Genomic DNA, 72089 nt, shown 5'->3' with positions numbered 1-72089 from the left:
CAGGGAAGCAAGGCAGATTAAGAAATGACTCGAGAAGTGTATTTTGCAGCAAGATATTGCATGGATTTGGAAACAGGAAGGCATGCATAAAGACAACAAACTCTCATAGTTAATATTGCCTATTTGCAAATATACCTCACAAAATAATTAATGGATCTCATTATCAGAATAGCTACATATAATTGTAATTAAGTTAATTCTTTCTATCTTACACTGTCTTGGTGAGTTGTGTATATATAAGAAGTATAAATTCTGTGTTAAGGATTTATGTATTGTATATGCTTTAATATAGTCCTTTCTTTCTGGATCATCATAAAATTTATAGTGTGATACATTAAAAATCTTTCATAGTATATTTGGATAATTAGAAAATATGAATCAGTAGGTTATTACTTTTGAGTACGACAAGAAAAAGAATTGCTTCATAACAAAATGATCAGAGTAGTACTCACTGGCATTATAAGAAAATGTGAGGAGCATAAGATTTATTCACCTATAGTGAAACACAGTTAATCGAAACACATTTATGCTGAAAATAAAATTCATAATTTTCAAAAAATTTACAATATATATTAAGTTATTTGAACTCATTAGTTGCCCTTTATTCCAATAATACATATGTAATGAGCTGAGTGGTCCCATCATTCCCATATGAAATCACAGATCAACAAAAGAATTGGGGACCTTTAATAGGAACAAAGTGGCAAGTGGCTTTCCACAAATCAGTTCTTACAGATTCTGACACATCTCCTAAAGGAAGTCTTTTCAGGCGATTAAATACTAACATAGCCAAACATTTTAACCTACAAATATTATTTCAGTGATTTTTTTAAGTGAAAATTATGTATCCAGAAATAATTGATAATTGTATCAAAAGCCATCACTAATTATTTAAATTTTAATATTCCTAACAATCTTTTTAATACCTGAGATTCCAAGAAATCTTAAATAAATGAGTTTCATACACAAAGTTATTATAATTTTTCATTATTTACTTCTCTGCTTAGACTTGTAGCTGTAACTTTGTATCTTTCTTTCTCCCCATTTTCTTCTGTCTCTGTCTGTCTGTCCTCTCTCTGTCTCTCTCTCTCTCTCTCACACACACATACATATGCACACATTACATAAACACAAATACTCATACACTATTTGAGTCATTATACCATAGCTTTTAAATATTATTTTTAAATTTTAAATTTTAAAATGGTTTAGGTCAAAATTCTTTCTTGGCTAAGGAATGCACCTACTGTTATCCATTTAAGATGATGCTGTGTTCAGAGATGACATGGATAAAAAATGGTAAAAATCGCTAACTATAGCAAGTCCTTGGTCCTTCACTGTATCCTTAAGCTCCCTCTGATTTCTCTGGTAGTTAGCTAATCAGATAATTCTATTTAAGATCTGTGTATCCTGTCAAATTTCCTACTCTGTACACGTGCATTAGCCAGTTATCGAATAGAAAAGAATTGGAAAAATGACTATAAAACGTTAATTATTAACAATGGCTTAACCAAGTCTCCCTCTCACCGTTGGCTTATGCTTTTGTACAGGCCCCCCTGGAGACTGGCGGACTCTAATCCAGCAGGTCCTCTTATGTTGGGGTGCCGTTACCAATAGAGAACACAGGATAAGTTTGAACCCCCTAAAACTATATGTAAAATTTTGTCTTTATGCTTATGTTTTTATTTTAGGAACATCCTTCATCAAAACCAAAAAACTACCTGTGATCCAAAATAAGGTGGAGAATCACAGTTTGGCAGAGAAAGTAGAAAACTGAGGGATGTAGTTCTCTGTAGACCCAAATTTCTTTAAAAATGCCTTTTTTTTTTTTGTACTTAGAGCTCATGCACTTTTTCCCTTCCATTCCAAATTATCTCTGTTTATTTAATGTAATGAACGTTTTTAATTACAGCGTAACAGCTCTTGGATGAACCTCTGTTATTTATCTAAATTAAGCCAAACAATTTCTATTTTTTTCTGAGGCCTTCTAATGAATGGCTAGATGTTGGACCTCTCTGGCCCCTTAGTGCCCTACTGACCTGTGGGAAATCATTGAATTTTTCATTGTGCTCTTGGACTCCTTGATATATGGAATGAGGTTTGCACCATATCAATTCAGGGGTTCTGGCTTTCTTAATGTCTATTTTTTGTGAACACATTTCTTCCTATTATTTCTTTATTCTGACTCCCAGTTAAGGTGGTTAAGCAAATAGGCACCTAATACACTTATAGAGATAATTATAAAATAATTATTTAGAAATCTGGAGTCATTTTCTCTCTCAAATTCACTCCTTGAAAGAATACTTGACAAATTATACATATGTCATAGGAAGAATAGTTTAGTATGTCATTCAGTTCACTTCCAAAATATTTTTAGACAACTTCTTATACCAGACAAGACCCACGAATGTGGAAATACAAAGCTCAACAGGACACAGCTTAGGATTTGAAGAAACAGGCTGTCTAGAAAGAGAAACTGACACGAAATGAAATAATGATCGTGCTGTGTCATAACTAATGGCCCATTCTTAGTTTTTCATGATTCCTACTTTTTCCTCAGTGGTAGTTTTTCCTTTGTCTATTTGAGCTACTCTTTTCAGGGAAGAATCTTTTTCTCCTCTTATATATAGTGGAAGGACCCCAGGAAATAATTGTAACAGGTGATCTCTTCTTTCTGCTCATAACTTACTGAACCAGAGTTGACCAATTACTCAAGTTGAGACAAGTCGATGTTCTCTTTACAAGTTGTTAGAACAGCAAGATTCAGAAATGGCTGTGAGTGCTGTGTGTAACCAACCTAGGACACGTAAACTTGGAAGCAATAGTTCATATTCTTTTGACCCAAGAACTAGAAAAAGCCAGACTCAGAGACAGACTAGAGTATGTGCACAAAAAAGGAGAGCTGAGAAGAAAATACTGATGGAATTTTTAGTTGCACGGTTTAACTCCACTCTTCAAAAGGCAATAAAATTCTGCACCAGACCACCAGCTTTTCCATCAGGTACCACTGTCCTTGTTACCAAGGTGAGAAACTTAAACTTTATTCCTCAGTTTCCTCATGTGTAAAAAGAAAATGATAGTAATAGTACACCAATCCATAGTAATACAATTACTGTGATGCTTCCATCTATTACCCCAGTATTAACACAGTGAAGTTTTTGCAAAGATTAAATGACCTAATATGTGTAATGCGCTTAGAGCAGATTTTGGCATGTAATAAGCACTTGATAAATGTGAGCTGATATTATGATTGTTCTTGCCATTGGATATCATGGGATAAATTTAAATAATTAAGATAAAGTCCCTCTTGGGGGTGGCTCAGGTGAGATTGAGCCTGGACGGGGCTCTGGGCTGATTGCAGAATCTGAGAGTCTTTCCCTCTCCCTGTAGTCCTCCCCCTGCAATCTGTGTCTCAAATAAATAAATAAAATCTTAAAAAAAGAAAAAAAAAAGATAAACTTCCTTGAGTTAGTTTCTATTACAAAAAGCTCAAAACATTGCCCTCTCTATAAAGTTTTAACTTGTCAGTAATATTTTGACTTTAACCAGCACAATAAGGGAGAGCCTAGGCTGATGGAAAAAAATCAACCTTGGCAAAATATTTCTGAGCTCCATCTTTTTGTTAAATGGAGGTTTAAATAACAATTGCATAAGGTTGTTTGAGGATTAAATGACTTACAGTGTCTATTACCTGCCAACTGTGAATAAACATCCATTAATGTGATATTATACTTATTATTTTCAGTAAATTTATTCTAATGCATTCCATATTTATTATTATCGGATGAACTCACTTTATTGTTGCTGGTTTGCCTGAATGGTGAGTTTTTTTTTTCCCTTCAAAATTGTTTGGAGCTCTTTGGCTAGTAATTTTAGTTCTTAAAAGTACTATAATAAAATAATTAAGTAATTTTATCCATTATGAGTATTAAACGTCTAAATTTTTTGTGAGTTTGTCAAGAATGACAGTTAAATTAGGACTTAGTCTTAACTGTTTAATCATTTCCTTGTAGTCCCTACTCTTAATACCCTTCTACTTCAATATGTATCAGATAAGTTAGTAACTATTCTTAAAAATATAAAATTTCAAATGTCTTCTAGAAGAGGATTAAGGTATTATGGTAGTCAAACTAGCATTTAAAATATAGTTTCCATTTTCTCTACATTTCTTAGATTCTTCTTTTCATTTCATTAAATTTGTTACACTATTTTCATCCTTCCTGTTATATGATAACATTCAGGATTGCAGTTTTATTAGATACTAAATCATCATCTGAATTAACATATATTAAAATACAATTTCACAATTTAGTAATCAAGTATTTTGGTCCAATTTAATACAGACCTTTGTACCCACAAATAGAAATCAGTGAGGTCAAGAACTTCTGCATATAGTTCAAAAAGGAGACATTTTTACAATTTTTAAGCATAAGGTGCTTGTAAGCTTAAAATGGCAACAAACAATGACTCTGTTTTGACTCAGGTCCTGATCTCATGGATCATGAGACTGAGCCCCATGCTGGGTTCTGCACTCAGCGGGAGTGTGCTTGGATAGTCTCTCTCTCTCCCTCTCTTCCCCCACTCATTCTCTCTCTAGCTCTCAAATAAATAAATAAAATCTTGAGGAGGAAAAAAAAAAAGAAGCCCAAAATGAATTAACTTAAAATCAGAACACAGTGAAAGGAATTTAAAAATACAATGCCTGAAATTTTAACAGTCCAACATGTCAGTAAGAGAATTATTTCTGGTAGCCTTTCTAAAAAATTATTTTTTTTTAGAAAAATGAAATAAAAATGCATTTAGGAGATAAAGATAAAGATGTCAAAACTAAGAATGAGAAACTAAATGTGGTCATAGTCCTGGAAGAGATTAAAGTTATCAGGGGGATGTCTGGGCGGCTCAGTGGGTTAAGCCTCTGCCTTCCGGCTCAGGTCATGATCTCAGGGTCCTGGGATCGTGTCCTGCATCAGGCTCTCTGCTCGGTGGGGAGCCTGCTTCCCCTCTCTCTCTGCCCATCTCTCTGCCTACTTGTAATCTCTCTCTCTCTCTGTCAAATAAATAAATAAAAATCTTTTAAAAAAAAGTTATCAGGTACAATTCTTTTTCTGAAAAAAAAAAAAAAAAGAAAGAAAAGAGAACCTATACATACTGAAAAATTTCCTAACCAAATATTATCCATCCTCAGGAAAAAAATAAGATAATTGTGCAGACAAATTATGGGAGAAGAGATTCTAAAGGTTATTTTTATTCTATAAGTTTAAAAGGCACTGATCTGTTGGTAAGTCCTGAGAAACTTCATATTGAAAACTATATTTTGGAAAAGCATATTTAACCTGTGCAACCATGAAAAAGATGAAATTCTCACCAATTTATTTTAAGCTATACACTTTAATCCCAAGAACTGACAAAGGTAGCAAAAATAAAATCAGTATTGCCCTATAAATCAATATCATTTATTAATATGGATGAAAATGTATAAATAAATATTAGTTGATGGATCCAGGAGAGTATTAAATGAATAATTCACCAGAGGAAAAAAAAAGTTTATTACAGGAATGTAAGGGTGGTTCGATAGTGTTCAGGATATTAACATAATTTATTATATGTTACTCTAACCTGGGGAGCATTGTGTGATCTGGCCCCTCCTGGTCACCCTGCCCACAGCTTTAAACATGTTTCCCTCACACAGTGTAATCTAATCACATTTAACATTTTTCAGTTCATTAAATATGTATGTAGTCCTCTTCTTAACTTGAAGTCTTTGCCATAGTGAGTTTCTCTGCCTGCTTTGAATACTGATTAGCCATGAAGTTCACAAAAAGGCCATTTTTATACCAGTAACAAACAAATGTATAATATTCATTCAACATTTTCTATTACATCCCTTTTAATTCAGTATATATACACACATATGTACATACATATGCATACATGTAGATATACATATGTATTATATCTATGTAACTACGGATTATCTTTTATATTCCTTGTGCTTACACATTTGTAAATTTCTATTCCATTGATTTATTTTACTGTTGTACCCTTAGAACCTAGAAAAGTATCTGGAACACAATAGGGGCTCAATAAGTATTTATTAATTGAATGAAAAATTACATCAATATTAATGGAGAAAAATCATCTAAACCAACAAATGATCAAAAAGAGTTTGATACAATTTGGCAGCTATCACTCATAAAAAGTGTTAAGTAAAATAGAAGGAAATTGTATAAAGGATATAAAGACTACCAATACTCAAGAGCAAATACCATTTTGAGATTGAAATTCATATGATAATCAGGAAAATACAGGTCATGGTCAACAAAATCAGTGAACGTTTTCTGAAGATTTAAGTAGTACAAAGAGGCAAGAATAGAATAAATTCAAGACAAATAGAGAAAAAATACAAAATTTTCCTCCAATTATAGCTGATATAACTCGTCACTAGAAAATGAAAAATAGTTTATTAAAACCTTATGAAAATGAATAAAACTATTTAGAAAATTGGCTGTATGCCAGCTTAATGTATAAAAATCCATATTTGCAATAATCAGTTAGAAATAGGAAGGGAAAATTAATACCTCTTTGACAATACTAATCAAGATTATAAAACACTAATAAAGTTCTAAAAAGCTATTGGACTAAGAAACATTATTAAAGAACCTAAGAAATGTGAACATAGATATACTATCACTGAAGGAAGTTTTTTTTTTTAGATTTTATTTACTTATGTGACAGAGAGACACAATGACAGAGGGAACACAAGCAGGGGAGTGGGAGAAGGAAAAGTAGGCTTCCTGCTGAGCAGAAAGCCCAGTGTGGGGCTCAATCCCAGAGCTCCAGGATCATGACCTGAGAGGAAGGCAGACACATGAGGGCCAAACCACCCAGATGCCCTTGAAGGAAGGTTTGATTACAAAAAAACCAAATAGACACTTTAATCACCTTTATTGAAGTATAATTTATATATACAGTAAATATAAACATTTTAATTGTGTAGCTGATAGGTTTTTACAAATGTATACATCACTGTAATTTCTACCTATTTCAAGATGTGGAACATCTGCATCACACTGAAAGATTCTCTCTAGGGGCACCTGGGTGGGTCAGTCGGTTAAGCCTCTGACTCTTGATTTCTGCTCAGCTCATGATCTCAGGGTCATGAGATTGAACCCAGTATGGCTGCCGAGCATGGAATCAGCCTAGGGTTCTCTCCCTCTCCGTCTCTCCCTTCCACACTTACTATCTCTCTCTCTTAAAAAACAAAAACAAACCCCTGGGGATAAAAATATATGTTTATAAAAAATAAAAAATTAAAAAAAAAACAAAAAACAAAAAACAAAAAAAAAACAAAAAAAACAAAAACAAAGCAACAAAAAACAGTAACAAAAAACCCTTCTCTCATGCCCCTTTGTAGGGAATCCTCCCCCTGACAGCAAATCTCAGGAAACCACTGACCTGATTTCTATCAGTAGAGATTAGATTTGCCATTTTAGAACCACATCAACACAGTAATGCATATACTTCTTTCACTCAACATAATGTTTTCAAAATTTACCCTCATTTCTTAATTTGCATATTCTTCACAAGAATATATAAATGTTTCACTTTTCTTCCCCTGTTCATGGACAGTTTGGTAATTTCTAGTTTGGGGACCTTGTTAAAGTTGTTATTCTGATATATTTCAATGTATCATACTTTTATTAGCATATTTGATCTATTCTCTTGGGTGAATATTTAGGAGTGGGATTATTAATTCAGGTAGCGAGTGCACCTAAAAATAATTTTATCTGCTTTATTGAAATACAGTTTATTTATTTATTTTACTTTTTTATTTTTAAAAAATTTTAAAAAGGTTTTATTTATTTATTTGACAGAGATTACAAGTAGGCAGAGAGGCAGTCAGAGAGAGGAGGAAGCAGGCTCCCCGCTGAGCAGAGAGCCCGATGTGGGGCTCCATCCCAGGACCCTGGGAGCACAACCTGAGCTGAAGGCAGAGGCTTTAACCCACTGAGCCACCCAGGCACCCAAGAAATACAGTTTACATACCAACAATTCACTCACTGAAATTATCAAATTCAGTGGTTGATAGGAATTCACAGATATCTGCCACACCACCACAGGCGGTTTTAGAACATTTCCATCACTTCAAAAAGAAGCCTCATACACCTTATGTGTCATGCTTCTGTGCCCTCACGCTCCTCTCCTTACCCCTGAGAAATCACTGTTGTACTTTCTCTCTGTGTAGATTTCCCTATCCTGGATTTTCGTGTGACTAGAATCAGGGCATGTAGTTTCATGTGATTGGCCTCTTCCAACATGTTTTCATCTGAAGTGGAATTGCTGAGCCATATGATAATTCTATTTTTAAACATTTGAGGAACCCGGTGCATTGTTTTCCAAAGTGATTGCACTATTTTCAGTTCCCATAAGTAGCATATGAGGATTCCAATTTCTCCACATCTTCCCCAATACTTATCTGACTTTTTTATTCTAGCCGTCTTAACTTGTATGACATGGTATCTCATTGTGGTTTTGATTTGTATGTGCCTGATGACTAATGATGTTGGCCATCTTTTCATGTGCTTTTTGACCATTTGAATATCTATCTTCCATGGAAAATACCCATTCCATCCTTTTTCCAATTGATTGATTGGGTTATTTGTCTTCTTATTAAGTTGTGAGAATTCTTTATATATGCCACACGTAAATATGTCTTCAGATATATGATTTGTAAATGTTTTCTTCCATCCTGTGATTGTAACTGAACCCAAATGCACCTGCCTGATGTACAGCAAAGCAAATCACTAAAGCTTCAGGTGTGCAGCAAGAAAAGCGTTTATTCAAGAGACAGCCAAGTACGGCGATAGGAGGATAAGCCTTAAGCCCCTCTCCCTAAAGGGGAAGAGAACAAGATTTTATAATCATAGAGTTTGAGATTACATACATATTGATGTAAAGGATGAGGAAACTTATATGCCATAAGGAGAGACGGAACATGCACATTTAGCAAACATAGAGGTAACATGAATCTCGTGTTCACTTTGGGGTTGAGACTTAACATCAGAATGAGGCAAAATTCAGCCTCTGACACGGGGAAGTTATCTTAGGACAGGGAGGAGGGGCTATGGACAGGCTCTGATTGCTGTTATAAACTGGGTGGAGTCTTGGACTCCTTATCTCCTAGCCTCTTGTGCATAGGCTAGGACAGGTCCATTAACCTTGAATCCAGGCTTCTGCAAAGACAGCCAGTGGATTTGTTAGTGGGGTCTGAAAAGATAAAAAGCTGATTGGGGAGATAAGGTTCTCTGAAAAACAAATTTTAAGTTTTCTGCTAGTTTCAACCTCATTGATCCTATGGGCCACCGTTTCATGACTGTCTTTTCACATTCTCGTTGATGTCCTTTGAAGCACAAAGTTTTAAGTTTTGATTAAATTATTATTTTTTTCTTTTGTGGCTTGTGCTTTTGGTATCATGTTTAAAATTTTCTGGCCAGTTAATTAAAAAAAAAAATTTTTTCTTGCCAAATAATAGATCATGCAAATTTTTCTCTGTTTTATTCCAGGACTTTGATAGCGTTAGCTCTTATATTTTTGGTCTTTGATCCGTTGTGAGTTCATTTTTGTATGTGGTACAAGGTAAGTGTCCAACTTTACTCTTTTGCATTTGGAGATCCAGTTTTCCTATTTGTTGAAATGACTGTCCTCTCTCCATTGAATGGTTTGGGCACACTTACCAAAATTCAGCTGGCCACAGATACATGGGTTTATCTCTTAACTCTCAGTGCTATTCTATTGATCCATGTGACCTCATTTGTGCCAGTATACTCTTGTTTTGTTTTCAGCTTTATTGAGCAGTAATTGAAAATAATATTATAGCATATTTAAAGTACAATTATTTAATAAATGTATACATTGTGAAAGAATTTCTCCTATCTAATTAACGCATCTATCTATATATGGTGACATTTCAATTCTAATTGCTTAGCAAATTTCAGCTATACAATACAGTGTTATCAACTATAATCATCATTTTACGCATTCGACTTTAGGCCTTGTTCATCTTGTAGTTGAACGTTTGTACCCTTTACCAACCTCACTCTGTCCTCGCCTCCCCCCACATCACTCCCACCCAGTCCCTGGCAACTACTTTTAATTCAATGTTTCTGTTTGACTTTTTTTTTTTAAATCTGCATATAAGTGATACCATTCAATGTTTGACTATTGGAAAGATCTCCTTCTTTCTCATGACTGGATAACATACTTGTGTGTGCGTGTGTGTGTATACAAAGATATCTATCTGATATCCTGTTTTCATTTCTTTTGGGTATCTACCTAGAAGTGGGGTTGTTGAATCATAAGGTAGTTCTATTTCTTCTTAAGTTTTTATTTAAATTCCAATTAGTTAACATACAGTGCAATATTAATTTCAGTGCACAATATAGTGATTCCACTCTTCCATACAACACCTGGTGCTCATCACAGCAAATGTACTCATTAATCCCCATCATTTTTTTCACCCATCCTCCCACAACCCCCCCCAAAAAACATCTGTTTGTTCTCTATAGTTAAGAGTCTTTTTCTTGGTTTGCTTCTCTCTCTCTCTCTGTCTCTGTTCATTTGTTTTGTTTCTTGAATTCCACATACCACACACAAGTGAAATCATATGGTTCTTGTCTTCCTCTGACTGACTTATTTCACTTCACATAATACTCTCTATCTCCATTCATGTTGTTGCAAATGGCAAGATTTCATTCTTTTTTGTGGCTGAGAGTATTCCAGTGTGTGTGTGGGGGGGGGGGCGTAGTTGTTCTATTTTTAATTTATTTGAGGAAACCCCATATTGTTTTCTGTAGTGGCTGCACCAATTTATATTTCCACTCTTGGTGGAAAATGTTTCCTTTTATCCACATCCTCACCTCTTGTCAGTGGTTAGGCAATATCTTATTTTGATTTTTATTTGCATTTTCTTGAGAATTAGTGACATTAAACACCTTTTCATATATCTGTTGGCCATCCATATGTTTTTGGTTGAGAGATGTCGATTCAGTTCTCCTGTTTGTTTGTTTGTTTTTAACCAGTTTCTTTCCTCTGTTTATTTTAAAATCAGATTATGATTATCATTGCCCTTGAGAGTGAGTTCTCTATATATTTGGGACAGTAACTCCTTACCAGATACATGATTTACAAAGAAGTCCTCCCATTCCATATGTTGTCTTTTCACTTTGTTGAGGTTTTCTTTTGCTGTGCAGAAACATTATAGTTTGATGTCGTCCCATTGATTGTTTTTGTTTTTGCTGCCATCGCGTTTAGTGTCATATCCTAACACGTTAGTCCTTCATTCTATTATTGGGGTTTAATTTTACTCTACATCTTCTTGCATTGTAAGGTAAAAATTGAGATACTTTATTCTAAACATGTATTTTCCTTTTCTTTTTTCCCCTCTTCTGTCTGCTCTCTTCCCTTCTCTCCTCTCTTGTCCTTCCTTCCCTTCCCTTTCTCAGTGCCTCTCCTCTCCCGCCTTGCCTTACCCTGCCCTCCCGTCCGTTTTCCTCCCCCTCTCCACCCCACTCCTCTCCTCTTCTTTCCTTCTTCTGTAATATAAGCCTTTAAGGTTCTAGGCACTGCTTTAGATGCATACCCAGAAATTCTGATTTTTTTATTGTCATTCATCTACAAACATTTCTTACTTTTGTGTATCATTTTTTTTTTATCATGGATCTCTTGGGTTTTATTTGCTTTCCAAATATTTCAGGGTTTATAATTTTATTATTGTTAATGATTTCTAGTTAATTTCTATTGGAATTAGAGAGTATATTCTATGATATTTCAATTGTAAATTGATTAAAATTATTTTATAGCCCAGCATTTAGTTCATCTTGGTGAATATAACTATGGCTGGGGAAATTTTTATTATTTCTGTTGGCTTTAACTTATTCATCATGAAATTTGAAAGTTTATTACTAAGTGCATATATATTTTAGGTTGATATGTGTTTCTTAGAGATTGTCCTTTTTAATCACTAAGAAATTACTCTTTACATTTTGTCTTGAAATATACTCTTTTTAATATTAATGTAGTCATGCAAGCTTTCTTTTGTTTTCATTTGTGTGGGTAAATATTTTTCATTTGAGAACAAACTGATGGCTACCAGAGGGGAGGCAGGAAGGGAATAGGTGAAATGAGTGATGGGGTTTAAGAGTGGACTCTCATTATGAGCACTGAATAATGTACAGAATGGTTGAATCACTATATTGTATACCATAAACTAATAGATCAATGTATGTAAATAATAGCAGAACTAAAATTAAAAACCTAATTAAAAAATCAATGTATAGGGGCATCTGGGTGGCTCAGTGGGTTGGGGCCTCTGCCTTCGGCTTGGGTATTGATCCTGGGGTCCTGGGATTGAGCCCCGTGTTGGGCTCTCTGCTCAGCAGGAACCTGCTTCCCTCCCTCTCTCTCTGCCTACTTGTGGTCTCTGTCTGTCAAATAAATGAATAAAATCTTTAAAAAAAATCAATGTATATATGATGTTATTTATGAAGTGTTCCTCTGGTAGATAGCATAGAGTTTATTCCTAATGATTATCTTTGCCTTTTAATTTCTGCCTTTCTGCTATTTGTTTCTCTGAAAGAGTTTTCACTGTACTCTCATTATGTGGAGTATTTTCATTGTATTAGAATTTTATAGACTTTTCTTCATTTTGAATATGCCATTCCTTTCTCATCTGGCTTCTATTATTTCTAATGAGAAATCACAATAATTTTTTTTATTATTGTTCACTATAAGCAATATTCCTCTTTTCCTCTGGTTATTTTGAATATTGTTTCAGTATTATTTCTTTATTTTTTCAGCTGTTTAACTATGATGTGATGGCCTTAGGTACTGTTTACTAAGAGTTTATCTACTTTTCAGTTTGCTGAGCTTTGTGGATCTATAAATTCATATTTATCATTAAATTTTTAAATAATTTTAGCCTTTGTTCTTTCACATATTTTTTTGTTTTCACTCCACTTCTGGGATAACTACTAACATATGTATTAAAACTGAGAAGACCTTCTCAGTTGGTAGAACAAAGAAATACATGTGTGTATGTCAACTTACGCATGTACTGATAGCTACAGGCGTCTCTAAATGTAATAATCTGTATTTATTTAAAACTAAAGATGAGTTCTTACTGCTATCTCCAACCTTAATACATTAACATCTGGATCATTTAGCCTCTGCCTCTTGCTGACTGCCAAATTCCAATGTCATAAGTGAGAAATCTGGCTCTCACCATCTGCCATCCTTTTATTTAATCATTCATTTCTAGTATACATGTAGAGCAGCATCAACAATTTTAACCCATGCTCTTGTGGAGAACAACATTATCAACTATAGCATAGCACTTACACACAGATATTTTGCTTTGGTCTTAACAGACGTCACTCATTTTCTGTTACTTGGGCAGTGTCTTTCTTTCCCACCCCTTTCAGTGAGGCTATTTCATACATTTGTAATGTAATTAGAATCTCTTGTCGAGTCTGCATTTCTTCCTGGAGCCATCTAACCTCCTTAATAGTTTTTTAGTTTGCATACATTAAGGTTCATTCTTTGTTCTATAAAGTTCTACAGGCTTTGAAAATGCACAAGTTCCTGTAACAGTATTACAGCATCACAGGGAAGAGTTTCAGTGCTGTAAAAATTCCCTGTGTTTCACATATTCAATCCCATACACCTCCCGCACCCATACTGAATCCCCGGCAACTTCTGATTTATTTACTCTCTTAATAGTTTTGCCTTTCCCAGAATGTGCGCAGGTGGATTCATATAGTATGTACACTTTTCAAATTGGCTTCTACTTCAGAGCTGAGATGTCCTTTGACAGATGAATGGATAAAAAAGATGTGGTATATGTATACAATGGACTATTAACTCAGCCATCAGAAAGGATGGATATTTCCATTTACAGTGATGTGGATGGAACTTGAGGGTATTATGCTAAGTGAGATAAGTCAATTGTAGAAAGACAATTATATGGTTTCACTCATATGTGGAATATAAGAAACAGTGCAGAGAAACAAAGGGAAGGCAGGGAAAGCTGACTAGGAAGAAATCAAAGAGGGAGACAAACCATGAGAGACTCTTGATAGTAAGAAACAAACTGAGGGTTGCTAAAAGGGAGGTGGGTGGTGGGATGGGCATTTAGGAGGGCACGTGATGTGAAGAGCACTGAGTGTTAAAAGCAACTGATGAATTGTAGAACACTACATCTGAAACTAATGATGTACTGTTTATTGGTTAATTGAATTTAAATAAAAATACAAAATTATAATATGGAAAAAGAATATACATTTAAGATTCTCACATATCTTTTCATGACTTGATAACTCATTTCTTTATTACTAGATAATTTTTTCATTTCATGAATGTATCACAGTTGTGTGTGTGTGTGTGTGTGTTTTCCTATGCACCTCTTGAAGGGCATCGTTTTTTTGCATCCAGGTGGTTTTGGAAGTTATGAAGAAAGTTGCTGTAATCACTCATGTGCAGGTTTTTGTGTGAATATAATCTTCAAATCAACAGGGTAAATACCTAGTAGTGTGATTATTGGGTCAAGTGGTAAGACCATGTTTAGCTTTTTAAGAAACTGCTGAAGTACCTTCCAATGATTGTACCATTTTGAAGTTCCACCAGGCAAGAATGAGCTTTCCTATTGTTCTAGACCATTACTAGCATTTTAATATTGTCAATATGTTTTTTTGGATTTTAGTCATTTTATACTTAGGTGGTGACATCTTGCTTTTGTTTTACTATGTAATTCCTAAATCACTAATGATTTTAAGTATATTTTTATATGCCTTTTACTACGTGTGTATCTTTTTTGGTGAGGTGTCTCTTCAAATATTTTTACCCATATTTTAATTGGGTTTTTCTTTTTATATTATTGAACTTTAAGCGTTATTTGTAAGTTTTAGATATATCAGTTATGCGTTTTGCAAATATTTCTCCCACTCTGTGGATTATCTTCATTCCATTACAAGTATTTTTCATAGAGGTAATGAACACCTTATAAATTTTTCTTTCATAGATTATGTTTTTGGTGGTATTTCTAAAATGCTAATGCCAAAAGTTCCCCTAGATTTTTCCCTCTTTTTATGGAAGGTTTGTAGTTTTTCATTTTAAATTTAAGTCTATGATACATGTTGCATTAATATTTCTGAAAGATGTAAGGTCTGTGCATAGATTCATCTTTTTAACATATACATCCAGCTGTTCTATGCATCATTTGTTGAAAATGCTTTTTTTTCCCCTCAGTGTATTTCTTTTGCTACTTTGTCAAAGGTCAGTAGAATATAACTGTGTTGTTGTTTCTGGGGACTTATATTGTGTTCCATTGGTTTATGTGTCTATTCTTTTGGTAATACCATGTTGTCTTGATTGCTAAAGCTTTAGAGTAAGTCTTGAATTCAGGTAGTGTCAGTTTTTAAACGATGTTCTCCAGCATTGTGTTGGTTATAAGGATATTTTGTCTTTTCATACACAATTTAGAATATATTTGTTGATGTAACAAATGACTTGCTAGATTTTGACTGATATTGCATTAACTATATAGATCAAGTTGGGAGGTCTTTAAACAATTCTGTGTCTTCCAACTTACAAAAAATGGATTCTTTCTCCATATATTTAATCTTATTTGATTATTTTCATCAGAGTTTTGCTGTTTTCTACATAGAGAGCCAGTATATATGTTGTTAGAAGTGTGGTTAAATACATTTCATTTTTTAAGTGTTATTTATTTATTTTTATTTATTGTTTTAAAGATTTTATTTATTTGACACAGAGAGAGATCACAAATAGGTGGAGAGGTAGGCTGAGAGAGAGGGGGAAGCAGGCTCCCTGCTGAGCAGAGAGCCCGATGCGGGGCTGGATCCCAGGAGCCTGAGATCATGTACTCAACCAAAGGCAGAGGCTTAATCCACTGAGCCACCCGGCGTCCCTTTTTAGTGCTATTTAAGATGTTGTGTTTTTGTTTTTTGTTTTCTTTTTGTTTTCCAAATTTAGATAGCCTCTTTCTGATATACAGGAAAGCAACTAACTTTTGTACTTCTGTATATTTTCTATGTATTGTGTGACCTTGCTGCAATTGCTTCCTAGTTCCAGAAGGGTTTTTCTTTGCTTATTTAGTCAATTCTTTGAGATTTTCTACACTGGTAATCATGTCATCTGCAAATAAAGTCAGTCTTATTTTGTTCTTTATCTTATACGGATGAAGGTATGATCTTTATTTCCTCTTTCTGTCTATATTGCTTTGGATATTGCCAACTGCTTTTTCTGCTTCTATTGGTATGAGGGTATGGGTTTTTTTCTTTAGTTTGTTGATATGATGAATTGAATTAATGGTTTTTAAATCAGACTTAATAAATTTATAGACATGGAGCTAACCCCACTTTTTATTTATTATTAGATAAATTTGCCATTTTTTTTGTAAATATTTGCACCTATATTTATGAGATCTATAGGCCTGTAGTTTTCTTTCCTTGTAATGTCTATGGAGTTTTTACATTAGTGTAACATTGGCCTTGTGGAATGAATTACAGTGTTCCTCTGGCTTTATTTACTTAGAATGTAGAGAATTGGTATATCCTTTTTAAATTCTAGGTAGAATTCATCATTGAAACCATCTGGGTCTGAAGTTTTACTTTGCTTTTGAAGATTATAAATTTTTGGTTTAATTTTTAAATAAACATAGACTTAACCAGATTAGGTGAATTTTGATAGTTTGTATAAGTCAAAGAATTGGTGCATTCTATCCAGGTTATCAAATTTGTTGTCATAGATAGTTATAATATCCCTTTATTATCCTTTTAATGTCCATGAGATCATAGTAATGACTCTTCTTTCACTTCTGATATTAGTAATTTTTATATTCTTTCTTTCTCTCTTTCTCTTTTTTGGCCTTGCTAGAGGCTTATGGAGAACACACTGGGAATATTTCAAAATGACTATTTTTCCCTCCCTGTCCAAAACACGAGGGTTTTTATTGGCCTTTCAGCATGGGCTCTGGTGGTATTCCTGAAATTAAGACCCATGAGAGTGCAGGGTACCTGCAAGGCTGGAGACCCCAGGCATTTATGTTATTGTTATGTTATTACTATGTTATTGTTATTATGTTATTATGTTATCATGTCTTATGTTAGTCAACACTCAGCCTCTAGCAATTCATCAAAGTTACCATTTAAAAAAAAAAGATTTATTAGAGAGAGAGAGAGAGAGAGCGCGCACAAAAGTGGGGGGAGGAGCAGAGGGAGAGAATCTCAAGCAGACTCCCACAGTGCTCCATCTCAAGATCCAGGAGATCATGACCTGAGCCAAAACCAAGCATGGCACATTTAACCAACTGAACCACACAGGTGTCCCTCATCAGTGTTACCATTTAAGAGTTGCTACTAGTTTCTGAGTCCAGCACTTTCTCCAGGTAAGCTTATCTCAGCAGTGATTCTTTGTATTTGTCTCTTTCTCGAGGTTTCAAGTGGTTTGTCCTGTGGCTTCAAATCTCTGATATGTTCCAGAAAATATACGAATTTTTGGGGTGCCTGGGTGGTTCAGTTGGTTAAGCATCTGCCTTGGCTCAGGTCATGATCCCAGCGTCCTGGGATCAAGTCCCATGTCAGGCTCCCTATCCAGTAGAAAGCCTGCTTCTCCCTCTCTTCCCTGCTTGGGCTCTCTCGCTATGTTTGTCTCTCCCTCTCTCTCAAATAAATAAAATCTTAAAAAAAAAAAAGTGCTGATTTTCTATTTGTTGAATTTTCATTCTTATGTGGTTTAAAGTGATGATTTCCAAGACTCCTGTATGTGAGATCTGGCTATGGGACAGTATTTTGGCTTATTTTTCAGTGTATTTATATATACTTTAAAATATTTGCTTACCTAATCAAACAGCTGGGGATCTGAGTCGTCTTAGGACTGTGTCTTCTTTATGGCCTTTTAAATTTAAATTAATTAATTAACTTTTAATCATAGATAAAAATTACCTGAGTTGTTCCTTACTAGTAATGTTTGACTGTATACTTTACATTGTTGATAAGATATAGACACTTTCTATCTTTTGTTTTCCTCTGAGTAATGTTGGCTTTTATTTAAGTAGGTAGCTCACTAAATGGCAGATCATTCTGATCTCCTGCAAGCTTGTTTATATGTTGTATTCCTGCATATATGTACCAGGATCAAGATGTTCTTACAGCCCTTCTTATTATCACTCAATACAGATATTTTGTGTCCCTTGTGGATATTATGAAAGCTTTCTTATGGTTTATTCACGCAGATCTACCTGCTGAGTACCTAGTTCTATGGCACATTTCTTAAATTTAAAGCATACTACTTCTGGTATTTCAGCTCAGTGCTCATTGTGTTTGGGAAGTTTTAACAAGATCACTACATTCTGGCAGGGGCAGTTAACCAATGTTCCTTAGCACCGCCCAACCTGTACAATCTCCCTCTTTTTTTATTTTATTTTCCCAACACATAGCAACAACTCTCCTCGATCTGCAAATGTACAAGAGAGCCCCTAGTAAAGGATTTATGGGAAAATCTACCCTCTAATTTAACTCCCTCCTCTCTAGGGTTCTTTTTTTTTTTAAGATTTTATTTATTTATTTGACAGACAAAGATCACAAGTAGGCAGAGAGGCAGGCAGAGAGAGAGAGGAGGAAGCAGGCTCCCTGCTGAGCAGAGAGCCTGATGTGGGGCTTGATCTCAGGACCCTGAGATCATCACCTGAGCTGAAGGCAGAGGCTTAACCCACTGAGCCACTCAGGTGCCCCTCTAGTGTTCTGTCTTAACAGATTCCAAATGCTTCTACTATCCTGAATTTTGTTTTCAATCTTCTCGGATAAAGATAATTCCCATGTTCAGGTTTGATTCCTGGGCATAGAGAAAAGGATACCTATCACAGAAAATAGTGACCCGCCTGTCCCAAATGGAAATATGTATGTCTATCAAATGATCATGAGTAAAGAAATTGTGGTATACAGTTGACCCTTTAACAACATGGGCATTATGTTTGCTGACCTCCCAAGAAGTAAAAAAAAATTGTGTATAATTTAACTCCCCTAAAACATAACAACTAATAGTCTACTGTTGTCTGGAAATCTTACTGACAACATAAATAGCTGTTACCTGTATTATATGTTGTATTCTTACAATATAGTAGGCTAAAGAACATAAAATTTTATTAGGAAAATCATAGGATGGGGGTGCCTGGGTGACTCAGTCATTAAGCGCCTGCCTTTGGCTCAGGTCATGATCCCAGGGTCCTGGGATCAAGCCCTGCTTGCATCGGGGCTTTCTGCTCAGTGGGAAGCCTGCTTCTCCCTCTCCCACTCCCTCTGCTTGTATTCCCTTTCTCACTGTGTCTCTCTTTGTCAAATTAATAAATAAAATCTTTTAAAAAAGAGAACATATTAAAATAGAAAGAAAACCATAGGATGAAAAATACATTTATAGTATTGTACTATATCTATTGAAAAAAAAAAATCCTATATAAGCAGCCCTGCATAGTTCAAATGCTTGTTCAAGAGTCAACTGTATATGCATTATTAAGATGCATGAGTTTGGTCTTTTATGTATTTAAATGAGGAAGCATTATGATGTAATTGTAAGTGAAAATGCCAGATGGAATAATAAGCCAAGTTTGATACCATTAGAAATTTAAAAATATACACATACACAAACATTCCAACACAAGTAGAGAAATTTGTTGAATAATATAATCCAAATGAATACATACTTCTGTACTAATGTATATGAACTCTGAACCAGTAGGGCAATATTTTTTAATGAATTATGAGGAAGTGGTGATGCAACATGGGGGCTTAAGAGGGTACGAGAAGAATCAATGAAACAAGATGGGATTGGGAGGGAGACAAACCATAAGTGAATCTTAATCTCACAAAACAAACTGAGGGTTGCTGGGGGGAGGGGGTTTGGGAGAAGGGGGTGGGATTATGGACATTGGGGAGGGTATGTGCTTTGGTGAGTGCTGTGAAGTGTGTAAACCTGGTGATTCACAGACCTGTACCCCTGGGGATAAAAATATATGTTTATAAAAAATAAAAAATTAAAAAAAAAATGAATTAGAGAACTCTTTCATTTAATAATGTATACAAAATTTACCTTGAATTGGTGCCATTTTAACAATGAAAGTGAGTGCTATTTATCAATAATTGAGCTTGAAAAATGGGCATAAACTAGAGTTGTCCTGGGAAAATCCCAAGACGTATGATCCCACTACATATTAGGTCTGTTTGTTATGGGAATGAAGTTTATTACAAGTATTCATCTGTATCCAGTTCTGTCCTACTATTGGTGCCATAGTGGCCTCTCACCAATTTCCAAAACAGAAATATTCTATTGGTATAATTTTAAGGCACTTTTTTGTCATTATTTAATATTAACATATATATAGTTCTTTAGTCAATGTTGGCTTTGATTATTTTTACCATTACTTTTTTGCTCTTTGTTTTATGCTCACTGATAATATCATCATTTTAAATCATACAGTGTGGTCACATGCTAAGATCAATAAGCATCAATTATCAATAAGGGTAAATGGTAAAAAAAAAAAAAAGCTACACAGTCATTTTAGACACATGTGCTTAATATGTTCCTTTCCAAATGCATTTCTCTATACATAACAGAAATCAGCATACTTCCAGCAACATAAGAAAGGGATTCTGGTTCCATATGCTTCTTGACAAGTAAAATCACTATGTCTCCAACAACTGGAAAACAATATTCAAAATATTAGAACTTAAACTACTTGACCAATTTAATTTTTGGACACATTGTAGCTAGCAAGTGATTATCAGAAAAGGAGTACCTATGAATAAAAAATTATATATTCATATCATTTAAAAGATTATATGAAAACCAATATATGGATGTTGGTATGATAAATAAGTATTATGACCTATAATAAGTGTTGTAGGTGAGGATCAGAGTAGGTAGGTCTCAAGAAATAATTTTCATTGGTTGAGTTTGGTTTTTAAAGAATGGAAGAGGGGTTGCATAGGCATTAGTGATGGGCAAGTTTGCTTTGTGGAAAAGGGAACAGTTGTCAGTGATGACATCTACCACTTGTTACTTTCTTTATATGATCCAGGGAATCTACTGAACACTTTAGAAACACATCTGATTTAATTCTTATAATAACCCTACAAACTATGAATTATTCCCATTCTAAAGAAGATTTCACTAAATGATTTGCTTGAGTTCACATAGCATTCTGGAAACATCATCAGGATTAAAACTCAGGGACACCTGGGTGGCTCAGTGGGTTAAGCCTCTGCCTTTGCCTCAGGTCATGGTCTCAGGGTCCTGGGGTTGAGGCCCACATCAGGCTCTCTGCTCACCGGGGAGCCTGCTTCCCCCTCTCTCTCTGCCTGTCTCTCTGTCTACTTGTGATCTCTCTTTCTCTTTCTCTGTCAAATGAATAAATAAAATCCTTTAATTATTTAAAAAAAAAAGATTGAAACTCAGGTCAGTTAGACTCAATACTCCAGTAGCACATGAGAAAATGAGGGTGTACAATAGAGCAAAATAATTATAGAATTTACTTGGTTTTGTTTTGTTTTCTGATACTCAGACACTTTCTCATTCATTATATGCACTTTTCTTCGAAGTTCAATTGTTTTTTTTTTTTTTTTTCCCCTCAAACACATTTCCTTCCTTTTCTATCACTTCAAAAAGAAATACAGACCAATCAGATCTTTGGATCAGGATCTCACATATTTCTAGTATCCACTATGTCGGGTCACATAAATGACTCTTCATTAAATTTGTTCTGTGTGTTTCTGGAATAACAAACACATGGATTAACCCGAGAGTTACACTTCCATTGCCTAAGTAATTTCTATTTGTAGTACAACATTTAGAAATATTGGAAATATTTGAAGGGAGTATTTAAGAAGATCAATCAAACAAGCTCTACAATAATGAATGCCTGAGGAACATGGGTATTAATCATAAGTGCAGTGGTTTCTCCATAGAGGATGGACAGTAGAGATTTGAACTAAATTGCAAAAAAGAAATAACACTATTTTAAACACTTGCCTAATAACATAATCCAAGGACAAATCAGAGCAATCTAAAATAAAACTCCATGATATTAAAGGATTATTTTCGTATTCAGTACTCTTCTTTATCCTTTCCAGGTGAGAAACCATCAACTGAGAAAATGATATAAGATAAATTATAACGTCTTCTTAGAAAATATGTGGCATTCATGGTAAGCTCACCACTGTCTTTAAAACTTGAGCCTGCCAAAGCAAAATAAATATGCTGAGCAGGGTTAAATCTGAGCACAGATTGAAGGTATCAGGCTCCTCATTTTGATACATAAAAATAAAAATATGTGGATTTCATATTTCCAAACCAGAAGCATCTGAGAGAAAGTGTGACTGTTGTCACTTTGCAAATCTGGAATTTTTTTTTTTTTTAACTGCCAGTGTCATTTTCTAATCTTACTTCTCCTATTTGTAAATGATACAACTAAAGGCATCTAATTATCCTAGAAGTGGCATAGAAAAATATCTTAAAATTTTTAAACTATCTGTGCATATAAATGTAGTAATGTAATAACAATGACAGCCATATGATTAATAGAAACTTACATGGCAAGAGACAAGATATATAATGATGCATAGTTATGAAATGCTATGAATGTTTTTTTTTCTGAGTTCCATGGCTTGCTCAAAGGCATTGTGCAAGCATGGGCAGAGTTTGTTAGAGAGAGAGAGAGAAACATAATGACAACAGTAAGACAGTAAATCAGAAGTTTAACTTTTGAAAAGAAAAAGGAAGAATTAAATTCAATTGATTTTTAAAATTTTGATGTTGTTTTCATGAATTTTCAGAATATGTAATTTTTCTAAGATGTTAAGTAGATGAATTTGAAAGGAACTAGAGTTAACTGGTTCTTATATTTCCTTTGTAGAAAAAGAATGATAAATGCTACATGAAAATAATGGGAGAAGTAAAAAAAAAAAGTGCATATTAAAATAAATTCAGTGTTTCATATGCACTTATGTATGTATATATGTATATAGGTGTGTATACATTTGTGATTGTGTGTGTATATAATTATGTATGTGTAAATTTCACTATTGTTAATTTTTGCTCTTATTCCTCTTAAAAATCACAATTTTGTAAAAAGCATTGTTGTTTTATTTCTGCCTTCTATTTTGTAATTCCTCAACACAGTGATACTCCACCATGTTCCGCTTATACCTTTTTCATGTGTCTAATCCCATCCAACGTAATCCTTATATTCTCCTTCTTACACCAATGAATCCTCTACATTGAAGGAGAGGCCCTACAATCTATGTCTATTTTCTCATGTTCATGAGTCTAAAGGAAAAAATGAATGGTTTAGTCATTTCCATGTAATTCTTATATTATATTAGCTATTTCCACAACCTATTCTTTTAAATGACACATAGGTTCTTTTCTCCTCTCAGCTTTTCACACATTTTTAATATTTTTACATTTCCAAGGCTGGAATAAGAATTGGAATTGCAAATATTTTCCCCAGGTATACTTATGCATTTGTTTTTATTCCTTCCTTGTTCTCCCATTCTTCCCCAAATATATTTCCTTGACTTTTCTGATGTGTGCTGACTTTTCTTCTTAGGAAGTAGAGACCATCTAGTACTCATTATAGATCCTAACATAATAGAATCCAGCTGAAAAGGAGCATAACGGAATTCAAGCATTCATGATAAGGGACAGAGAAGTATAATGAAAAGAGCACAAATTTTGTAGTTCAAGACAGAAAGCTAACCTTTGTCATTCACTGACTTTCAGCAAATAATTCAAACTTTGTGACTTTTGCTTTCTCAATTTGAGAAAGCAGAATAATACATACTTCAAAAGATCCTTCAGTGAATTTCATGAAAAACATAGCTGCTCAATAAATGAGAGTTAATATTATGATGTAAAAAATATGGACTTTATATTTATATTATTTATTAATGTTAATGAAATCTCATTTATGACACATTAAAATTTTTTTATGACACATACAAACACACATACAAAGTATGACACATTAAAATTTTTAAATTAATATGGTGAGGTGAAATTCACTTAGTCTCTTTGGCCTGTTATAACAAAATAACAGAGCCTAGGTAGCTTAAAAACAACAGAAATTTATTTTTCCCAATTCTAGAAGCTGAGTCCAAGATCAAGGTGCTGGCATGTTTGCCTTCTAATTCATAGATGGCAGTCTTCTCACTGAATCCTCACATGGTGGAAGGGGTGAGCTAGTTCTCTGGTGTCTCTTTTATATATGAGGGTACTAATCCAAATCATGAGGGTTTTATGGATTTATATCTATGAGTTTATCTATTCTGCATATTTCATATAAATGTAGTCATGCAATACTTTGCCTGACTTTTACATAGCATAATGTTTCTAATTTTCGCCTACATTATAGCACATATCAGTACTTTATTGCTTCTCTATGGGTGAAAAATAATTCAATATACATTATATAACCTTATATATATAATTTATGTAATTATATATATACTACAATATTTCATTTTATATAAATGTGTATAGATATATATAAATTTATAATAAGCATAGGTATTTATCTATTTATACACCACAGGTTATTTATTTGTTCATCTGGGGATGGGCATTTGGACTTTTGCTACATTTTAAAATATGGAAATAACAGTGTTGATCCACTAACAGTTCAAGTCTAACTGAGGAGACTGATTCCTGAGTGTCTGTTTCTGTCTCTTTCTTTCCTGAATTCACTAGTAGAAACATGTGCCGGTAAATGAGCCAGACTTCTATCCCAGAGCCAAGCATAGTAAACTAATGATTTTCAATGGTGGTTTCAGGGCTCTTCCCTTTTGAGAACTTACTCTGATAAGTACTTAAGCATTTAAAAAAATTCCTATCTTGTCTTTACTGACCATCTATACCTTTCTATTCTTACACCAAATTCTATTTCCTTTCACTAGCCTATATTCCTTTTCAAGAACTACTGCCCTAGATAGCAATGATTGCTGATTAAATTGTGAGTCTCAATTGTGCCAGACATTACAAAGAAGCTTGAGAATCACCATCAAAACTGTAACTCTATAATACATCTTTTAAAATGTAGGAATCTTTTACTTTTACAGAAATGAATGTATCGATTTATCTACTCAGAATTTAGTGGTGTTTCAAAAGCATTTCAGTTTGAATAAGATGAGAATGTGGTGTCATTTTGTGTGTGTTTGCCTTCTAATTCATAGATGGCAGTCTTCTCACTGAATCCTCACATGGTGGAAGGGGTGAGCTAGTTCTCTGGTGTCTCTTTTATATATGAGGGTACTAATCCAAATCATGAGGGTTTTATGGATTTATATCTATGAGTTTATCTATTCTGCATATTTCATATAATACATCTATAATACATCTCTAGTATATCATCTTGAAGCCAGTATGAAACCACTGTTATCATCATTTGATATTTACTTGTTCTATAGAAGTTGAATGATAATAAAATTAAAGAGAGAGAGAGAAATATTGTGAACATGGTAACTCATATTTTTGGGAAAAAAGTGGGAATTTCTATTAAATTCTGAGTGTAAAAGTTAGACACACTATCTGATCCTCCTGTTAATTATACCTGGTGTACTTCACCTTTGTATGATAACACTAACATGAACAATGTCAATTAAACCTAACAGATTTTGAGTTTTATTTTTACGTCCAATTTTCTTGAAGATTTGAATCAGTTGCAATAGAAAAGTATACTTTTGTCAAAGGTTTTTTAAAAGCTTTTCTTCTTTTAGAATGTGAAAATCACTTCAAAATATTTTGAAGATATGTCATCCAAGTAAATGATTTAGAACACTGATGTAGTATATACAGTTTTACCACTTACAAACTACAGTATCTTTTTAAAAAACATGTTTTTAGCAATTAACTTAAGAAGGTCTTGGAAAAGTATTTTATTGCACCAAACACATCAAAGATAGTTGAAATAATATGTTAGTAAATGAAAAAAAATGTTTGACAAAAGACAAAGTTTTTATTTCAAATTTCAGATTTTATTAGGAACTTAAGAGTCCTTGACAACTTATTTTTCTATAAACTTTAGTATCATCCATATATAAATGAATATTGAAGAGAGATACTCATATATTTATTAATTTTTCTTTCTATTAATGTAGTAACTCTAATAAAGTTAGAATTTACCAAGGGAGATGTCTCCTAGGAAGAGATATATGAACAATTGCCTCCCCTTAATGTGCACTCTTTGTTTTTGCAAGAACTTTTTCAAATCTTCCACTCCCCTTAAATTTCTGACAGAGAAGCCCCTATTTTACAGATAAGCTGAAAGCCATCAAAACACCAAATGCTTAATATTACCTCTATTAAACATGCAATTCTGCTATATTAATTTTACCCACCATTTTCCTCTCTGCTGATAAGAGAGTCATCTTTTTTCACTGGAGTTTTGCAACCCAAGACCTCATACCTCTCTCCACTACTGTTTGTCCCTTCTCTATTGCTCCTGTTTTTAACTTGTTTCATTTTTTTTTTTAAGATTTTATTTATTTATTTGACAGGCAGAGATCACAAGTAGGCAGAGAGGCAGGCAGAGAGAGAGAGGAGGAAGCAGGCTCCCTGCTGAGCAGAGAGCCCCATGCGGGGCTCGATCCCAGGACCCTGAGATTATGACCTGAGCTGAAGGCAGAGGCTTAACCCACTGAGCCACCCAGGCGCCCCTTACCTTGTTTCTTTTAATAATTTTTTAATATAATCAAGTATTCTCATTCAAGCATTGTAAAGATATCAAAGGATTAGTAAAAATAATTAATGTAATAGTCCTTCCACTTGCTGCTTCATCTCACCCTACGTCTTCAATGTCGACTCTTTGTAAAAGATCTATATTTACTATCTCCATTTTGTCACCTATTGCTGAACCCTCAACCCTTCTAGTTTGATTTACGTTTCTCATTTCCGCTTATAGTAACCTGTAACTACAATATTATTTGGTCTAATGAACATTTTTCATTATCAAGGTGTATGCTTACTTTCCAACCATTCGATATTGTTGGCCTTGGCCTTTATCTGTAAACACTCTATTACTTTAGTTTACATGATATAAATATTATCTTAACATTTCTTCTATTTCTTAAGTTTACCCTTGTATACCTTCTTCTTCTCTTCTATAGTCTCATCTTTTACCAAGTTGTTAAAACGGAAGTTCTTCAAGTCTTTTTTTTTCCCCCCCTATTTCCTCTCTTTTTACCAATGGCTTAAATTTTCACCTTCATGAAGAAAGACTTAACAATTTTTTTTTATACAAATTCTTTTATGAGTGTCAGACCCATGTATGCAATTGCCTATATAACAGTTCTGCTAGATATCTCCAGAATAATCTAAATCAAAACTTTTCAAATTGAATTTCATGACATTTCCCCTTGGGTTCTAGGAACCATCCCCCATCCAGGGCCTTTCTCAATACTTCTCTCTCCTTTTTCATCTATGTATATTTTACAAAATCCTATTTTTTTAACTTTCTAAGTAGCTCTTTAGTGAACCTACCTCTCTGCTTCTCCCTTTCCATAACTGTGGTCCAAACTACAATAATTTCTCTTATAAAGGACAACAATATCCCCTAATATCACTCACTGGATTGTCTCATGTCACCCTCACTGGCATCTCTAGAGTTGTGTTTCCAAAACACAAGGCTAGGCATATCACTCATATGCCTAAAAGAAATCTAAGAAATAAATAAGGAATCAAATCCTTGATACAGTTTAACTTCGTAAGCCACTTCCTCTATCTTTAGTCTTACTTTGCAACTTGCTTTTCACGAGACGGACTTATATCTAATTTTCAAGATGTGCCTATACTCCACTATGATGTAAACTGTGACATCTGGTACTTCTTTAACCTCTGGTTTTTACCTGGTTATTTCCAATACTTCCCTGGATCAAAGTTCAGCCAGATCATCTTCGAGGAAGGCTTCCCTATCTTTATTGATTAGGTCAATTTTTCTTCATTGCGAGTTTTGTAAAATACTTAGTAACTTGTTTGTTACATCTAATGTTTCAAAAATAACTATTTGATTTTTACATTCATGTCTATTCTACTAGACAATATACTCCATGAGAGCAGGTTCTGTGTCTCTTTGTACTCATCATAAAAGCCCCAGTATTTGGTATAGTACCTAACACTTAGTAGGCACTCAAAAAAAATTTTCTTGGATGATAAAATAGATGAATGAATGTTGGATATTAAATGTCAGAGAATAGAAATTCTGATACTGAGAAAGAATCTATTATAACTCTTAACCTGGCAGAAATTCAAGTTAAAATTAAGAACAATAACCAATTCTGGAAGTGTAATAAGTGTATCACAATTGGATTTTGTCCAATTGTGAATCTAAAACAATAGTATCATTTAGGTATAACATGCTAAAAAAGTTATACATGATGACAAAGTGGGGGGACTTCTAAGAAAGACAGTGAAAAGGACTAATGAGTTAGAGGGATTGATTCATATAGGTAGAGTCATAACAATCAGCTCAGCACTGAATTTGAAATCACATTCTATATAGACTACATATGACAGAGCTTGTTTTCTGTGTTGTAAGTCTTCACTGTATTTTAATCATGATACATTTCATCAAATCAGATTGTTCTTTTCCAAGTACAGTAATTATATTTTTAAAAGTAAGACTCAAAGATGGTTTAAAAGAAACATGATAACCATCTATCATTACTGGAAGCACATGAACACCAATTGAAAATAGAAGCTGTTAGATAGAACAATTAGTTCTAGAATTAATATAATGAAATTAGGCTTGAGGAAATTTCAATCAAGCATAAAATTCCTTCCTAAATATTGTTTTTTTCTATTATGAGTGAATGTTTATAATATCTATTTTGCAACAATTTAAAGAAATAGCAGACTGAGAGGGTATTGAGGATGGGTGGGGCTAAAACTCAAACAATAAAAGTAAAGCAACTACTGGACACAGAGTGGTGTTCACAATCTTTTACTTTCAAGTATGAGTGTTCCTATAATTTTTAAACTTTGGGTAATTATAAATATTTACTGTATTTTAAATTAAATTTGATTTCATCTTTTAAACATTTTTATATTTGAAAATAGAAGCTGTTAGGTAGAACAATTAGTTCAATTAGAAGTATCTAATGACAAAAACAAAATTTACCTCTTAGAGCAAAAAAGAAAAAAAAACAGCAAATACAAAACCCTGTATTTATTAGAAGAGACTTGTGATCTTAGATGTTGACAAAAAAATCTCAATATTGTTTTAACATTTTATATGGGAATTTTATATTTCAATATTTGATTATTCTTGATTTTTTTGTTCACATGTTCTTTGTATCTCTGTCAGGCTCAATTCAAAGACCTATCCTTTTCCTTGTATGATGACAAAAATAGAATAACTCTGAAAAACAGATGAACAAATATTCCACGGGGAAAAATTCATTTCCTTTCATTCTTCATGGATGCTAGACAGTATTTCCTGGAGTTCTAGCTAAGTGTGGTCATATAAATAAGCTCCCACCAAGAGAATGTGAGAGAGGAGGATATGTGCAACTTTTCATCTTACATATTAAGAGGCAATCAGACCTCTTTCCTTTTTATCACAAGTGAGAATGATTAATCACTCAAATGGCCTTGGAAGTCCTCTGTGACCATGGCAGAGCTGCTTTCCTGAGCCCTAAATGACCCTGTGGATCAGAGCTGGCCTGTGACATTAAACACTTCCTAACATTCTCTGATTATGGAACTACCTGGTTTTTTTGTAGAATAGTTCAACCTTCTATTCGAATCAATACATAGATAAGCAAGAAAACCTTTTTTAAAAATCTATGTATTGTGCATAAATTGTTGTAATCGAAACAAAACAAAAATACCCCAAAAGCATAGTTGCATTGTGGGTTTGCGTCAAGTACCAGCAGGTTATGGGAAGATCATGAGATTTCTGGGTAGTCTGTGGTTTTGCTGACATTTCCGAACTTCACACTAGTATGGTGTCCTTTTGGAATTAAGCAGCTGAAAATGAAATAAAGATGTCACTTGAAATGCAAAGTCTCCAAATGGAGCTGGGCTCTTGGGGCAAGTACTTGCAGAGTGCCTATGAATGACATCAGATGGATTTTGTGGTAAGAACTCCCTAATCTTGTGTCCATATAAATTAATTCTTCTACAACTGCGCTGGTTTCAGGATCAGTAATAGAACCCTTTTTGTGAGAGAACATACTGAAACAGTGAGTTATTAGCCCATGTCCCACTCAGGGTTGTTAAATTTGATGACCTTAGTAACTTCATCAGAGGTTTACTGTTTCCATTTAACTCTCCTTTTACCTTGAAGGAGAGAGACGTTAATGCTCTTTTGTCTGTGTTGAATGCTTCCTTGGTGCCATTTTGTGGTATTTGCAGGCCTCCCTGACATTATCAAATGGATTGACATTTTAAATATTTGCAGTGCTCAGTGGGTACTAATTCAGCAAAGGTGAACCACAAGCTTCTTTCACCGTGGCACAGCAAGTGATGTGTGTCTGTTTAATCACAGCAGCTGAAATGAGATCAAAAGCCACTGTGTTGTTAAAGTCCTAAATCTGCTGTCACAGCAGACACACCTGGAGGGGTCCTTGAAGGAAAAAGCTAAGTAGTGAAGAACCTACTTAGGCCACCGGCTTATCTGACTGAACCCATTAACCCAGCTCAGGAGGAAACTCTCCTAGCATATAACATTTCCATATTTTTAGTAAATTCTTGGTAGGTGCAGCTTGATCATTTGTGGGCCTCAGCAATTCTTGATTTTCTTCATACTCTAAATTAAATTTTTATTTCCTATGTTTTGTCAGAGTTGCGAGTCCAAATACTCCAAAAGATGAAAAATGTAAATTATTCTACATGGTCACTATCACAAATTTTGGTGACTTTATTCAAAAGGGAATATAGAAAGCAAAAAATTGTACTACAGTACTAACTTTTTGGCTATTGAGATCTCATACCACATGTATTATTTATAGATTTTTATAATGACCAATGTTAAAACATCAATGAAAAGAATGACTCTTTAAAATTTTAACCTAAATCTTTTTTTTTTCTACAACATATGAACTTTATATATAATCCCTAGTATTTTTAAATAGCCCATTACATAACTATTTGTATTTAGATTAACTTAAATATCTTTAGCCTTCAACTTTCTGCAAGCAAGCATTTGTGTGAAGATTTGCAGACAAAATCTCATGACTTACCTCAGTCACATGTATGCCTCTAGAAACTCAGCATTGCTATCTTCCAACCTAGTCTTCCTGAAGGTTTATTGTATCAAATCTTGAGGCAAGTGTGTTAAATGCATTAATACAGAAAATATAAAGGACTAGGTCCCTGTACTTTAAATTGCTGTGTGTCTATAATATTTAAGATGAGAGTAGACTATAAAGATAAAAAATTTGTTAAATGTTAGTTGAAAAAATCAATATACAGTATAGTTTGGGTGTATAAGACTTAGTATGACAGTAGAGAGTCACTGAAAAATTTGGCAGATAGTTCAATGATTTGTCCTACAATTTGTTCTACTTCTCATCCTGCTACGTAAAATTCTTGGTTGTCAGGAAATTCCTTCTAATACCTTTTCTTTGTAGTTAAGGAAAAGAATTAACATAATAGCAGAAAATAAAGTAAAACAAAAACCATGGAGATTATGGGAAAGGAAAAATAAGTAATTGGTGTGGGGATGTTTGCCAACATCCATCCTCTTCCAGTGCCCTGAAATGAAACTGTTTTCACATCAGATCCTCATCATCATGTCCCACTTGGCTACTATCAGACAACACTAAGACTTTCATAAACAGATTTAAAGAGCACATGTTAGAGGATAGGGTCTGTTGAGTGTGAGGAGAAGGAAAAATATTAAGGTAAGAGATTATCTCTATATTTAAGAAGTTGAAAGAAAATACTTAGCTGGACAAGCTATAATAAACTATGTATTTATTGAACATGACTAGAAACATGGCACCATTCTGGGTGTATGGGTGAAGGATATAAGGATGTATATCTTCATGGAGCTTTCAGTCTAGCAGGAGAAACAAGAGGGAGGCTGATAATTAGACATAACATAAGCCAACTATGTAGTTTGCTAGAAACTGAAAGATTTCACAACAAAAGAGTAAAATGGATGGAGAGTGTGTTCATGGTTGGTAAGAACTGGTCCTATTTAAGCTGGTGAGATTCGTATAGAGACCTGATTACAAATGTTAACTGGAGAATTTTTTTTTTAAGAGATAGGAGATAAAAAGTGTATTAGGGAACATATAGAAAAACATCTGTGGAAATACCACTTATTAACTATCCACTTTCAGGCTGGGGCACTTCCCCATCTCACTTTCCCAGTATCCTCAACTTCTCTAAAGTTTAGCGTCATCTTCTAGCTTTCCCATCCACCCCAGAATCCCGGAGGATACTGCTTCCCTGGCATCTCTGCCAAGTCGGGGCTTCTTTCCCATATCCTTGAAATCTTTTGTTCTGGTTATCATGAGGTATGTTCCTGAATTTACATTTCCTCTTCCAGAACTTTCTGTGTCTTTCCTCACATTCCTAGTTTCAAGTGTCCTGTCTTCAGACTGTACAACTATAGAAATCTTATGTGTATTAAACCTAGATGAACTTTTGAATATTTTATTCTTAGGTTTATTTCTAGTCTCTTTGATACTCTATTTGTATCTTATGACTTTAATGTCTATATAACTGGCCCAGATTGTTCAAATCCTTGATCTTTTCTACTCCTGAGACTTTAGGTATCACTGTAACTTAGCCATTCACTTATTAAATCTTGAGATTATCAATAACTCAATCTTTTATAATCTTAATTTTAAGAATTTCTGTCTCTGACTTTTATTTACTCTCTAGTTTTCCCCTTTACTATCCTGACACAAACAATCCTTTTCCCCTGGATAAACTTACAATTTATTTTTCCTGCTACTTTTTACAATCTCTTCCTCTTCACGTGATATTTCTTGATTTTCCTTCATATTCAGCTTAAATTCCATGTGTTATCATTATAATCACTCTGCAAATCTCAACATCTTTTAATTTCTCACTTTGTTTTATTTAGTTGGCAGAAAGAAAGAAAGAGAAATGAATTCCAGATAATTTGAACCTTGTACCTATTATAAACTTATATCGATGGAGTTGAGTATAGCAGGATAAATCATATAATCTTGCTGACTAGTCTCACTTTAAATTAACATATCTCCTTAGTATATTCAATTTTGTGTTAGATAGCTTCCAGTACCTCCTCCCCATTTTCTATTTTAGCTTATAAACATGCCTTTTATTTAACTGAGGAAAGAGAAACAATAAGAAAATTGCAATACAATAACAACATCCCCAACCCGCCACCCAATTTATCTGCTTCCCATTTCAACAAAATTTTCTGAAAGTGTTGTCTATTCCCATAGTTTCCAAATCATCTCCTCACGCTTTTTCTTCAATCTGCTTCATATAGGTTTTTACTAATATTAATTCACTGAACCTCTTGGCAGAGTCAACAATGATCTCGGTTTTGCTAAATCAGGTGGTTAATTCTTAGTTCTCTTATCTGGCCAAACATGTTTCTACCCCTAAAAAATACTTCACATGTCTCCCATCATACTATACTCTCTTATTCTTACCACAAGTTCTTACTTATGGGCTCTTTCAAATTTTCACAGGATAGGTAGTCTAAACCTACATACATTGTTTTAAAGGTAAAAGGGAAGAGATAAATCTTCCTAATGTAGTTTGAACATTGCTTTGGTATTAGAACTGGATAAAAGATATACCAGTAAAATTATAGGCCAATTTCATTTTTTTAATAAATTAATTAATTTATTTTCAGAAAAACAGTATTCATTATTTTTTCACCATACCCAGTGCTCCATGCAATCCGTGCTCTCCATAATACCCACCACCAGTACCCCAACCTCCCATACCCCCGCCACTTCAAACCCCTCAGATTAAAACAAATAGATCTAAACATGCTAAAGAAAATAATAGCTCACTGAATCCAAATGCATATATATAGTAACCAGGTAAAATCTATCACAGATATTTGAGAATGTTTTTCTTTAAAGATTTATTTATTTTAGAGAGAGACAGAGTGAGAGAGTGGGGGGTAGGTAGGGGTAGTGGGAGAGAGACAGACTCCTTACCAGATGCAGAGCCCCACACAGACTCAAACCGAAGACCCCCTAGAGGCCATGACCCAAGCTGAAATCAGGAGTCTGATACTCAATTGATTGAGCCACCCAGGCTCCCCTGAGATTATTTTTTTTTAATATTTTATTTATTTGACAGAGAGATCACAAGTAGGCAGAGAGGCAGGCAGAGAGAGAGGAGGAAGCAGGCTCCATGCTGAGCAGAGAGCCCAATGCCGGGCTTGATCCCAAGACCTTGAGATCATGACCTGAGCCGAAGGCAGAGGCTTTAACCCACTGAGCCACCCAGGCGCCCCGAGAATATTTTTATATTAGAAAATGTGTTCGCAAATTACACTAAAAGATTTATGGAGAAAAAATATATATTGATAAAAATATGTCTTGATAAAATTCAGTACTCACTAAGTTTTTAATTCAACAAAGTACTTAACACAAAGAGGTATTTATCAGAAAATTAGAGCAAAAATTTGACTTAGTAATAAAATGTCAAGACATTCTCTAATAATCAGAAAAAAAGCAAGAATAGCTACTATCTCTATTTATTTTAGTTTTCAATTTTACTTGAGGCTCTACCAAATGCATTGAGAAAAGAAACAAAAAAAAGTGATGAAAAACAAAATAGAAAAAATAACATAGCTATAAATTACAGACAATACAATTATCTACCAAAATCAAGAAGTCAATACAAACCAAAATTATAATTTGCTGGAAATCAGATCATGGTCAAAATCAGGATTTTCTTACATAAAAATTGCACAATAAATTTATGAATATGTAATTAAGAAAAAGATTACCTTATGTATAATAGATACCAAATATAAAGAGTATATACATAAGTTAACCAATAAATAGAATTTTGAATGGAAAATAATCAAAACATTTCAAATTGTGTGAGATATATTAAAACTTTTACAGGAAAAAATAGTAAAAATTAAATAAATAAGTAAATAAGTAAATAAAAATACAAAAATAAATCTATATAACTGTAGAGATAAAACACATACAGGGTCAGTATGTTAAAGGTAACACTCTGTTCTCAACTAGTCATAGTCATATAAATTCAATGCCATTCCACTCAAAATTTATATAGTTTTTTAATAGAAATTTACAGTACAATTATATATACATATATATAATTATTAAATGGTCAAGAATAACCAAGTGAATTAATAAAAGGAGGATTATAGGCTTAATCTGTCAGTTCTCAAGACTTTCTATAAAGCTTATACTAATTAAAATAATGTAACTGGCACAGAGACAGTCAATAAACCAATGTAACAGGATATTAAGACTAGAAGGAAATTTTCATAAAACAAAAGTATTATATAACATATGAACCACCATATTACAAAGGAAAGGAGGGTGCCCTGGTGACTCAGTCAGTTAAACAACTAACTCTTGATTTCAGCTCAGGTTAAGATCTTAGGGTTGTGGAACTGAGCCCCTGGTAAACCTCTGTGCTTGGCAGGGAGTCTGTTAGGATTCTCTCTCCCTCTCCTACTGCTTCTCTCTCTCCCTGCTTGTGCTCTCTTTCCCTCTAAAATAAATAATTTTTTTTAAAAAAGAAAGTATGACATATCTGATAATTTAGGAAGCAAAAATGGTAAAATAAACAAATGGTTCCAGACAATTAGATAGACAAGAAAAAAAAAATGAAATTGTTTCTGTATTACACTATATACATTTATAAATTTTAAATGAATTAAAGGCTTAAACAAACAGATTTTTTTATAAAAAAATAAAATGTAGAAGAGTATCTCTATGTAGTGAGGGTAGGAAATATTTTATAAACAAGAGACAAAGTGCACAACCCAAGGAAGAAAAAATTGATAAATTCAATTTCATTTAATTGTATAATCAACAAAGACAAACCACAATATATTTTGTTAAAATAAAAAATATACACTCAGAGAAGATATTTGAAAATTATATCATCAGTTGAAGACTAATTTCCAGAATATATGATTAATTCTACAAATCATTAATTAAAGGAAAAAAATGAAATGAGAAATGAGCAAAGAGAATGAACAGGTGGTGTATAGAAATCTGTATACACAATCAGCATAAGAAAAGTTCAACTTTAAAAGTACTAAGGGGATATGAATTAAAATAAAAATTAAATGTCATGTCACATTCATTAGTTTGAAATATTATATCCAATGTCACTAATACTGTAAACAAAGAAGAAATAGAGAAACATTGTTGATAGCAATGTGAAGTCATTAGAGAATCATTTAAAAGTAGTAGAGCTCAAGAATCTATGTTGTGACCCATTTTCTAGGTTTCAGCACCAGAAAAATCTCTCGTAAAGACTAGGACACTTCTAGAGGTCCTATTATTCTGTCCAGAGTTTGGTAACAATGAAAACGTGCACATAAACCAAGTTTTCTTGGAGCTTGGTGGTAAATAAATAAATCATACTATATTTATGTAAATTTGTACTAAAATCCCCCTTTTATCTGTCTGGAATAAATCAGAATAGAAGTTCTCAAAATGATAAATCTCAAAACCCAATGTTCTATTTCTTAGGATAGTTGATGAATACATAATTGTCCATTTCATTGTTTTTATAGTTTTATACATAATGTTAACTATCTTTTATGTAGTTGATATTGAGCTAGAACAATATAGAAAAACACTGTTGAGTAGAGAAGGAAAACTTGAAAAAAGACAATATGTGGTAATAAAAGACAGTAAGTAGTAGCCAGTGCTCTGGTTGGTGATGTTGTCACCCAGAAGAAATACATGAGAGCTTTCTGAGATGTTGAAAATGTTTTTAATCTTTATCTGAATACTGGCACACAGGTGTGTGTTTGTGTGTGTGTGTGAGAGAGAAAGAGAGAGAGAGAGAGAGCAAGAGAGAGAGAGAGAGAATACTGAAGTGCTTTGTGTTTCTGGGTGAGAAGGAGGAACATGGACTGCCTTCAAAGAAGATGTAAGGAAAGAGAAGTTTAGCCCAGTCATAAGACATCATTTACTGCTGCTCATTTCTTCATTGTCTTTGTGTAGTCCTGGACCTCCAAAGGGCCTACATTTGTATGGCTTTCTCAGAAAAATCTCTCCATGTTGTCTACTTTAGTGATCCTATTTTTTTTTCTTTCCTTATATGACCTCCTAAATCCATGTCTTTGCCATTTTGCAGATTTTTGTTTCCAGTCACTATACAGTCATTAGGCATGTTTCTCTGGCTCCTCTATGGGTTCTTCATAGCACTGAGAATCTAATTAACACAATATATTTGGAATGGATAGGTGGATTTTCTAACCTGCAAACCTGTACTTTTTGTAGAATTGTAAGAAGGATATAAAGGTTGACCAATGCCAAAAGGCATCAAATGCCTCTTCCATATTCCTGTTTAGTGGTTAGCCATGTTCCGTTAAGCTCCTCAGAGAGGGATAATTTGGCATCTCCTGAACCAAAACAACTGTAGATCTAAGGGTTAGAATATTCTTCATGTTAATACCAAAAGCTGTAATTGCAGGTTCCACACCATACTATTTATATTTTTATAGTATCTGGCATATACTGGGTTCAACACATTCAGTTGAATAAGTATTTGCCAAATGACTGCTGTGTTAACAAGAAAAATTTCATTGAATGCTGGATATATATTTTGTCTCTAGATGATAAAATATCTAAATAAAAGTAATGGATAAAAAATAATCCAAAATAGTTTGAAAAAATCCAAATGCTAACAAAGTACAAAGGCAACATTGAGTTAAATAATAATTGGCACACGTTGAAATGAGTCATTCTCTGCTTGAGCAAAGGCAAGGCCATTTGCAGCATAATGCAAAGCAAGTCTGCTATCCCTCAGGGAGGACACAGCACTTGATCTACTTTTTCCATGATATATTACCTTTCAGAGCTTTTCTTTCACATAAGTAATCACTTGCAGGGCAGAAAGAATGTCTTATTGCAAGAAGAAAAAGAGGAAAGTAAAAAGTACATTCCAGAGAAAAATAGAAACCCCAAAAATTCAACCACTTAAGTTTATCAAACTTGAGGAATTCATTAGCAATAAAAAAGAATCAACAAAATTAAAGACTTACACGAGGAACTAAAAAGAGATTATAAGAAACAAAATGTTTCCTTGCTTGTTCTGAAATATTTTCAGAACATTGCAGAGTATATTGATCATATTGCATTTTCCCTCTTGTTATACTATTTTTAAATTATAAGATAAAACAAATCTTCGGGGGAAAAAATAAAAGAGATTTATAAACAAACATTTCCATCATCATAAACATGCTCCAAATACTGAAAGTCCAGTCATTTATACTTTCAGAAATAAACAGTAGAAATGATGTTATGACTACATTCTATGTCAAATATAAAATAATAAACAATATTATTTTCCTTAGATCTCCATTTCCTCTGATTTATGTCAGGTTCAGAAAATGATGCAGTATCAAGTCCAAGACATCACCATAAATAGAAGTTCCCTGCAGACCATGGAAAAATTGAACTATACCTTTTCAACCCTTGTATTTCTTTAGAACTCAAAGATAACTTGAATCTGAATATTATGTCTGACATTTGATGATTGTTCCTATTTTGTAAAATGGTGAAGGAAGAATAAAATAGTGAGATTTGGCCACTTGTATTCCATTTTCCTGTACCATTTTATCTAACCAAAGTCTTCACTGGTATTGTATATTCTCTCACAGTTTCTAACTATTATACAGATGGTATGTCAGGATAGCGATAGAAAATTACAGGAATATTTTATGTTGGAAATAATTCACCTATATTAGAATTGTACTGTTGGGGCCCTTAATAACTTAGGTACTTTTCTGAGGTGAGATTCATCAACTCAAGTTCATTCTGTTCTCTGTACCCTAGTCAGCAGTTACTGTCCTTACCAAAATACACATTAAACTAAACATGTCATCTTGGGGAATAGAGCATATCCCTTCCATTTCTACTGTAACTATTCTCTATGGACCAGGACATGGACACTAGAAAGTTTGTTTGGTTTTTAATTTCCTAAGTTGAGATTTGACTTTCCTTTGAGCTGCAACTGGTGAAAAGCTGCAATTTTATAATTAATTTTTGTTTTGCTTAGTAATACTGATTTTGGTTAGTAATACTTATCTTTTCATCACGTCCTCAAAAGTTTTTAAGATTGATGAATGATGTAATTTGGTTAAATTTTGGTTATCTTTGGTTAAAGAAGTCATTTCCGTTTTTCTTGCTAATACAGACGTGTATTCCCCTGAGAAACTTCTCAGTAGCGGATTGATGGGGACGAAGAAATTTTCACAGGTAACTATTTTTCTTTAATGTAGCAACTGAACATCATTTCCCAATATCTGAAACCACCTCTTTTCAGAAAAAGTTCAGTTTTACAGAACTTTTCTTTAATGGGTCTGGAAAAGAAAAGGCCATAGTCAATGGATTTTTTTTTTTCATCTTCTACTCAACCTCATGTAATAATTTTGGAGGAATCTGTTAATTAATGACTACCAAAATATTTGCATTGCAACAGATCATTCATACTCATTACATTAAGTGTGAAAGACTTCATAACGTCCAACTTTTGTGAAGCTGGAATATATTCTTGACTTGTCAAGGGAACCAAATAAGTCACTCTATCTCCCTGGAGAGGTAGAAGATGTGGAACAAAAACCATGAAGGAAGTAGGAACACAATCCTTTTGGTAAAACCAGAGGATGGGGGAATACATTTTCAGGTTCAGCCTCCTGCCCTCAGGTTTCTAGGTAAGAAATAGAGGGTACTACTGATAAGTTAACAATTAACCTGACTCGAAAGAATCTGCGAATGCTGCACTAAAAATAGCACAGCTTGCTTGAGTCTTGGTGGATAAACGGAAACTTTCCAGAGGAGAAAGGAGGAGAAGGACATGGCAAAGACGAAAGCAGTTTCCAATGCTCAGAAAAGGCTTGAAAGACCATTCAATGTCTTATTGTACGATGAATAAGAAAATAAATAAATAAAAAGAAAGTCATAAGATAAAATAAATATTATGCCATATTTTATATCTTATATAATTATACATGGTATACATTACTTAAAAACTCATTGAAAAAAAAGATACAGATGAGATAAGAAATTTGAGCATTATCAAAATTTAACATCAATGGTATTAGCTAAGAGGAAACAAATGAAAATCAAGGGTTTCAGTTAAAAATATATTATCATAAAACAAAAAAAATATATTATCATAAAACAGATTAGTAAATTTCCATGAAATCTACCTATTCTCTAATGACTGAATCAATATAGCCATACAGGAAAGCTTTAAAATTTAGGTTCATTGTCTTCATCTTATGGAATTAGTGCTTTATCTGAGAAATGTTAATCATTATTTAAATCATTTTAGTAAAAGAAAATGTATATGTACACAGGAATCTTACATACTACTGTGACATAAAAATGTGTTTTGAACAGAATATATCTAAAATATTGTGCTTTTTAGCATGGTTCCAGCATCTTTACTTAAGCCTATCAAAATGTCTAATTTCAGCAATGTTTCATGGAAATATTTTCAGTGAAAAGAAAGAACTTTCATTAAAAAGATGCAAGATACTTAACATGAACTAAATATTAGTAATATGAGAGACTGTATAAAATTCAGAATCATTCAAAATTCCTGCCCAGAATTTATATTATAAAAGCAATGAGCTAGAATTGCACAAGACAAAAAGATAGGCATCAAAAAATGAAAAATATCTCATTGAAGCTTAAACTATTCAAATTTCTCATGGAGATTGGAACAAGTTTTTAATTCTAGGTAAAATACAACTTATTTTTCACTGACTCTTGCATCCACTTTTATTGTGGCACATATAGCCCTCTATAATGTACTGGTAATGTTTGGATGTCCTAGGAATTTTATGTCCTATATTCACACCCAAAACCTGCCATGGTCTTCATCAAATTTATATATTTTCTTTCTCTTTTCTTACTTAAGAACACCTACGTAGTTTTACAGTTTTATTTTATAAGTGCCAAATTAATGTTATGGTTTATTTTTATAGCACAATTTTTATTAAAAAGATGTTTCTTTTTGTTTATTCTTCTCCTATCCCAGACCTCATGTCCTTGCAAAGGATGGGAACCAAAGTGAAAACTCAAAAATATTAGCTTGATTACTATGGGGTCCAATATAAATTTTGTGCTAGTTGCTTTTGCTTTTTTTTTTTTTTTTTTAAGATTTTACTTGTTTATTTGACAGACAGAGATCACAAGTAGGCAGAGAGGGAGGAAGAGAGAGAGAGGGGAAATCAGGCTTTCCCTGAGCGTAGAGTCCAATGTGGGGCTCAATCCCAGAACCCTCGACCATCACCTGAGCCAAAGTCAAAGGCTTTATCCCACTGAGCCAACCAGTTGCCCCTGGTTTTTCAATTAATTTCATCCTTCACCATGTAACAGTACTCCTTACCCTTCGATAAGCTAAGTCTTAGAATAGTCTTGTTCCAAGTCTCATGAAAATCAATTGTGGAAGAGTGACTAGAGCCCAGATTTGTTTCCATAGCCCTTGTTTCTTCAGTTATGACAAATTGCTTCCTGATGCTCCAATCTTGGAATTGTAGGTTCCTATTGAAAAGATTTATATTCAAATTAATTATATATATATATATATAATTATATGTAAGTGGGCTTCTTTAAGGAAAAATGAAATACAATTACAATGCTTTTTTTGTTTGTTTGTATTGTTTTTATTTTTAACAGAACTACGTAACTGGCTCTCTGAGCTAAAACTTAATTTAAAGATGAATTCGGTACTCTTCCAGGACCAGTGGTGGTATGTCAGGTACTATCTTCTTTCTGTTAAGATAAAATAAGTGTTAAATTGTTTTAACTGACTGAAATAAATAGATAAGGATATGAATAGTCAAAAATTGAGAATTCTTTTTTTTTTAAATCATTTACCACATTTAACTTGGGATTCTCTACAATTTGTTTGCACCAAGTGAATAAAATGTGGGTGTATGTGTGGGAAAACAAATATAAATAGCTTTATTTTCTCTAAGATTGTTCTTAATCATGCTCTGGAAAATCTCCCCTTTCCCAGCTCTTGCACACATCTCAGGGAGATCCTTAACTCCCTGATCCCTTTCAGATTATAACATGAAATCATTCAGTTCTATCCATTTGTATGATCTCATCTCCTATATTTCTCTGAGACCTCACCTTCTCTCCACACTATGCTTCACTCTGGCTCTGGGGCCCACACTAGAAAGGTATGTATGACTGATTATACCCATCCTTATATTGAGATGCAGAGAAGGAACTGGGAGTGACCACCATAGTTCTGTTCTTACCTGCTATCCGTTGGTGGTGGAAAGACGTTGCTGATCTCACTCCAGCCAGATCTGCGTTTGCTTTCTCCTAGTAGCTAGTTTCTGTTGGTGGTGATCTCCACATAGATGGAGTTTCTTAGTGTTTACCATGGCATCCAACATCATAGAGGGCTCCCTAAGGCAGGTTCAGCTTAGTCATTCTCAGTCCCTGGCGGTAAGTAGACCATGCTCTCAGCCCTGACTATAAGTTTTCTCATTTTTTTTCCTTGGCAGCCACCTAGGCAACATTTTATGTTCCTTTACTTTTATGTTTCCTCAGATAGAGCCACAGAAACCATTACTATGCTCTCCAGATTTCCAAGAACCATTAAAAACTTGAGGAGCTATGGTGTTCTTGTTCAAGGCTTAGAACCCTGTAATCCCTACTTCTCATCATAATGTGGGCTTCTTTAACAAACAACCTACTGTCAGAATTATGCAGAAAGTAGCAAGCACTAGTGACCATGTCTATGTACAAGAATGAAATTACAGGGAATTAGTCTTACTTTGTTGAAGGTGACCACCCCACACTTTACTCTGATGCCAACTCCAGAGAAAGGTCACTTGATTCCTCAGCATCAAGCATACAGGCAGGGCAAGCGGCTTCTCTCTCCCTTCCTGAGGGTTCCTTTCTTCAAGGGAAAGCCCCTTCTGTAGCCCCTTCTTGCTACATAGTGGGGGCAGAGGTTCAAAGTACATGGAGTATCCCCAGTGTTTATGCAGAAAGAGAAAATGAATGTCTAGCAACTCTAAGGATAATTGAAATGGTCATTTCTTTCTTGAATTGTCTGCCTATAGACATAAAAATTGTGCTTCTGGGTAAGGGGGTCTGGAGGGCAATAACTGCTGGGTTAACAAAGCCAATTATGTGGGAATTTTCAACAGACTTGGAAGGTTATCTAGCTCTAATCATTTTCTCTTTCTTTAAAATGTCAAATCATTAAACTTTGTCTTCACTGTTGGATTCTAGATATAAATATCTGTGCAGCAGAAAATGTGTATTCACACCTTTACCACATTTTATCACCTTATTTTAGCATTACTTGGAGATCTAAAAACCTATCTTGTGAAAAAAATGACATTATGTCTTTAAGACATATTGAATAAATATGCCTGATGAACAAATATAAGCCTTTGGTCTTCTTGACAAGTAGATTTCTTCAGGAAGATGAATTTACCAAGCTCTCTGACCTCCAGGACAGAAATCCCTGTAGTCATTTAACTCACTCCCTTTGCTCTATCTGCAAACTCTATGAGCAAGCATTTAAAATTTATTTTTTCAAATATGACTTTCTGTAGCTCTTCTTGACCATCAATATTAAATATTCAGTTTTATGGTGTTCTCTGTGTAATTTTCCCAATCTTTTCCATGTTTCTAATCATGATTCGAGTTGCCTTCTCTTTGCCAATTTATTCTGTTTGTGAAAGGAATGTCCTCTCCATAAGTAACTATTATGTGGTAGTGTTATTGTCCAATTAGACAAAGACTTTGGCTTCTCAAAGATAGTATGCAGAAAAATCAATCCATAGATGTTACCATTGGCACAGAGAAAAAGCAGAATCAATGGCTCTTTCAAAGAAGTCTCGCTCATATTCTTAGAATTCTCTATGCATCAAGTGAAAGTTAAACACGTTTTTTTATATAATAAAATACTTATAAATAGGCCATCTTCCATTTTCTTTGTAATAGAATAATTTTATGTTAAAAAATGTAAAATTTTCAAAGAAACCTATGAATATAAGGGAAAGTTAAAGTGTTCTCCCTCTCCCCCTCCAACTGCCTTTTTGCAGGCCATTACCCTACCTATCAAATTCAAGAATAATTTCCACTAGCATTTTGTTTTTTCATAGCATAAAATTAACTTTTGTAATAATCTCTAACAACAGGAACAATGAAGTTCCAAATATATCTGTTAGAGACATACACTTTGTAAATTACGGTAACATACAAAGGAAAGTAGTTCTTCATCCAGTTTAAAAATGCAAGTGAACCTATGTATTTGGTCAGTTTCTTTATCTACAGAGAAAGACAATTTCATTACTGTGATCTTAGAGGTTCACCTTCTGCTCAAAATCTCAAAGGATTTAGCAAGCTAGAGCAGGTCAACAAATATAACCCAATAAATGTGATAGCACCCACTAGCTAGTTAGACAAGCAATAAGGAGACCTCAGTTATAAACTACTTAATCTAGACTTTAGTAAGGAAATCAGAGACTTGAAATCTGGTTAATTCCCCGCTCCCTTTATTGAACTCTCCTCCTCTGCTTTTCTCTACTTGTCCCTCGGATCCTAATGTAGTTATTAGAATTACAACACTAAACAACATTGACTCCATTCATCTAGCACTTAATCTCTAATATGCAGAGGTTAAAAGTCAAAAAATGATCATTCATATCAATGATTTTAGCAGAAGATAGCTGCCAAACCATGTAGGGCTGCTTAAGGGAGAAGAATGAGTTTCGAGCTATTTCACAAGTCATATCCTGTAATGGAATCACATTATAATCCTTCACTGCTAAAGGAAACACTGGATCACACAGGACTGATGTTTGCAAAGTATTGTATCTTAAGAAAACATAAGTTATCTCATCAATTATTTTCACTTAAATAGTAGATTTAACAATTGTCTGTGATCAGTGTTGTCTATTGATCAATAGGAAGTAATAATGATTCTTATATTTGTCATCATTTAACAATATTTATGAAATTTGTCCCTATGCCTAGAAAAAGTTATTTTTGAATTTCCAAATTTGTAAATACATGAATCTTTTTAAATTTTTGGAAACCAAAATGTAGTTAAAATCTGAGATAAGAGAAACCTATTTTTAAAATATCCCTTGAAATTCTTCTGTGATGTGAGAAAATCTGTTTCATTATGCAAATAATCTTTCATTTATCTTCTTACACCTTTCAGCTTCCCTCTCTCTCTCTCTCCTTTTTAAAAGATTTTATGTATCTGAGAAAGAGAGAGCATGAGAGAGTGGAGAAGGAAAGGGAGAAATAGACTCCCAGGTAAGCAGGGAACCTGATGCAGGTCTTGATCCCAGGACCACAGGATTGTGACCCAAGCCAAAGGCAACTGTTTAACCCACTAAGCCAGGCAGGTGCCTCCCCACTCCCCTTTCAGCTTCTCTTAAAGTAACATGTTTATAATTTAGCAAATGATTTTTTAAAAACACATTAACTCATACATTTCTTCAGTCAATCTTTAACTCTTTTCCATTAAAAAAAAATGGTCAGTACAAGAATAAAATAATGTCAACTGCTTCCCCTCCCCCTTAGTGTATCACTGCTTTTCTTTCCTAAAGACTTGAGTGCTCTTTACAAGACTGGGGGCGTTCTATTTTGGTAGCCTTGTGAGCCTCTGATAATCATCTGCAGGGTATATGGCTTTAGCACAGCCATATTGTGATGGAACATTTCACTCCAACAAACAAAGGATAAGAAGTTTGAAGAAAATGGGAGAAAATCTCCCTGACAACAAAGACATTTATCCATGTGCAAAAATGATAGACAGAGTCACTTTGGCACCTTGACAATTCAGACACTGCACTCCACAGTTTTGTCTTCCTGGCTGCTTTTTCCCAAGTCCATATATAAGACAAGAATGAAAATCATTCAAGTGGTAAATTACTATTTCTGGAAGGAAAACTTCAGTTTGACCAGTATACAAATGAGATTTGAGAACAGAGATGTAGAATATTTTTTTGTAAGGATTCTTTTTTTATGTTTAATCGACAGAGACTGATGCCTGTGGTTGTAGGCATACTTATTTTCAACATCTTACAGCTCAGGAATTCCCTCTATTCCTTCAATATTAACTTACTAGAAATTTTCAAGGAAAGTTTGAATTTTCTGTAGAAAAGTTTCCATATTGGCTTTAGAACACTGAAAAAAAAAAACTTAACTATCATTTTAATTTTTCTGCAGAGACCACTGAGCTCTCTCCATAGGTTTTTACAGGAAAGAGATCCATCAAGCATAACTAATGAATACACCCTAAGCCAGGTGCCAACGACAGACATACTCTTGGCTAGTTAAAGACTTAATTATTAACATTTAATAATTTTAAACATTGGAACCTCAGTTTATTTTTTTTTTTATTTTACCCTTTAAAAAATTTATTTATTTATTTAGAGAGAGCACCCAAGTGAGGGGAGGAGGTCAGCAGACTCTTCAAGGAGACTCCCCACTGAGCACAGAGCTCCAGGCAGGGCTTGAACTCACTACCCAGGAGATCATGATCTGAGTCAAAATGAAGAGTCAGATGCTCCAGGGACTGAGCCACCCAGGAGCCCCAGTTGGCCCCTAGGTAGAAAAATTTTGAAAAATAAATCGGGAAAACAAAGACAAATTTTTAATGATACAATAATTTCTCTTTCTAATGATGGCTACTATATATTTTTCTGTATTTCTGTATGCATATAATACATATATTATTGACACTCTTTTCTCATAAAACTGGGTCCATATAAAAATCAATAAAATTATGTTTTTTATTAATGACTTTTCAGTCCTTAGATCTATAAAAACATTTTAATATATGCATAAAGTGCTTAATTTTATTTTTTTCCTATTTAGTTTTAGTGTCATATTTAACTATACTTTAGAAAAAAATCCCTGCCCTCATCTATAAAATATTTCAAAAGAAATCATACAAAATATTTCAAAGAAAACTGCACCAAATAAGTTATACAGGCAAGATACACTTTATTCAACACAACTGCTTCACTAGAGGGGTGAAGACTGTGATGGTAGAGGAGAGATCTTCAACAGAACTTCAGTGAAACAAAAGTCAAGGGAATTTTTTTTTTCAATTTATTATTGAAATAATAGTAGTTGGCATACACTGTTATAATAGTTTCAGGTGCACAGCACAGAGATTTGCCTATTCTATATATTACTCAATGTTCATCACAGTATGTGTAGTTATCATCTGTCACCATGCCACATGATTATATTACTGACTATATCCCTTATGCTGTACTTTTTAACTCTATATCTTATTTATTTTGTCCCTGGAATTTTGTACCTCTTAATCTCCTTCACCTGTTTTACTGCCTCCCCTCTGGCAACCACACATTTGTTCTCTGTATTTAAGAGTCTGTATTGTTTTGTTGTTTGTTTTTTTGTTCATTTGTTTGTTTTATAGATTCCACATGTAAGTGAAGTCATAGGACATTTGTCTTTCTTGGGCTGACTTATTTCACTTAACATAATGCCCTCTGTGTCCAACCAAATTGTTGCAAATGACAAGATTTTATTCCTTTTATGGTTCAGTTTTATATATATATATATATATATATATATATATATGTATATATACACACACATATCTATTATATAATACATTTATATATTATATATAATATTTTCTTTATTCATGTTTTAATGGGCACTCGTGTTGCTTCCATATCTTGACTATTATAAATAATTTTTAAATCTGGGTGAGTGAGTGGGAAAGTACTGAAGGATGTTAGAAGGGGCTTAACTAACATAATTAGTCCCTCTGTGTTTACTAACTGATACTTATCAAAATTATATACCTACCTTCACATGGAAGACTAGAATATAGGGGCCTTGTTTTTCTTGATTGCAATTTAAAATGTTAGCTTTCAGGTCTTTGAGAATGACTATCTTAAGCTGTAAAGATTTTTATCATAAAGAGGCTGACAAATAGTTATAATTCTGTTTTCTAGAGTGAATTCTCTGAGGGAAGAGACTTCTCTAAAGTTCAGTCAAACTGAGGAGAACATTAAGGCCATCTTTGTCAGTAACAATATATTTTGTAAATTTTAATTAATTCATGAATTTTTGTTATAATTCATCTATTAAATTGGGAGCACATGAGTGTTTGGGTTGAATGTGTTGCTGCATAACATCAGACAAACAAAAGATAATGCAGCCAAAGCTAGTACAGCTCAAATCCAATCACTTATCAGAAAGTACTTAATTCCTATATAGAGTAAAGATGTACTACATGATATATAAAACAAATTAGACATGTTTTCAAACTCATAATTTCATAAAATAGCATACAAATAAAACTAGAAGGTGGGTGTTGGACTACTGAGCCTTTTCAAATACTATTTAAAGAGAAAGAATTCACACACACATATCATTATAGAAAACAATTCTTCCACTAAGTAACCAAAACTTAGTAGGAGAAAAGAAAAAAGATGTGTGTGAATGAGGTCATGAATCAGCCCTTACAAGTATTTTTATAATTAATTTAAAAGTTAATATTTAAAAATATATGTTTATAAAAAATAAAAAATTAAAAAAAGTTAACATTTCAAATAAACAGAATATCAATATTTCAATATTGTAAGTTAGTAAAAATGTGCAATTATTTTCAGTTCATTTTCTCTTCCTGTGAGAGACTTGGTAGTACAACATCCATCACCCATACATCCACTCCTTGTTAGTTCCAGAATGATTCAATCAAAACAAATCAGATTATAGATAAAATGAATCCCAAATAACATTTCCTCTGTGTCTACTCCTTTATCCAGATGCTCCTGATGTTGTAATTCAGGATCATTGATTCTTATTTCTCTAGACTATCTCCATAGATCCTAAATTGAAGAAAACTTGGATATTTTAAGTTTAGGAAGCTTTTACTTAATTGTTTTTTATAGATAGGTATTATAAAGATGTATATAGACATAAATGTGTACATAGAAACTGATAAAGATACAGATACAAGTTGATTATATATATACATACATATTTATACATATATATTTAAATATAATTTTTCATATATCTTTATCAGTCTCTCGATATATGTTTGCATTCCTTAAATACATTTGCTTTTTACAGCTTAATTTTTCCCATGATCATTTTCTTCCAAAGTGTAAGCTGCCAGTTATTTCCTTCATAGTTATTTTTCACTCTCTGTTTTCAGGGCTTAAAAACTTTTTTACTCCCACCAAAGCCATTGCATAAAAATAATCTATTTCTTTACTGCATGTTTTGTTCTCAAACTTTAGTGTTCACTTTCCTGCTTATGACAACAAGAATCACTTCCACATGCTAGAATTTCAAAAAAGGATTGTAACCTTCAGGTGAGATTTCTGTATTCATGAACAAGTAGAAAAGCAATAAAGGACAAAAAAACTCTAGGGATATAATTTAATTTTTGTATTATTTTGGTCTTGTCTTGATTGCTGTTGTTCCTTTAAACTGTCTTAATGGTTTAAATCTGAGATTTGTGATGCAAGAAACATAATGATAGAGTCATAATCATCTCAAAATCATTTTCACATTCCCCTCAATAGGGGGCTGCAATTTCATGTAGTCATGGAAATTAGTGTTGGCCACAGGCCTAGAAGGGAAAAGAATGGCACAACTAGAAAAAGTTACACTGAGAACTATTAAATGAGCTATTAAAAAAAAATCCAATCCAATCCCCTACAACATTTTTTTTTTCCTGGAATTCTGCACTTGCTTACATTAGTGTCTACATAAAACATTAAGTATGAGAAGTATGAGAAAGATATAAAGAAATTTATCCATTTTGTTCTCTGGAAGAGTTAAATAAATTGAAATGTATTTAGGGCCTATTGTAATTCACACATATGTTGCAACGACTAATTCTGGTAACTACACCCATCTACACATTGTTGGAGTTCATATAAGACACACTCTCAGGATACTGAGGGCAAAAATTAGAGCTACATCTCTGAGTGGACCATGGAAATAGCCTTGTAATCCAATCTCTGATTTTCCCTCATAAACTGTCAGTGAGTATTTGCTTAAAAAGCCAAAGTCCATCATTCAACTTCCATAATTAAAACTCTCCACAAGCCTCTATTTCTGTGGGATAAGTTCCCATGCTCCTCAACACAACTGTGTGACCATTTGCATGACAGACCCTGATTTAGTCTTCAGCCTATTTCACACCACTGACCACTAACTCCCTCATATAGAAGGAGATTCTCCATTCCAGATTTGTGGAACTCCTTTCAGCTCCTCAAAGATGTCCTGTTATCTCTTCTCTTTTGGACTTTGCATCTAAACCAGAGTACTGGAAAACGGACATGATCCATACAGGCAGAAGGTGTGATGGTTAAGAAGATAGATGCCAGAGCCAGAATGTTAGCATCTGAGTCCTGGATATGCCTTTAAGTGTTACCTAAGCAAGTCACTTTTCCCCATTCAACTCTTCGTTTTATGAGCAAACATGGAGATAATAATGGTTCTACCTCATAGGTCTACTGTGTTGTAAGAGTGCAAGCAAAGTGTAGAGAACAGTGGATGGCACATAGTAATCATTCAATAAATGCCAGCTGTTATTATTGTAAAGAATATGTTATGTAAGGGGGAAGGATTTGGCATGTTCTTGTCTGTCTTTGGACGAGGCAGAAAGAAATGTGTTACTGCCTAATGCAGCTCTGATGAGAATAAGCACAAATTTACAATATTATGTAAAAAGGGTCCTGTAACTGAAATGGAGTTTCTCTTGTGGTTAATTTACTCGTACAAATTTAAAGAAGAAACTAAAGGGATTCTAACTCTCCAAACCTCATCAACATGATTATCTAGAATAAATTGTAATATTAGTGTTCTACAGTTGACAGGGGAAGAACATTCTCAGATGAGCCTCCGGGTAATCAGATCTTTTGAAATAGAGAAAATTAAAAGGTCAATTGTACTTTGAAGCTCCCCAGTGCTCTTTTTTTTTTTTTTTTTGTCAAACATGCAAATCCACAATGTTGCCTATAGAATCATCTTCACAAGTACTATCAGTTTAATAAAATACCTACCTTTATCTTTCTTATACACACATTATTCCAAGCTCACATCTAAGTCATTCTTCATGGTAAGAACTAATCTCATTTCCTCAAACCTGTCACTGAATCATGTTAAATATCTCACCAAGAATAATTACCTCGCAGCTAAACTTCCCTGGCCTTCCTGGGTACAAAAAAAAAAAAGGAAATGGATTTATCCATTCAGAAACAGAGTCTTCCAGGATAGCCATTTTTATGTTCTGCAGAAGAGTGAATATATTATTTGGACATAACTATTTCATCAGTTCCAATATAACACTTGAGATATTTTGGTTATTTGTGTCCAAGTTACGATTCTGTGGACTTTGGAAATATGGTATCATCTCAGGAACTATTTCAAAATTCGTATTAATCTCTACTTTTCATATAAAGAAACACTTGAAATATTATTATTTTTGTATTTTAGTTTCCTGTCTCTTCCTGTCTCTCTCTCTTCCTATCTCACTCAAAGAAAGGCAACAGAAAAAAGCTAACTTCAATATCCTGAGTTGCATGTGAGCAGCTTGATTAATGTGCTTGTGAATTCTTAATAAGAGATGTGTGCATATTCATAGAGGTGTTTATTAATTCATAAAGCAGCTGCTCAAAGGCAGCTAGTGGAGGGAGACTTCGTCTCCTCTCACAGAAGCCTCTTGGCAGTGATCAGGCCTTTTCCCTGCCTGGTTGTAGATGGCAGCCCCAACATCCTAAACCAATGGCCCTTTATCTGCCCTGGGAAAGGAATCCCTTTTGCCAGCAGGAGGCCTAAGGGATCGGAGGTTCAGATCTAAATCCCCAATGTGTGGTGGAAGAAATATAAAGCTTAATGAGACTAGTAGAGTCCACAGCTCATTTCAATTATTCTTAATTGTTTTCAGATGCTGCCCGGCATGCTTCATTTATTTCTGCAATAAACAGAGCATGCAGTATGGTGGTGGATCTCATTTGAGACCCTGAGAAAACATCCCACAGGAAATGATGAAAAATAATAAGAGAGTTACATGTATTGGAGCATGTACCAGGCAGATGAGATGGGAAGCACAGGGGTGGGAAGAAGTAGTGACTGTGCCTCATCTACCTGGAGATTTATAGAAAATCTCATGTTTACATTCTTATAACCACTCCTGAAATTAAAAACAAATAAAAAACCATCGAGACTGCAGTGAACTCCAGTTGACTGAAAGTTATCCATTTCTAGGCTCCTCTTTCCTGAATTATTTTCTTCTTACCTACTTGAGGTAAAGGCTGACCACACTTTAGAAGATTTTGAGAACTTGAGATACACAAAGTTATCAAATATAGTGAGTAATCTGAGATAGCTCGTTATATCAAAAGTACCTCCTAACTCCTTGATCTGAAGTATGAACGCATATTTGCAAGTTGCTTAATTCCAAAATTTTTCATTGGGCATCATTAAGTAACCAGCCATTTGATGAAATAAACATATTTTATTTTAATGACTTTATAATATTCTACCATTGACTAGAAGATTATATAGTGAATTTTAATATGTCAGCTTGGCTTGGAAGGGATATACAGACTTTGGTCAAAAACCAGTTTAGCTGTTGCTATCAATGTTTTTTTTTTTTTTTTTTAAAGATATAATTAACACCTAAATCAGTCGATTTGGGATAAATCAGATTACCCTTCATCACCTTGCTGACCTCATCCAATCTTTAGAAGGCCTTAAGAGAAAAAACAGGTCCCTGAGGAAGAATGAATTCTTTCTCATATGCCCTCAGACTGAGGACAACAACGTCAACTTTTCTCTGGGTCTTCAACATATAGGCTGCCCTGCAGATTTTGGACTTGGCAGTCCTCACAATAGGGTGATCCAATTCCTTAAAATAAATCTGTTTTTCTTTCTATATACAAATTTATTGGTTGTGTTTCTTTGGAGAATCTTGACTAATACAAGGACCAAGACAGAATCTTTAGAGCTCAATTGAAACACATATTTCTAATAAAAATCTGAATATACTACAGGGCTTATTAAACAAGATATGTGTCCAAGAAAAGTATGTGTCCAAGAAAATCCTTCTTTGAGTCTTTGCTCAATGATCCCTAGCTTTAAGCATGAATAAACAGCAATAAAGACTTCTAACATGAAGATGCCCAATTCCCACTCAGCCTGATTAGAATAGTGTTGAATGAGATTAGGGTATATATATTTTTTAATATCCTTGGTAATTCTGATGTTTAGTGTCTGTAACAACCTCTGACTCATGGATTCAGTAATTTAAAATATGTACACATGATCCCAGCCCCCAACACACATCTACACATAGCAAAACACTATTTATGCTTTATATACACAAACATGCACACACTCATACACACGGCGCATATATAAAGTATATGACAGAGTTAGAAATATTATGTTAAAGATGGAAAATATAACAAAATGATTATGAGCTCTGCTCTACAGAGCACTGCTGCTCTGAGGTCCATACAAACATGATGGCACCCACAAACAATGGTCTGTGTAGGTGTTCTGGGGACAGCTGAGGCCCATCCTGGTACAAGTCTCCTGAATTCTGTGTCATTAGAAGGTGGTTCTCCTTTCTATCTGATATTATCTTTATTTCCTGATATTTATATTTTACGTTATTTTTTTCTGATAACAGAAGTATAACATGGTAATTAGGGGTAATTACGGAGAGTATAAAGATGAAAGCCCAAATTACTTACAATCTCATATTTCAAGAATGATTATCTCTATATTGAAATAATCTCTTACATTTTGCATTCCAGATACATATATATATATATGGTTTTGGGTAAAACTCCAATTTTTTTCCACTAAATATTACATAATTAACATTTTACTGTGTGATGGAATACTATTCTGACATAATTTTGATAATACTTTGTTCTCATTTATAGCTATGTTCTATAATTTATTTACTAAGGATCTATTGAGATTGTTCCTAATATTTACTTTTATAATAATACTCTAAAAAATTTTGTTTGCATTTAGGTCACATATATATACATCTGTGCCCAAATTTTTTCATTAGGAAAAATTGCAGGAAAAAATAGCCAGGTCAATTGAGGACATCATTAAAGCTCTTAAAATATGTTTCCCAACCCATTCGAAGTTCTTACAGCAAACACTCTCACAATGAGGACATAAGAGTGACTATTTCATCTTCTCTTTCAGCCATATTGACAATTATAAGTTTGTAACATTTTATCCAATTCATATTGAAGCAATGCCACTGCTGCTGTAATTTTAAACTCATTCATTACTAATGAAGATGAACACTCTGGAAATTATCAGTTCATGGCCTTTATATTGGTTTATTAGTGCTTTCCCATCTACTTTAGGATTCCTTTATATATGGCACTGACCCAGTGTTTATCATATTTGTGACCCATGGGTTTCTAGTTTTTAAATTGCCTTATAACTTAGTTACGATAGTCTTCTACATTGAAATAATGCTATTTTTATAGTGCAAAGTTTAGTGATGTACCTATGTATAATTTCTATCATTCTTTGTAAACTTAGAAAAACTTTTTTGCATTGTAAGATAAGATCAATGAAAAAAACACTTTTTTTTTTTCTAGTTTGTGTGGGTTTTTTGTTTTGTTTTGGTGTTGTTTTTTTTTTTTTTTTTGCTTTTAAAATGTTTAAATGACTCAGAATTTATTTTGGGTGTTGTATGAGTTGCAAGCCAGCTAACTTGCCCCCCCCAAACTCAGTTTATTAAATAATCAGTTGCTCAATTTTTAGATTTATTTAATTTTATACACTTACATAGGTATGTTTGCATAGAGAGACTATTTGATCTATTTTTTTTTTTTTACTTTTATTTCAGTATCAAGTTAAAAAGAAAATCATCTAAGCTTGAACATTTAAAAAAATAGCTTAGATGAGGGCGCCTGGGTGGCTCAGTGAGTTAAGCCGCTGCCTTCGGCTCAGGTCATGATCTCGGGGTCCTGGGATCGAGTCCCACATCGTTCTCTCTGCTCGGCAGGGAGCCTGCTTCCTCCTCTCTCTCTCTGCCTGCCTCTCTGCCTACTTGTGATCTCTCTCTGTCAAATAAATAAATAAAAATCTTTATAAAAAAAATAAATAAATAAAAATAGCTTAGATGAAAATTATCCTCTTGTTTTTTCCCCCTTTAAATAAAATTTTCTCAGTTCTTCAGAATTCAAGTATAATTTTAATTTTTCTGTAAAATGTGATGATGTGATGTTAATTTGGTCTCTTTTCACCATTGTGTACTTGGATCATTTTATTTTTAAAACCCATTCTAAACAATTCAGCCATTTAATATGAGATTAATTTATTTAAATTCACTGTCACCTTTGAGATGTTTGAATTTCTGTCATATTTTAGGCAAATTTTCTAGTTCTCCTTTGTTTAACTTCCTTGCTCTTTTTGTTTTGTTTTCTAATTTGTTTGCCTATATTTTGTGTTTCTTATTATAGTCAAGATAATATGACACATATAATTTTCCATCATAAAGTATAAGAAGTTAATCTTAATATTTTGGGGGCTTTGTTTATTTAATCCACTGTTATATACCCAATCTATTATACATAATTATTACTTCAATGATATGGTTCTCTTTTTCTGAAAATAACTTTTGACTTCTTTATCAGCCAGCAAAACACCAATGCATATCCTGAAGAAGTAGATAATTCACAAAAGAAAATAAATTGTTATTAATTGTACAAAAATATCAGCTTCACAACTAAAAATTTAAATAACAGCATATCAATGTTGCCTATTAATCACAAATTTGTACTTAAATTAGAATAATCATTTTCAAATGGAAGAAGAGAAAATTTATCCTTCACATGTTTTCATATACTCTGTGGGTAAGGGTACTAACACTCACACACACTCATACACAGGAATATTGTGCAGCTATCAGAAAGAATGAACTCTTCCTATTTACAGCAACATGGATGGAGCTAGAGTGTATTATGCCCAGCAAAATAAGTCAGTCTGAGACAGATAAATACCATATGATTTTACTCATATGTGGAATATAAGAAACAAAACAGATGAACAACGTAAAGGAAGGAAAAATAAAATAAGATGAGAACAGAGAGACTCTTAATAAGAGACTCTTGACTATAGAGAACAAACAGGATTGCTGGAGGAAAGGGGGTTGCGGGGGGATAGGGTAACTGGGTGATGACCCTTACGAAGGGCACTTACTGTAATAAACTCTGGGTGTTGTATGCAAGTGATGGATCACTAAATTCTACCCCTGAAACTAATACTCTACTATATGTTAACTAACTTGAATGTAAATAAAACCTTGAAAGAAAAAAAGAAAAAAAGACTTTTCTAGCTTTGTGGGTAGCATTTTCATGCAAATAATAAGGGTTTTATATTTTGCAGTTATTGGTCCTATTTTAATGTTCTTTGTATGGCAGTATGTGTATAGTGTGTAAAATTCCTTAAAACACTCCTTAAAAAAGGTTGGATAAAGTTTTTTTTTAATAAAACCATGACAGAGTTAAAAACAAACAAATAAATGAACACAAAAACAAAACAAACAAAAAGCCTTGAAATGTTCACATATTCTGACCTAGAAATTCTACTTGTAGGAATTTTTCTAGGGGAAACAATGGCATCCATATAAGAGACATACCAAATGAATCAAACATTATTTATAATAATGAAAAAAATAAAATATTTAAAGAGCTAACAGTAATAGCGTCTATTGTTTATCAAGGACTTACTATGTGCCAGACATATAATTTTATATGCATAAGTTTCACAGCAACTCATGGAGGCAAGTACTATTATATTTTTGTTTGTCAGATTTGGAAACTATTATATTTCTGTTTGTCATATTTGTCAGAGTTTAAAGCTAGTAATATTCATACCCAATTTGAACCCAGGAATCCTAGTGTCAGAATCCAGGCCTGAACCATGGTACAACAGATGCTTCTCAGAAAGGATGAATTTAATTTAATTTTTTTGGCCCCAGCAACATGAGTTTAATTACCTATTCCATGCCTATACAATGGAATAATGTGCTTTCACTTGTGAGTTCCTGACTTTGATTAGTTTAAAATTATGTTTGGTCTTTGAGTAGACATTTAACAAATATGCATAGGAGTTTTATATATTCTGAGTCATGTCTTCTGTCCTTTTATACACATCTGGCAATTTGATTCAATGCAAAATTCTTGGGTCACAATATTTTTCTCTCAATAGATGTAGCTCCATTGTCTGCTAGCACTTAATGTTGTATGAGATATTTACAGTTAAAAAACTGTGGACTATGTTTGGACAAAAACATTTCTTTAAAGTACATTTATTTGGCTTGTATTCTTAAAGTGATTTTCAAGAATGTGTTCTTTTTTTCATCAAACTTTCTTTTTTTTCCCCTTTCTTCTACCCTTTCTTCCTCCCTCCCTTTTCCTTCCTTCCTTCCTTCTTTACTTTCTTTCTTTCTTTCTTCTCTTTATTTAATAGCTTTCAAGGCTCCTGTGTTGTTATGTGTCTGATTTTATTTTTAGCCTTAAAGTGAAAAGAGATTTTCCAGATCTCATCAGATTGTTACAGATTAGAAAGAATGCTTTTATTCCTTCTCAATACCTTTTACTCAATATTTTCACCTGTTGCATTATAAAATAGTTCAGGTTAATGAGTACACTCCACTTGCAATATTTCAGCATCAATAATATACTCTGTGGCTGCTGGATAAAGGAAAAATCTTTTCTGACTTATATGGTCAGATATGCTAAGTTGAGGGTACAGACATTGGAGTCAACTTCAGTGCATGAAAGTCTACACCCTCAACTGCATTGTTCCCATAACTTTTCATGCTTTTCTTGTTTTCAATTTCCCCCTAAAAGAAATATGTTGTCAGTGTGCCTTTTTCTTATTTTTCTTTTTCAAGTCCTAGAAGAAGAGGTGGATTTTTTTTTTCTGGTTCTTAAAATGCTTCAGCATAACAAAAGTTAATTATATAATATTCCATTCAATGTGTTAATTGTCCTGAGGTAGGGACAAAGGGTGGGAAAATGTTAATGTCTTTTTCCATTTCCATTAAAAATACCTGTCTTATTCTACTTCAAAGTGTGGAGCCCAAGGCCATAGTCTAGGGAAGTGTTTCACAATTTACACCATCCGCAATGGAAGCAAAATAATTGTCCCAAATACTAGCCAATGCCTTTGTCTTTAGTTCTCAGTGCAAATGTCAGTTTTTCAGCAATTTCATGGGAAAAATGGAAAGAGGCATATGAAAATCATTTAGTCTATAACCCCATTAACTCAAAAAGACTTCCTACACTGTTTTTACGGTTGCAAAAACACCCCAACAAAACAATCAATGACAGATACTTTATTTCTTTTCACGTGCAATTTAGATATTTACTCTGTCCTTGCCACCTTTTTTTAAAATTCCTCCTTGCATTACTGGCAGTTGCTGATGACATTTTAAGGGACATGTGAGAGGCAGATTACAATTCACATCAAATAGCAAAAAATTAATTTTCTTTTATTCAATTTCCCTTCGCTGTGCAATTCCCAAACCAGGATTCCCCTTTCTGCCCTTAGACAATACAGCCTCCAGATTTATTGCTTTTGGTTGTCTTACTTTCTGATTCTACTTTCCTCTACAGCAGGGAAAATCTATCAAGCTTCTATCTCCAAATGTCATAATATTACCTCAGCCCATCTTTAATCTTCAAAACCAAGACTTTCAGATAAGGGCTGGAGCAATGGAAGAAGAAGGGGAGAGTTGTTACCTGTTCAGTGAGGATAAAGTTTCAATCACACAAGATGGGGATATTCTGGAGATTGGTTACACAACGTGCAGGTGCCTGACAGTATTGTACTGTGCACTTGGGAGGATGAATTTTATATGTGGGTTTACTTTTTTTGCCAGTATTAAAATAAAAGACTGTCTAATAAACATCTTACGTAAGTCCCTTGATGAATCATACCTTGTTACTCAAAATATGCCTTTAAACTCTAACCCTCATCCTACAATACTAATCAAAATAATTCTTTAAAAAATAATAATTCTTCCAAACACACGCGACATCGTCTTCAAGAGAAAATCAGGTGAATAAAATTGACTCCATCTTTCTTTACAGGCTGTTTGTTATAATTATGAAACATGGCTGTATTTACTGTTTTCAGTACTGGCCTCTCCTTCCAAATTCAGGTCAGTTCCTATTTTCAAACTATTTCCAGTCTTCCCAAACCCAGAATTGCCTTTTCTTCTCATGCACTTAGAATATTTATTGTTTATAGCAATTATTTGTTAGTTAGATGTCAAGGTTTTCTAATATCTCTTATGTTAGATACATTGAGTGAGATTAGCAATTAAAACTTTAATAATTTGTTCATCATAAAGCTTTGCATTAATTTGATTAAAAACCTGCATTAAGCTGTTGTTTAATTAGTATTTTGACTTTCTCTTAACTTTTTTCACCCAGACAAGTGCCTTGTTGGCCTCATCCTAGAGCTCATGACTTTAAGTCAAATGTCTGCTAATTGTGCTCTTTGGCTCTATTCCCAGTTGAAACTGAAATCCAAACTTGAGTCCTTCTCTTGATAATATATTCCAAGATCCCAAGAATGTTATCTCACTTTCTCTAGAATGAAGTATGTGCCTGGAGTTGAGATTCCCTGATGTTTTACTCTGATGCTAAGTGGCGGTCTCATCTCTGACTTTGAACCATCTGCCTGTTTCTTGAGTATCATTTGTCATAGGGGGGGTACACACTGGGATAGTCCTCTGTTGATGGGCCACCTCGATAATAATGTCCACCTGACAACTCTCACCCACTGCTTAACTTTGTCTTTACTGTACACAAGTCTTTCTGATTTCCTGATCCATCCACAAAGCCTGCACTTGCCTTGCTGGCTATCTCAGTTTGGCCCATCAATTCTTAACTTTCAATTTGACCCATCAATTCTTAAGTAAGTTCATTCTGCCAAATCCTGTTTTGACCAATAGAATGTGAGCAATTTCATGAAAGTCAATAGAAAAAATATTCCAAGGAGAAGGTTATGGCTCAACAGTGTCAAATGCTATACTAAAGTTGAAATGACAGAAAATTCAGCTAGGACCATTGATTTGATTTTTTTGAGGTTTTCTTGGATGTCATAGATAAATAATTTTGTTTCATTCGATTCAGCACATATTTATTAAAATGCTAGTATGCTATACTCTGTTCATTTTTATTATAAGATTACATAGGTTAAAAGCAGATGTACAAAAAATAAATACCATCATGGCTTTTAACTTTCACCTATGATCTTTAACACAATTCCTGTAGAATTATTAAGTGAGACCTTAGTAACCTGCAGGAGATTTTCAGTATGATGGCTGAAGAAGAAACTGAAGTGCAGAGTAAAGAGTAAATGGTGATAAAGTGGGGCTGACAGGTAGATTATTTTTCAAGAAATGCGGTTATAAGAGGAAAATGGCCATTGTTTTAGAAGGAAAAGTACTATTTGTTTATTTATGGCTTTGGGGTTACTGCTGTTTGTGCATGTTTAGTATAGCTATAGCCTGAGCATGTTTTCTGATAATAAGGCAGCATATAACTGATAAGAAAAGCCTGAAGGATGTGACAGGGAAAAAATGATAAATCAAATCCTAGAGACGGGAAGTAGTATATATCAGTTGTATGTAAAAATATTCACCTGAACAAAAACTTGGCCTATTCTTCCACCAGGAGAGAAGGAGATAAACATGAAGAAAATGGGTATTTTGTTTGTTTCAGCTTTACAGAGTAAATTGGTGTATTTGTTGAATGGCCTTGATTTTTTTCTTATCATGCACTATACATGATCTGATCTCCAAATGGTGAATCATTTGGGGATAAGACTCAAAGCTATTAAAAATCAGAAACTCCTGGGAAAATTTTCAGGCAACATGATAGGAAAGAGATGCAATCTCTAATATATTTGGCAAGGGTAATTGAGAGTTTATTAGTTCCAGGTAGTGTGAATTTTGGTACACTCCATCAATGATTGCCCATCAACCCACAGCAGTGACAGATCAGAAATGGAGTGAATACGTCATTACTATCTCATTATGACATGCTTAATGACTTTTACCTCAAACAAAATTTAAGTTTCTTGAATGCTGAAGCCATGTCATATTGTTCATTATTTTCAAATTTCCATAACACTTAGTATTTTGTAGATGCATATCATATATACATAAATATTTCATTGATAATGACATCTTTTCATAAATTTCAAACTTGATGTTCTTTACCCTAAATCTTATGCTAGTCCTGATACAGAAGTATATGTTTAAGTCTCTGGTATCAGCTCATAATTTCCAAAGGCTCAGGACAATCATTCTCAAAAATTCTATAGTAGTGCCTGATATGATGCATCCAAGTTAGCAAAAAGACTTATGTATTTTTAAAATAGCTGCCAGATATGTAGGAGAGAGGATGTAGCATTGCATAAAATTCTCTCAAATTATTTATGTAGTATTTACAGGAAAAAAAAATATAACACATCATAAACCACTCAAGTTACTTTAAGGATTATACATCATATCATGAAATGTTTGTTAAATAATTACAGAGCATTTGTATCTGTGTACAGTTTTCTATTATTTAGATGGCTTAGGAGATGGTTACAACTACTCTCAAATCACTCTAAACACATTTATATTATTTTAGATTGTATATTTTTTATTGCAATATGTTCAGTGAAAATACACTATTTGTAATATAATATAAAATGCCTATAATCAATAAACACCTTTAAACTGATAGTGTTCAAAGGGGATTCTAAAGTACTTAAGGGTAAATAGGCTTACCTGAGAGTAGTGGGTTTAAAAAATGCAAATACCTGATGCTCTCAGGTAAGCCTATTTACCCTTAAGTACTTCAGAATCTATTTCTAATTTTAGAATCCATTTCTAATTTTAAAAATAAGTGTATAAAATTACAAATGTACAAGTTGTAAGGAGTTGAAGTACAAGATTTTTGAAATACCTCAGCCCTAGTTCCATCCTCAGGATTTCCTGTATTCCATTGTTTAAAGCTTAAGGAGATATCCCTTATATAATCAGGTAAGAGAAGAGCCTCTCTGCCTGGAAATATTAGCTCAGGCTGAAGTTCACTCAGCTTCATCCCAGCACTTCTCCAACCAGAGCAGCCCTTGAGCTGCTATAGTAAAATCCCTCAGGCTCCAAGGAAATAATCTTGAACCCACCGTTTTGGATGATGTACAGTTTGTGAATTCTTATACCAACTATTCATGGCCTTGTTGGAAAGATCCCTGTCAAGAAAAACATTATTTTTGAGATATGAAGATGTTGTTTTCAAATATTGACCAATATTTAATGATTGTATGGTGGTTCCTGGGTAATGGACAAGAGTATTAAGATAACAGAACTTCTGCTGCCATACCTCCAAGATCTCATCTATCTTCATGATGAATTGGAAACGGAATTCTTCTTTCAAATTCTATGTAATTAACCTTGGGAGGACTCTTCACAAAGAAGAAACGTTTCTGGTCTACAAGTCTGAATTTCTTCATCTTTAGCAGCCCAGCAGCATTTGACACTTTACAGGCTGTGTATCACACTGCAGTCCTTAACAGGTCTCATTATGGTTTATTGATGAACAGTTGCTAAGAGCACTGCATTCTTTTGTCACCAGGGAGTTCTTATTCCACTAGCCTTGTGATGCCTGTGGCTTGCAGGCTGATATGCCTAAACTGTTAAAAATAGAAGTTAAAATTGAACCTTGTCATACTAGGTTTAGGTTTTATCCTGAAGGCAATACAAAGTTATTGAGAGATTATAAGCTGGGAAGTCATATATCAGTTTTTATTTTAGGAATAAAATAAAATTGCCCATCAACCTACAACAGTGTGATCCTCCTAGAACAGACAGGAAAGCAAAGACAGAGGAAATGGGGAGTAGTTGAGCTGTTCTAGCAGTAGACAAGATATGTAACAAATATAAATGGCAATTAGAGTGTATTAGAGAAGTAGAATGGAACCGTGTCAGATGATACAATTTGCAGATTTTGTGTTTCAGCCAGATAAGGAAGGTAAGAGAGCTGGAGTGAACTAAGATTATTTCCGTTATTTCTTGCTTGGTAAATAGTGATACAGATGATTTAAAGAGTGCTTACCTCTGCCATTCTCAGTGGATTACATGAATTAATTAATTCATATAATCATCCCAGGAAATTTATAAAAAAGGTATTTTCATTATCATCATTCTATGGAAGAGAATATGGAGCCACAAAGAAGTTAAGCAACTTTCCCATAGGTAATCAGTGGCAGAAATGGGTTTTGGATCTATTCAACTTCAAAGTCCATATTTTTAAGTTGTTTTGCAAATCATGACAGAACGAATGGGTCTTATGTATCATGACAGGGAATATAAGAGGAGTAAGTGAGGTAAAGAGAGGAATTCCTACTGAGATTTAGCTGGTGGTGATTGTTCCAATAGAAATTTGGGTGTACACATGACCCTTCTTTTCACTACATCTGTATCTTTGGGGTAAATACCCAGGAGTGCAATTGCAGGGTCATAGGGAAGTTCTATTTTTAATTTCTTGAGGAATCTCCACACTGTTCTCCAAAGAGGCTGCACCAACTTGCATTCCCACCAACAGTGGAAGAGGGTTCCCCTTTCTCCACATCCCCTCCAATACATGTTTCCTGTCTTGCTAATTTTGGCCATTCTAACTGGTGTAAGGTGATATCTCAATGTGGGTTTTTTTTTTTTTTAAGATTTTATTTATTTATTTGACAGAGAGAGACAAGTAGGCAGAGAGGCAGGCAGAGAGAGAGAGGAGGAAGCAGGCTCCCTGCTGAGCACAGAGCCCGATGCGGGACTCGATCCCAGGACCCTGAGATCATGACCTGAGCCGAAGGCAGCGGCTTAACCCACTGAGCCACCCAGGCGCCCCCCTCAATGTGGTTTTAATTTGAATCGCCCTCAGGGCTAGTAATGATGAACATTTTTTCATGTGTCTGATAGCCATATGTATGTCTTTATTGGAGAAGTATCTGTCCATATCTTCTGCCCATTTTTTGATATGATTGTCTGTTTTGTGTGTGTTGAGTTTGAGGAGTTCATTATAGATCCTGGATATCAACCTTTTGTCTATACTGTCATTTGCAAATATCTTTTCCCATTCTGTGGCTTGCCTCTTTGTTTTCTTGACTGTTTCCTTTGCTGTGCAAGCTTTTGATTTTGATGAAGTCCCAAAAGTTCATTTTTGCTTTTGTTTCCTTTGCCTTTGTAGACCTATCTTGAAAGAAGTTGCTGTGGCTGATATTGAACAGATTACTGCCTATGATCTCTTCTAGGATTCTGATGGGTTCCTGTCTCACACTGAGGTCTTTTATCCATTTTGAGTTTATCTTTGTGTACGTGTTTATAGCAGCAATGGCCACAGTCACCAAACTGTAGAAAGAACCAAGATGCCCTTCAACGGACTAATGGATAAGGAAGATGTGGTCCATATACACTATGGAGTATTATGCCTCCATCAGAAAGGACGAATACCCAACTTTTGTAGCAACATGGATGGGACTGGAAGAGATTATGCTGAGTGAAATCAGTCAAGCAGAGAGAGTCAATTATCATATGGTTTCACTTATTTGTGGAGCATAACAAATAACATGGAGGACATGGGGAGATAGAAAGGAGAAGGGAGTTGGGGGAAATTGAAAGGGGAGGTGAACCATGAGAGACTATGGACTCTGAAAAACAATCTGAGGGTTTTGAAGGGGCGGGGGATGGGAGGTCGGGGTACCAGGTGGTGGGTATTATAGAGGGCATGGAGCACTCGGTGTGGTGCAAAAATAATGAATACTGTCATGCTGAAAATAAAAAATAAAAAAAAAAGAAATTTGGGTATATAGGTCTGAAACTCACGGGTAAGCTAGAAAGAGAAGACATAGATATTTAAGTTGAAAATTTATTTCATTTCATAGTTTTTATAATGACTTTTCTTATGAATCTATTCTTAAATTTATTCATTCATTCAATCATTGAATATGAGTGAACATTAAATGTGTGCCATTTGCCAGGCCTAGACCTTGGTTCTGGGGATGCAGTGATAAAAACACAAGACAAGATCTCTATCCTTGATAAGCTTAAATTCTAGTGAAGGGAAACAGAGGAAGTAAGTAAATGTCAAAATAATTTCATATAGTTTTCAGTTCCATGAAGGAAATTAAATAAACACATATAACAGTGAATGAATAGGGCACAGTAAGGACTTGTTAAAACTTGGTAAAGGACTGTGCCTCACAGGGAATGCAATTATCTGAGACACTAGATAAATGACAAGAAATAGCCAGCCATGGGAAGATTCTAGACAAAGGAAATCTTTGGAAGAAGGACAGCCTGATTGTAAAGAATGAATAAAGGTAAGAATGGATTTGTAGCATCTCGTAGGTAAAACTGATATTCCCTATTAGGGACTGCTTCAGCATTACACATTGTGGCCAGTATATTTGGTGAAATTTCTCACCATTTGTTAAGTATTTACTTCATATACTCTGCACACAGACACAGTAATAACCAAGAATTTCTCTCTAAGTTCAAAATAAAGAAGCATAGACATGAGAAGAGCACTGGCATGACCTAAGAAGCTTAGACATGATTTGAAGGGCATTAACAGATTTCTCCAAGGCTAATATTAGATGGATTAGATTAACTAGGTGCTTGAATTACAGAAATCAGGTGATGATTGTGGTGGTAGAAGAAGATTATAAAGGGCTTAGCAAGAGTGGTAGCAATACAGGTGAAGTTACACAGACAGAGTTAACAAATTCTAGAACTCTCAAAGTTAACTCTACTTGCTGATGGCTTGAATGTGGGTTAAAGGGAAGAGAAAAATGAAAGCTGGTTATTTTTCTTGAGTGAGGGGATATTCTCAATTACTAAAAAGAAGAAGAGTGAAAGTAGAATAGCGATATGAAAAAGTCAAGAGATCTGTTTGAACATACTAAGCTTGAGATATTTATTATACAAAACAAGTAGAGATATAAAATAAGCATTAGGATAGATGCCTTTGGAATTCTGTGAATAATTTAAAACTAGGGCTAGACAAATGCATTTGTAATTGTCTTAGTTTGGGTTCCCCAGAAGCAGACTTTGGAATAAAAAATTATATGCTAGTAATTCTTTAAACAATTTCTTCTGGGAGAAGCCAGTAAGGAGGTAGGAAAGGAAATCAGGACAAGAATTCCACTGGGAGCTCCAGAGGAAAACTTTCACTGTTACTCTGAAAAGTTTCCTTTCGTTCATTCTTAAGTAATGCCTTTACCTATGTTTATATTCCCCTTTCCTACTACCATTTTAACAATTTTATTCCTTTCTCTGTTTTTAACCTTTTTTTTTTTTTAATTTACTGGCTCCTTACTGTTAATATTTTCTTTTAAGTACTAAGGCCATTTTTGTTTTTTAAAGATTTTGTTTATTTATTTGACAGAGAGAGAGAGAGAGAGAGCAAAAGCAGGGGGAACAGGAGGCAGAGGGAGAAGAAGGGTCCCCACTGAAGAAGGAGCCTGATGTGGGCTCAGTCCCAGGACCCTGGGATCATGACTTCAGCTGAAGGCAGATGCTTAACCAACTGAGCCACCCAGGCATCCCAACTGAGGCCACTTCTAATGTAAGAACAAAAAAAAAATCTACTAAAATAAAACTTAAGAAGAAATCTCTCAGGGTGCCCAGATGGCTCAGTTAGTTGAACCCATGCCTTCGGCTAAGGTTATGATCTCAGGGTCCTGAAATAGAATCCTGTCTCAGGCTCCCTGCTCAGTGGGGAGTCTGTTTCTCCCTCTCCCTCTGTTCTCTCTGGCTCTGAGTATTGGTCTCCCTCAAGTAAATAAAATAAAATAAAATAAAATAAAATAAAATAAAATAAAATAAAACAAAATAAATAAAATAAAAAAGAGAAATCTCTCAGTCCATCAAAAATTCTTACTCTAGGTACTGGCCTACCTCCTTCCTTTCACAACCAAATTCATTTTAGCATTGTCCAAAGTTGAAATATCTACTTCATCTATCATTTACCATTCAAATCACTACCAGTTGGCCTTAAAGGCTCTATGTTCTTGCCAAGATCACCAATGATATCTTTGTCCTGAAATCAAATGAATGCTTTTCAGACGTTACCTTTCTTGATCTCTGAGTAGAATTTTAAAATTTCACGTTTTTCTTTTCTTTTCAAAACTTCATTTTTCTTAGCTTCTGTGACATTCAACATTATATGTCTGAGACTTCATACTCTGTAATTTCCTTGTAACACACATGTCTCTCTCAACCCCCTCAGTCTGTGTTGCATGCTTCCCTTTCTTCAAATGTCACTTACATGTTGCTAATGCCAAGATTCTCTTCTCTTATTTCTTCACTCTGCACTCACTACTTGGGTACTCTCAGGTACTATGGATTAAATTATCATCTACTTATATATGAATCTCAAATTGAACCCAATGAGAGTCTTTGAGATCCAGATTCATATGGCTAACCAGAGGTAACCACCGGGATCTCTCACAGGTTCTTCAAAATTGTTTTGTTCACTTCCAGTACCCATCGAGATGGGGTAAGCCCATTACAACCTATCTCCTCCATTAATTACAACTGCAGTCTCTGGACAGATGTGAAAAGGAACTAACTGAAGACATGAAAAATAAGCAGCAATAATAGGAAGGCTAGGGAGAGAAGCTAAAACTTGAAAAAACAACAAAATCAGTGGTGAGTTTCTTGGTTACTTTTTCCCCTTTAATTTTTAACTTTGACATAAGTTTGGTTCTTGAACACTACCTGCACTACTACTGTACTACCCTAATGAAAACAATAGTGTGGGTACAAAAATCTAGAAAGAAAATAAATTCCTCTGGCCAGGAGAATCAAGAAAAGGGTTCCCTGAGGACCAAATAGTATGTTTCAGGAAACTCGTTTTTCACACACTTTTTTTCTTGTGCTGTTGCTTCAAGGGCAGCCCCAGTTGCACACACCTATACAAGAGGACAGGGGCTAAAACCTTGAAATAAACCAAATTCTCTACCTAGATGACCTAGTAAAATGGGTCCAGAGAGACCAAGCATATACAGGAAATCAAAAACAGGAGAGAACTAAAGAGGTCCATAGGTGCACCAAATCTTGAGCGCACATGCATACAACTGACCCAAAGAAACACAGCATCGGCTTGGAGACCTGAACTGTTTTATAAACCACTGACCAACCACATTAACCTCAGAGTGATACATGTATAGTGCAAAAATAAAGAGCATAGCAATTGATTTGAAAACTGAAGTTGACATTGGAACCACTGCACACAGAAGGTGGGACTAGACTTGTATTCTAAATCTGAGTTTATTGACAGCAAACACACACACACACGCACACACACATACACAAATCAACATTCTCCAGATGCTTCTTATTTAGGATATAATCCAAAAGAAGGAAATGTCATCAATTTGAAGAGAAAAGAATATAAGCAGGTGTCAAAAGCAGAAAATATCAGACTATAAAAGCAATTATTATAACCCATACTTTATGATGTAAAAATGAAGTTTCTAGAAATGTGTGGAAATACATGTTTTCAACAAGAGAGACAGAGAGAAAAGCTATAAATGGAAATTGAATGAAATTAAATATCTAAAAACTATAACATTTAAATATAAATTCACTTATTGGGTTCAGTAGTGGAGCAGAGGTAGGAGAGAAAATAATCAACAAATACGAAGATGGACTGATAGAAACCAGCTACTCTGCAGAGCAGAGACACATAATAAAAAATTGAAAAAAATGAACAGATACTCAGAGAACTGTGGAACATCATTAAAAGTTTTAATATTTGAGGAAGGTAGAAAGGGGGTAGGTGAAGAAAAAGAATTTAGAGAAATAATGGCTGAAAATTTGGTAAAAGACATACATGAACAGATTCAAAAATCTCAGCTGGTCCTCAAAAGGATAAATATAGGGAAAATCACACTCAGAATCATCAAAATAAAACTGCTCCAAAATGTAAAGAATAGGGGTGTCTGGGTGGCTCAATTGATTAAGCTACTGCCTTTGGCTCAGGTCTTGATTCCAGGGTCCATGGATTGAGCCCTGCATCTGGCTCCCTGTTCAGAAGGAGCCTGCTTCTCACTCTCCTGCTCTCCCTGCTTGTGCTCTCTCTCCCTCTCTGTCAAATAAATAAATAAGATCTTTTTAAAAAAATGTAAAGAATAAATCTTGAAATGAGGCAGAAAAAATGATCCATTTATATGTAAGGGAAGTGTAATATTTCCTAGAACAAATGGAGAGCAGAAGGCTCTATAAAGAACTCTGTCCTCAAAGGACTGAAACAAAAGAAATGTCAATACAGAGGTCTGTATTCATGGAAAATAGCTTCTACAAAAAAGTAAAATAGACATTTTCAGCTGAAGGAAAACTAAGAATGTGTTACCAGCAAACTGATCTAAAAGAAATACTCAAGAAAGTTTTTCAAACTAAAGGGAAACTTAACAGAGGGAAACTTGGAATGGAATGAAGGCAGAGCCACAGAAGTGGCATATATCTTAGTTAGAATAAACAATTTTCCCTTCTTAAATTTTTAAAAATATAAATAACATTTCAAAACAAACTATATATAAAATAAACAAACTATATATATGTGTGTATATATATATTTTTTATGATGTTTTTATGTATGTAGATCTAATACATATGCTGTAAAGGGACTCTCTAGTTGTAAGATTTCTACATTTTAGCTGAAGTGGTAAAATATTAACTCTGAAGAAGTTATAAAATCCTGGTATATATATATATATATTGTGTTTCTCAGAGAAAATATTAAAAACAATAGAAAGAAGAAAAAATAAAACATAAATAGATAAATTAAAATTAAAGGCTAAAAATTGTCCAACAAAAGATGGGAAGTTGGGAAAAGAAGAACAAAAACAAGAAAGAAGACAACAAAAACCAAAAAGTAAAATAGTGAGCCCAAATCCAACCATTTCAATAACTACAGTAAAAGCAAATAGTCTAAACACACTAAAAGACAAAGATTGTCAGTCCATGCAAAATTACAATATCCAGTGATGTACAGCCTTTAAAAACTAAATTATAGTACTATAAGTAAATTAAAGGTAACAGCATGAGGAAAGTAGGTAAACATTAATCAAAGGAAGATTAATAGCTATGTTAGTTGCAGAAAAAGTAAATTTCAAGAAAACTCATTAGCTAGGATAACTAGATTTTATAATGATCAAAGTGGTAAATGCATCAAGACATAATAATTCTAAGTACTTACACAGAAGTTCAAAAGACATGAAATACAAACTGAGGAAGCTGAAAAAGAAAGTAAATATATCCACAATTACACATGGAGACATCCACATTCCTCTCTTCATGATCAATAGTTTGATACAAAAGAGACACAAGATTTTAGAAGGCCAAGTAACATCATCAACATAATTTATCCGACTGACCTGTAGCAGTTATGCCTAACAACAGCAGAATACACATTCATTTTGAATGTACATGGAATATTCACCAAGGTGGATATCATACACTATAAGACAAGCCCTAACAAATTTAAACAGAATAAAATTACACAAACTATATTTCAAACCATAATAAATTGAACTCAAAATTAATAAGAAAATTGTACATGGAAAATGCCCAAATACTGGATATTAAGCTACATTCATCTAAAGCTTTCATTGATCTAAAACTCATTCCAGGACCTTCACACTTATTCTGAGTAAAAACAAACAAACAAACAAACAAACAAACAAAAAAATCCATGCCTGTTGCCTTATTTTGCATGGCTAATTCTAATTTACATAAGAAGTATCATTTAAGCTTTATTTTCTCAATACATCTTCTCTGGTCACCATGGAATGAAAGTTGTGTCTTCCTTACTTCCATAGTGTTCTATGTAATTAAATGTTAGGGCATTTTGTTGGACCCTCATATTTCAACCTAGAGGCCAATCTCTTCATAGAATAACATCACAAACAATAATAGAAAAATAAAATGTAAGCACCAAAATCTGATACCAGTTACCACTTTCCCAATCACTTGGCCCAGCAAACAAAAAACTTCTCTTTCTTTAGAAACAGGTAGATGAGATCTTCATTACTTATAATTTATTATTTTATTTTCATGTTAGTTCAATTGCTTGTTTTCCCTAGAACACTCTAAACTTCATGAGGAAGAAGACATCTATCTTACTCACCCTTTCACCTAGCCAAGTGCCCACCAGCAGTTTGTTTTTACCATCTGCTGCTTCTTCATTAGTGGTCGGAGCCACTAGTGCTCTGGGGCAACTTAGAAGAATCAAGGAAAGTCCAGCGCATAGAATCTTTGGAGAGATGATGATGATGATGATGATGATGATGATGATTTTTGGTGTCCTTGGACGTCAAAGAAACTGTTCAAAATGATGATCCACGTAGCTCTAAAATACCCATATCATAACCCTGTCTGCAAAGCCAGTTTCTCCATGCAACGCCCTATTGTCTTGAGACATCCCATATCACATTTTTTTGTTTGTATCTTATCTCCTTGTCCAGTATTAACAAAGTATTTCCAGAAGGCAGAGCATTTCTTATTTGTTCTCCCTATATCTACTATAGCCATACTCAGCAGGAATATAACTGCCCCTAGCAAAGAAGTGTCTGCAGAAAAGAAAATGCACTCAGGAAATGCATTATGTGAGCAAAGACATTTCACTTTGGGGAAATTCAGACTTCACACTTATACAAGGTATATGGAAGGGAATGGCTTCAAATTAATCCACCTCAACAAGCAGGATACCAAGA

At 34.0% G+C, this 72089-nt stretch overlaps 1 long non-coding RNA gene across 1 annotated transcript; it reads right to left on the bottom strand.

The window, feature by feature from the left end:
- Nucleotides 1-39485: 39485 nt before the first annotated feature.
- Nucleotides 39486-62891, bottom strand: LOC101681706. The gene is made up of 3 exons (XR_199495.2): nucleotides 62702-62891; nucleotides 41653-41807; nucleotides 39486-39616 (listed from the first exon to the last, which is right to left on the bottom strand). It is a non-coding gene; the product is annotated as an uncharacterized LOC101681706 (long non-coding RNA).
- Nucleotides 62892-72089: the final 9198 nt, after the last annotated feature.

Source organism: Mustela putorius, unplaced genomic scaffold, assembly GCF_011764305.1.
Source record: "Mustela putorius furo isolate JIRA1106 unplaced genomic scaffold, ASM1176430v1.1 tig00000450_pilon_pilon_pilon, whole genome shotgun sequence".
Classification (NCBI taxonomy): domain Eukaryota; kingdom Metazoa; phylum Chordata; class Mammalia; order Carnivora; family Mustelidae; genus Mustela; species Mustela putorius.
Note: the sequence above shows the minus strand (reverse complement) of the source record. Positions and strands in the feature narration are given on the sequence as shown.